This window comes from Aegilops tauschii, chromosome 4 (genome assembly GCF_002575655.3).
Source record: "Aegilops tauschii subsp. strangulata cultivar AL8/78 chromosome 4, Aet v6.0, whole genome shotgun sequence".
Lineage (NCBI taxonomy): Eukaryota > Viridiplantae > Streptophyta > Magnoliopsida > Poales > Poaceae > Aegilops > Aegilops tauschii.
In genome coordinates this window covers 333,687,177-333,759,096 of record NC_053038.3, presented here as the reverse complement: position 1 = coordinate 333,759,096, position 71,920 = coordinate 333,687,177, and the positions used below count along the sequence as shown (strand labels likewise).

Genomic DNA, 71,920 nt, shown 5'->3' with positions numbered 1-71,920 from the left:
TGAGGCACAGTTGAATTCATCAACAGCCTTCTTTGGTTGTTTGGCCAATTTGGCTTGACGATTAGCCCATTCCTCGGGGAATTCTTCACCCCTTCTGATACTTGTTCGATCAGCAAGTTGACCAGGAGCAAGCGGTTTTCTTTTACACGGAGGCTTAACTGCGAATTCTTCACCCCTTCTGATACTTGGGAGTGACGCATTTGTAAGACCTCCATTCATATGACCAGTATTGTTTCATCCTCTGCATGCGAGACTTGCGTTGCTTATCAGTTTCTTTGCCATGAACATTTTCATCAGGCGTGCAGTACCCAGCATACAGATCATCAGGGATTTCAAAAGCTATGTGTTCTTCCTTTCTCTTGCCACCTTTCTGTGGTTTTTTTTTCATTAGCCATTTTCCTCAACTGAGGATTTTGAACCTGTGAGGACTCTGATGAAGTTTGAAGTTTTTTTTCAAGTTGTGCTGCAAATGAATTAAGTTGATGACAACCTAGAGATTCGTCTGCAGACATTGTACGTGTGAATAGAGTATAGTTGCGAGGAAATAGGAAAGTTTCACATGCGTTCTCAGAGATTTTCAAAATAAACCAGTTGAGGAAATTAACCCTTGTCGTCTTGAAGAATTTCATCAAGTGTTCTTGACTTAGGTTCTAGAGTTGTACAGATTTAGCAATTTGCACAACTGAGGATTCTAATTGTTAAGCATGTCAATGATGAAATATACAAGACTAGCCAGATTGAAGTGCTGAAGAATTTGAGGAGTGGTAAAAACAACACTTGAAGAATTTCGAGTAGAGTGAAGATCAAAGAGGGGCAGTAAATAAGCATTTAATTACCGCTGTGATGAACTAGATGAACTGGATGATGAGGCGAAGGAACTCGTCAGCTCAGATCTTCGGTGCCCTAACATGGTGATGAAAGACGTCTACGGCAGCGACGGGGGTGAAGAAATCCGTGTCTGGCATGAGTATGTAGACGAAGAAGTTGAGACAGTGAAGCTCTTCTTCTCCGGAGGCGATGATATCCAGCGGCGGCGCTAGGGTTTGAGGTGAGAGCGAAGGGATGGAGTGAACTGACGTTGATAGGGTCAAGGCTATTTAGAGCCGTAGTGAAAACTGAGGGGGCCGAAAATTTTGGATGGATAAGCCCCTGACCATTCGCATCTCTGTGACACGCGCCATGCATGCATATTCACACTTATCTGTCAAGGTGAAAGCGCGGGATGAAGTTACAACGGCAACCGCCAGAAAAGAAACTTTGAGATTTTTAAAGTGTGTTTGCAATTTCTTCAGCTGTCAAGGACACAGTGAAGACTTTGGACAGTGTCAAGTAGAACGCATATGAAGAACGTATGAACAGAGTGGTTGAGCTTAGCATGGTGGGGATCGGGTCCGATCACATCCACATAGACGAAGAAATCAAGTTGAAGAATTAGCAATATGTGGATGCTGTTGAGGACATGAAAAGATCGAATAAACACACACACACACACACACACACACACACACACACACACACACACACACATATATATATATATATATATATATATATCAGTGAAGAATAACCTCAAATGATGAATTTGAAAAGTTTGATGAAATTGCAAAATGACGAAAAACTCAAATTTGAAGACTGTCATATAAGAGGTGGCGGCGTTACCCACCATATAAGAACTTTGATGACTTCATACACCGCGTACAATTGTCGTAGGGTTCTGAGAGTCAAGTTCTTCATTAATTTCTTCACACTTAGAGGGTTAGTCTTCATTGATTGAAGAAAAAGTTACTTCATGTGTTGTGCATCAAAGTCATCAACAATGCATAAGTGTTAGGATGCGTGTCCACTTTAGAGGTCATTTGAATATTCTAGGATGTTTAGCTCACACCGCAACTTGCAGAACCTCTTTTCATCCAAGGGCTTAGTGAAGATATCGGCAAGCTGGTCTTCGGTCTTCATGTGGTCGATGACGATGTCTCCCTTCAGCACATGATCATGAAGAAAATGGTGACGAATCTGAATATGCTTCGTATTGCAATGTTGCACTTGGTTGTGGGCGATCTTGATAGCACTCTCATTGTCGCGGTAGAGAGGGACTTTCTTCGCGTTGACGCCAGTCCTTGAGGGTTTGCTTCATCCATAGCAACTATGAGCAGCAGGCACCAACGGCAATGTATTCAGCCTCGGCTGTGGAAAGTGCAACACAGTTCTGCTTCTTTAAGGACCAACAGACAAGAGATCATTCGAGGAAATGGCATGTGCTTGATGTAGACTTGCGATCCACATGATCTCCAGCGTAATCAGAATCAGAAAATCTAGCTAGATCAAAAGATGAGCCCTTGGGATACCATAATCCAAGCGTTGGTGTGTGAGCTAAATATCGAAGAATTCGTTTCACAGCCTGATGGTGTGATTCCTTTGGTGTCGCTTGAAATCGGGCAGACATGAAAATGCTAAGCATAATATCTGGCCTAGATGCACATAGGTAAAGAAGCGAACCAGTGAGGGAGCGATATACCTTTTGATCGAAATCTTTACCATTTTTGTCAGTGCTGAGTTGAGCATTCGTAGGCATTGGAATTTTGAGGGCTTTGCAGTCTTGCATGCCGAATTTCTTCAGGCAATCTTTGAGGTATTTCTCTTGAGAAATGAGATGCCATTGGGTTGTTGACGAATTTGAAGGCCAAGGAAGAATTTCAATTCTCCCATCATAGACATCTGATATTCTTCACGCATCATGTATGCAAATTCGTCACTGAAACGCTTGTTAGTGCAACGAAAGATAATATCATCAACATATATTTGGCATATGAAAAGTTCACCATCATAAGATTTAGTAAAAATAGTAGGATCAAGTGAACTGGGTTCGAAACCCTTTTTCTTCAAGAATTCCTTCAGTGTATCGTACCAAGCCTGTGGGGCTTGCTTGAGGCCATAGAGAGCCTTATTCAGTCTGAAGACTTTGTCCGGATGCTTTGGATCCTCAAAACCTGGTGGTTGAGCAACATATACTTCTTCCTCAAGCTTACCATTAAGGAATACATTTTTCACATCCATTTGATATAAGAGAATATTGTGATGGTTAGCATATGCAAGCAGTATACGAATAGCTTCAAGCCTAGCAACAGGTGCAAATGTTTGACTGAAATCAATGCCCTCAACCTGTGTGTAGCCTTGTGCTACAAGACGAGCCTTGTTTCTTACCACTTTGCCATTTTCGTCTTGTTGTTGCGGTAGATCCACTTAGTGCCGATGATATTGTGCTTGTGTGGATCAGGTCGATTCGCAAGCTCCCACACATTGTTGAGCTCGAATTGTTGCAATTCTTCTTGCATGGCTTGAATCCACTCAGGCTCCAGAAATGCTTCATCAACTTTGGTGGGCTCTATGATGGAGACAGAAGCATAATGCCTACAAAAGTTAGCTAGATGTGAAGCCCTTGAGCGAGTGAGGGGACCAGGTGCATTGATGGTGTCAAGGATCTTCTCAATCTGCACTTCATTCGCCACTCGTGGATGAGCTAGACGATGGCCTTGTTGAGGTTGAGCATTTTCCTCAGAATCATTTTCTTCAGGAGCATCAGTTTCTTCAGGTCGAGGAATAATCACTTCTTCTTCACTGCGCACTATTTCACCAGTGCCCATCAGCTTGATAGATTCCTCAGGAGGCATTTCATCTAGCACAGGACGTAGGTGCTCTCTTTGTGAGCCATTAGTTTCATCGAACGGCACATCTACAGTTTCAACAACCTTGTTGTGATAGGTATTGAAGACTCTGTAGGTGTGCGAGTCCTTTTCGTAACCAAGCATAAAACCCTCATGTGCTTTCGGTGCAAATTTAGAATTGTGATGAGGATCTCTGATCCAACATTTAGCACCGAAGACTTTGAAATAACTTACCTTTGGCTTTTTGTCAGTGAGGAGCTCATATGAAGTTTTCTTGAGGAATTTGTGAAGATATACCCGATTGATGATGTGACAAGCAGTATCAATTGCTTTAGGCCACCATCGACAAGGTGTCTTGTATTCATCAAGCGTAGTGCGGGCCATCTGAATGAGTGTCCTATTCTTGCACTCAGCAATTCCATTCCGCTGAGGAGTATAGGGAGCAGAGAGCTCATGAGTCATACCAAGTTCATCAAGATAGTCATCAAGGCCTATGTTCTTGAACTTGGTGCCATTGTCGCTTCTCATATGCTTGATCTTGATGCCATAATTCGTCATGGCACAGTTAGCAAATCGTCTGAAGATGCCCTACACTTCAGTCTTGAAGGTAATGATATGCACCTAGGTGTAATGAGAATAATCATCAACAATGACGAATTCATAGAGTGATGATGCATTGGTTAGTGTAGCATAATGAGTGGGACCAAAGAGATCCATGTGAAGTAATTCAAAGGGACGAGAAGTGGTCATGATTGTCTTCGCGGAGTGCTTGGATCTGGTCATCTTTCCAGCTTCACAAGCACTACAAAGGTGATCTTTGACGAATTTGATGCCCTCAACACCAATGATATGCTTCTTCTTGACGAGTGTGCTCAAATTCCTCATGCCAGCATGTCCAAGTCGTCGATGCCATAGCCAGCACTCTGAAGCTTTTGCCAGTAGACATGTGGCCGGTTGAGGACCTAGAGAAAAATCTACAATATACAAATCACCTCTCCTAAAGCCTTCAAAGACTTTGGACTTGTCAGATTCCATTAGCATAATGCATCTATATTTTCCAAAGATGAGAATCATATCAAGATCACAAAGCATTGAGACAAACATGAGTTTGTATCCTGAGGACTCGACAAGCATCACTTTTTCCATGTGTCGATCCTTTGAGATAGCAACCTTACCTACACCCAATACCATGCTTTTTCCTTTGTCAGCGTAGGTGATATGCATCAGATGAGACGGAGTAAGGGGAGCATTGGTGAGGAGATTCCTATCACTAGTCATATGACTTGTGCAGTCACTGTCCATAACCCATTCAGTAGCTTTTGGAGTATCATCCTATAGAAGCATTAGTCTCACTTACAAATTCATATACTTCAGTTGAAGAATATGATGGTCAATTTCGTCAGTGAATTTCATCAGTAAGCATATAACAAGAAGCATAGGGATGTGTGAAATGAGGAATTCATTTCATCATGATTAGCTTGCATCCCAACAAGCATTTATGTCAGGTCTTTAGTAAATTCATTAGACATTTATTGTGTCTGAAGACCTGACCCTGCAAAAGAGATTAGTTCTTCTTCTTAACCACCCACATATGAATGGGTGGCTGACAAGCAATGTAGCGCAAAGCATTGGTAGAGAACTTAGGCATTGAAGAATATGCATTTCTCTTCATAGGAGGAGTATAGTACTCATAAGAATATGCAGAGAAATTCTTAGCAGTTTTGTGCACATAATGATTTGAAGAATAATGCACATATTCATCATATCACTTTTTTTTCCTGCATTGAAGTGTTAGTACGAGCACGAGTTGACTTGCGTCCATCTGACGACTTTGGTCCGGGTGAAGAATTTGCCCTAGAATTGTTCTTTTTCTTCGGTGGTGTCATGATGACATTCACCAGAAGATTTTGAAGAACAATTTTGGGCACCCAGATTTTCTTCACTAGGGAACCATTCCTACAGTTAGTACCAAGAAATCTAGTAAATACTTCGCCATTCTGATTTTTGAATAGCTTATAGTTGGAGTCAAATGACTCATCAAAAGAATGTGGAGTATCTACTATTGCAGGATGCTGCTAACGCGACACTACGATCAGAGACCCTTCGACAAAACTGTGTGCAATGCAATAATCACAAACGGTGGTGTAAAATAACCGTCAGAAAAGGTGCAAAACATTTGCGATGACGGATGCATCAAACACGGTTCAGATTTTAGTTGCGTGTGCGATGCAGGGCATACGGTTCAATTCAATTAACTATTTCCGATGAGGCAACTCAACAGAAACTGGCAGCCAGAAGAAGGTGTGTGCGATGTACAGCATACGGTTCACTCGAATGAACTATTTGTGATTAGGCAACACAAAAGAAACGGTCAGCCAGATCAAGGTGTGTGCGATATATGGCATGCGGTTCACTCAGCCTTGTCGTCAGTGTGTGACCTCTGTGGCAACCGTCCGCTCCCCACTAGCCTCTTCTTGTACTGTGGCAACCGTCCACCGCCTCTTCGCCTTTCCCTCTCAATTTGGAACTCCCGTCGCACGCTCTTCCTCCCTCCATTTGCCTTCACCCTTTCCTTCTGCCATTGTTCGATCGTCTTCTCCTTGGAAGGAGCAGGCCAGAAACGACCCCGTTATTCTTGCCCTGATCTAAAAGATGACATGATGGTGGAGGAACTCATTGATCGATGCGACGCCATCACCTCGACTAGCATGGAAGGTTTGTTCAAGACCATTCTCGACTCAACTAATAACATCATTACAAGCAACCCAAGGGTCCATGAGCGGTTTGATCTCCCCTATCTTCTTCGCCGTAACCCTGATCACTGGCGCGGGGACAACGGAAGCCTCACCTTGTGCAAGTTGATGCCGCTTGATAATGATACGTATGATGTTAAGATGCCATCGCTTGAGCGTAAGGCTTGGGCAGGCGCAAATGGAGATTGGGTTGTTTATATTGGGTACAACTGCGAGTGCGAACTTGTGAATGTGTACACTCGTCACCGGGTTCCACTTCAAAAATCTCAGACTGCCCTAAAGTTGAGCACACCGGTATTCTACGCACGTTCAAATACGATCATGGCGACTGTCGTCTACAGAAGATAGCAATTTGTCGAGTTCCCAACCGCTCTTGGAACTACACGAACTATGAAGTTGTTGCTATCTTCGACAAGCTTGTTGCCGTCCTTGCTTCCACGACTCGATGGATATTGCTCAAAAATCAATTTTTGTACATGGATGAGTACTGTGATGCAATTCAATACGAGGGTCTTGTGTTTGCTGCCACCACTCGTGGCAATGTTTTTTCATGGAATCCTTATGGTTTCGGTACGCTTGTCTTCCAGCGTAATTATAATTGTTTCATCCACATGCATGCGGGTTAGCTAGCTAGTTTCGCTTTACTAATTAACCTTCTTGTGTTTCCAAGGTCCTGTGAACATTCCACCACCTATACATGAAAAATTTTATAACCAAGGGGGAGATGACGATGGTGATGATCACGAGCATGAGGACGAGCAGGACCCATATACTCAGTGGCGCCTGGCAACTTATTCTGATGGATCACCTCTTCTTGTCTGTATACGGGGCACTGCTGATGTTAGTAAGGAAGCAGGTGTTGTCTGGCATGGTCGCACTCTCCGGACCTATTCCAACATCCGTTGCAGGGTATTCGGGATGGATACTTGTGTGCTAGCTCCAACACCTTCTCCCTGGTTCAGTATTGATAGTCTTGGAGAAAACTCACTCTTCCTTGGACAAAACTATCCAATGATGGTGAAAGGCGATCCAGCTGCTGTTGACACAACGTTACTACCATTTATGAGAAGCAATTGTATGTATACCTCGGACATTGCTATGCTTCCCTACTGTGGCTATCACAATATGGGTATTGAAATAGGCCGCTTCAGCCTGGATGATCAGTCCTGCGTAGGTCTCGAGATTGACAGTAGGTGGCCCTTCCCAGAGAATCACTTCTGTTTCAAAGCAAGCGTTTCCAACGCCGACGAGTGGTTGAGCTAAAGTTCATTTCATCGCTTTCTTATTTGTTGTGTGAGAAAAACTTTACTTTACTAGAATGTTTTGTTGGAGATGATCTATAATGCAACATGTATCCTCGTTGTCGTTGTGGGTTGATGACTTGTTGTATGTAATCAAAGGTACATTTGCATATGCGTCCATCAACTCACGCCTGCTAGTGGTGTCCATATGAACAGTGCTAGTGATTTTAGTTGCAAAAAAAAGATAGTTCTAGTGATTTTTAGCTACATATTTTGACAAATCGCAGTGTTACAGGGTTGACAAATGGCAATGTTACTAGATAAACAAATGTCAATCTTTCCAGTTTGACAAATGGCAACATACCCAATATGACAGATGCAAATCTTACCCAATTTTTTCTACGTGGTTGCACACGGGTCATCCAAAACAACCATTTGCGTTGAAGGGATGCACAAATCCTGCACTGCAAATTTTCCCTTGGCTTCCTGGGGAAGCTGTCAGTTTGCATACGGGTGTTCTAACTAAAATGTTTGCTATGAGTGTTTTATATTTAAAAAACATTGATGTTTTTTTCAAAAGAAAATCGTTTGATAAGTCTGTACATTAACAGAGAAAAACGCAAGTTCGTTCAAACCATATATTTCATTCAGTCATGCTGCGAATTTATATTCATATGATCGAGAATTCGAGATACAGTATTAAACCCCAAAAAAACTATTTCCGGCAATGGCGGAGGCGGCATGACGCGCCGTCGTTGTCGTTGTTGTCCTCCGGGATGCCGATGTTGAAGTCTTCAAGGCAGCACAAAATGTTCTTCACTTGTAAATCAAACATCATGTCGTCACGCGATCGACGGGTGATGTCTACTACACAACCTTATTCTTGTAGACGTTGTTGAGCCTCCAAGTGCAGAGGTTTGTAGGACAGTAGCAAATTTCCCTCAAGTGGATGACCTAAGGTTTATCAATCCGTGAGAGGCGTAGGTTGAAGATGGTCTCTCTCAAGCAACCCTGCAACCAAATAACAAAGAGTCTCTTGTGTCCCCAACACACCCAATACAATGGTAAATTGTATAGGTGCACTAGTTCGGCGAAGAGATGGTGATACAAGTGCAATATGGATGGTAGATATAGGTTTTTGTAATCTAAAAAAATAAAAACAGCAAGGTAACTAATAAAAGTGAGCGTAAACGGTATTGCAATGCTAGGAAACAGGGCCTAGGGTTCATACTTTCACTAGTGCAAGTTCTCTCAACAATAATAACATAATTGGATCATATAACTATCCCTCAACATGCAACAAAGAGTCACTCCAAAGTCACTAATAGCGGAGAACAAATCAAGAGATTATTGTAGGGTACGAAACCACCTCAAAGTTATTCTTTCGGATCAATCTATCATAGAGTTCGTACTAGAATAACACCTTAAGACACAAATCAACTAAAACCCTAATGTCACCTAGATACTCCAATGTCACCTCGAGTATCCGTGGGTATGATTATACGATATGCATCAAACAATCTCAGATTCATCTATTCAACCAACACATAGAACTTCAAAGAGTGCTCCAAAGTTTCTACCGGAGAGTCAAGACGAAAACGTGTGCCAACCCCTATGCATAAGTTCACGAGCGGAACCCGCATATTGATCACCAAAACATACATCAAGTGGATCACGTGAATATCCCATTGTCACCACAGATAAGCACATGCAAGACATACATCAAGTGTTCTCAAATCCTTAAAGACTCAATCCGATAAGATAACTTCAAAGGGAAAACTCAATCCATTACAAGAGAGTAGAGGGGGGAAGAAACATCATAAGATCCAACTATAATAGCAAAGCTTGCGATACATCAAGATCATACCACCTCAAGAACACGAGAGAGAGAGAGAGATCAAACACATAGCTACTGGTACATACCCTCAGCCCTGAGGGTGAACTACTCCCTCCTCGTCATGGAGAGCGCCGGGATGATGAAGATGGCCACCGGTGAGGGATCCACCCTCGAGCAGGGCGCCGGAACAGGGTCCCGATTGGTTTTTGGTGGCTACAGAGGCTTGCAGCGGCGGAACTCCCGATCTATTGTGTTCTCCGATGTTTTTAGGGTATATGGACATATATAGGCGAAAGAAGCCGGTCAGGGGAGCCACGAGGGTGGGGGCGCGCCCAGGGGGTAGGGCGCGCCTCCCTGCCTCGTGGCTTCCTTGAAGCTTCCCTGACGTCTACTCCAAGTCTCCTGGATTGCTTCCGTTCCAAAAATAACTCTCCCGAAGGTTTCATTCCGTTTGGACTCCGTTTGATATTCCTTTTCTTCGAAACACTGAAATAGGCAAGAAAACAGCAATTTGGGCTGGGCCACCGGTTAATAGGTTAGTCCCAAAAATAATATTTAAAGTGTTTAGTAAAGCCCATAAACATCCAAAACAGATAATATAATAGCATGAATACTTCATAAGAGACATATCACGGGGCGCGGGAGGACGGCAACTGGCGCCGCTGAGAGGTAGCGGTCGACGGCAGCGTCCCATGCCGCTGAGGGGGGCACACGCACGGGCACGGGCGCGGCGGGTGCAGCCAAACGCACGGGGACCGGGGCCGCAGTGGGTGGAGGGGAGCGCACGGGCAGGGGCACGGGCACGGCGGGTGCAGCCAAACGCACGGGGGTCGGCGCCATGGTGGGTGGAGGGGCGCGCACGGGCACGGGCACGGGCGCTGGCGCTGGCATGTACACGAGCTCGCGCAGGTCCGCGGAGACCTCGCTGACGCCCGCGGCTTCCAGCTCTGCGATAGTGCTCGGCGACCAGCCCGTCAATGCTACGGGGATGGTCGCTGGCGTGGGCGTAGGGATGGGAGCTGGGACCAGAGCGGGGGCAGCAACCACCGCGGCCAGCTCGTTCTGGTCCATGTCCATGAGGCCCCATTCTTCCTTATTTTCTATCTCCTCCGGCTCGGAGTCGACTTCACCAAACTTGAAGACTAGTGGCAAATGATCATTCTGCGCCATGGCGTTGGTGGAGGTCTGCGGGAGGGAGGGGAATGGGAGGCGAACAGTAAGGCCGCCCGTATTAAACAGCGGCTCGGGCGCCATTAATGGAGAGGAAGGCGGGCGGCCATGGAAGTCAAAGGGCTCGCTTCCCAATGAGCATGCGCAGTGTACAGATCGCACGCTTCCCGGTGAGCCTGCGCATTGGAGGACAGCTTGCACACCTCTCGGTCAGCCTGCGCACCGGACTCCGCTCGCACGCCTCCCGTTCAATCAAGGTCAAGCAGCTGTCCGCACGGCACCTCCTATAGCCATTAAAATGAAGACACGTGGCATCACAGAATGGTTAACAGAACGCACACGATTTTCAAAATGCCTTTGTTGGCTGTTATTCGAGTGTGCCTTCTCTCAAAATGGACATGAAAAATACCACAGCATGTCGGGTGCCATTCCATGATAGCATGCCAAGTTTCATGAATTTCAGACGAGTTTTGAATTTACTAGAATTTAAAAACAAAGTATCTCAATGTTTTGCCGACAATCAACGGTGCCCTGGCGTTTGAAATTCATTCCCATTTCTTGCATTGGACCTAAGCATGCACCCAAGGACACATATTTGATTTTTCAACCAATTTATATGCATTAGAGCATGTGCATGTAGTTCAAATTTGAATTATGCACATAAATGCATTGAAAACTCAATTAATGCATAAAAGTGTCCGAACGAACCCTGAAAATTCCCAAAAATTGACACAACACTCCTGTTGTTCTATGTTGACACGAGAAATTTTTTGAAGGCAATAAGAGGCAATGGATATCGTTTCGTCCCCAAAGGTGGGACGTTCCCTACCGAAACCATCAGGCTTGTTGTGAGAAGCTCTGGTTTGTGAGAAGCATATCCCCAAACCTGCCCCAAATGGGACAAAAAATTTACCACGGCATGTTGATGCCGCTCCATGATAGCATGCCAAGTTTCTTTAATGTCAGACGAGCTTTGGATTTACTAGAATTTAAAAACCAAGTATCTCAATGTTTGTGGCCGAGTGACCGTGGCAGGGTGTTTGACATTCATCCCCATTTCTTGCATGGGACATAAGCATAAACCCATGGACAAATATATGATTTTACAACCCATGTTGGTGCACCAGACCATGTGCATGTGCTTTAATTTTGAATTGTGCACCTGAAATGGCTAGAAAACCAATTTAATGTACAAAATTTCCAAACGAACCCTGAATAATTCCAATTTCTTTACGACACACATATAGTTGCATGTTCACTGCAGATAAAAGGTCTAGCAATTCAAACACCGTCCATTGCCACTGTGACCCCATTATGTAATACAAATCAAGTAGATCCCACATAGTTTATTATCACCAACCGTGTGAGATGCAGCACAAAATATCTTGGAGCACCGTCGGATTATAGTACGCATAAAGCTTACGCGAGAAGGTGGGACGGCTATAGTCCACAGCCCGCTCTGAATAAGGGACCGTGTCTGATGACACTTTGCACGCCAGTTTTTTGGCTGAAGCGATTCCAAATTTTCGGCTTCCACGGAAATATCTACCTCCCCGCCCCCTCCCCCTTGATGTCTACTACGCAACCTTCTCCTTGTAGACATTGTTGGGCCTCCAAGTGCAGAGGTTTGTAGGACAGTATCAAATTTCCCTCAAGTGGATGACCTAAGGTTTATGAATCCGTGGGAGGCGTAGGATGAAGATGGTCTCTCTCAAACAACCCTGCAACCAAATAACAAAGAGTCTCTTGTGTCCCCAACACACCCAATACAATGGTAAATTGTATAGGTGCACTAGTTCGGCGAAGAGATGGTGATACAAGTGCAATATGGATGGTAGATATAGGTTTTTGTAACCTGAAAATATAAAAACAGCAAGGTAACTAATGATAAAAGTGAGCGTAAACGGTATTGCAATGCTAGGAAACAAGGCCTAGGGTTCATACTTTCACTAGTTCAACTTCTCTCAACAATAATAACATAATTGGATCATATAACTATCCCTCAACATGCAACAAAGAGTCACTCCAAAGTCACTAATAGCAGAGAACAAACGAAGAGATTATGGTAGGGTACGAAACCACCTCAAAGTTATTCTTTCCGATCAATCCATTAGGCTATTCCTATAAGTGTCACAAACAGCCCTAGAGTTCATAGTAAAATAACACCTTAAGACACACATCAACCAAAACCCTAATGTCACCTAGATACTCCAATGTTACCTCAAGTATCCGCAGGTATGATTATACGATGTGCATCACACAATCTCAGATTCATCTATTCAACCAACACAAAGAACTTCAAAGAGTGCCCCAAAGTTTCTACCGGAGAGTCAAGACGAAAACGTGTGCCAACCCCTATGCATAGGTTCATGGGCGGAACCCGCAAGTTGATCACCAAAACATACATCAAGTGAATCACGTGATATCCCATTGTCACCACAGATACGCACGGCAAGACATACATCAAGTGTTCTCAAATCATTAAAGACTCAATCTGATAAAATTACTTCAAAGGGAAACCCAATCCATTACAAGAGAGTAGAGGGGGAGAAACATCATAAGATCCAACTATAATAGCAAAGCTCGCGATACATCAAGATCATATCACCTCAAGAACACGAGAGAGAGAGATAGAGATCAAACACATAGCTACTGGTACATACCCTAAGCCCCGAGGGTGAACTACTCCCACCTCGTCATGGAGAACGCCGGGATGATGATGATGGCCACCAGTGAGGGTTCCCCCCCTCCGGCAGGGTGCTGGAACAGGGGCCCGATTGGTTTTTGGTGGCTACAGAGGATTGCGGCGGCGGAACTCCCGATCTATTCTGTTCCCCGAAGGTTTTAGGGTATATTGGTATATATAGGTGAAAGAAGTACGTCAGGGGAGCCACGAGGGGCCCACGAGGGTGGAGGGCGCGCCCCCCTGCGTCGTGCCTCCCTCGTTGCTTTCCTGACGTGCACTCCAAGTCTCCCGGGTTGCTTTCCTTCCAAAAATAACTTCTCAAGAAGGTTTCATTCCGTTTCGACTCCGTTTGATATTCCTTTTCTTCGAAACACTGAAACAAGGGAAAAAAACAGGAACTGGCACTGGGCTCTAGGTCAATAGGTTAGTCCCAAAATAATATAAAAGTGCATAGTAAAGCCCATAAAACATCCAAGATGGATAATATAATAGCATGAATACTTCATAAATTATAGATACGTTGGAGACGTATCAGCATGCCCAAACTTAATTCCTGCTCGTCCTCGAGTAGGTAAATGAGAAAAGAAATAATTTATGAAGTGGGAATGCTAGCAGGTGCATAAGTTTGATCAATGATAATTTCAATCACCTTTTCTAGCATCATTATATGTCAAAACAGTAGCTCAACTCATAGAACTTTTCTTGATCAAGTAACAAACTATTCACATGTTAAAGTATAGATCATAAACTTTCTTGAAAACTAACAAACAGTTCTCAGTCATCAAACAATTGCAATTCATCTTATTTTCAGGAAGAGTCTATGTCAGAGCTTTGATTCAGCAAACTTCACATACTCAACTATCATTTAGTCTTCCATGATTGCTACCACTCAAAGCATATTTTTAGAACAAATAGTATTCATCGAACATAGAGAAAGATAGGGGCTTAATGTTTCGCCTCCCAACCTTTTACCTCAAGGGTAATGTCAACAATAATAATTCATGATCAAATATATTTGAATGGCCATATATGCTTAGATCTTTCCATCACATGATGCTTGCCAACTAAATAGTAGGTTGGAATGAGAAGGAATACTATTGACTAATGCATAAAAGTAAAAGATAGGCCCTTCGCAGAGGGAAGCAGGGATTTGCAGAGGTGCCAGAGCTCGAAGCAAAAATAGAGATGAAAATAATTTTGACAGGTATGCTTTCATTGTCAACATACCGACCAAGAGTTCCCAATATCTTCCATACTACATACATTATAGGCGGTTCCCAAACAGAAAGGTAAAGATTTTTACTCCCCCTCCACCAACAATCATCAATCCATGGCTTGCCCGAAACAACGGGTGCCTCCAACTAACATCAATCCTGGGGGAGTTTTGTTTGCAATTATTTTTTATTTGATTTCGATCTTTTGATCATGGGACTGGGCATCCCAGTTACCAGCCATTTTCTCGTGAATGATGAGCGGAGTCCACTCATCGTGAGAATAACCCACCTAGCATGGAAGATACTGCTAGCCCCTAGTCGCTACATGAGTGATTCGGGCATACAAAACAGATTATTATTTGAAGGTTTAGAGTTTGGCACATGCAAATTTACTTGGAACGGCAGGTAAATACCGCATATAGGTAGATATGGTGGACACTCTTGGAAGAAACTTGGTTCAAGGAATTTGGATGCACAAGCAGTATTCCCGCTTAGTACAGATATTTTGGCTAGCAAAGGATTCTAAATAGCAAGCACCACATGTTAGAGGATCCAAAACAATATAACTTATACAAATATACCCAAGCATAACTCATTATGTTGTCTTCATTGTCCAACTTCAACTAATTTGCTCAGGTTTGAAAATAATTAATGGGTATCACAATCATAGAAGATGTCCAAGATAGTATATTTATATGTGAAATCTCTCTTCCTTCAATATTCTTTCATGAATTGTTCAAGTGACCAATACAATGTTTGCTAACCTTCGATAAATTTACCACCTCTACTTCTTATATGTGAAGGTATTACTCCCCATGGGAAAGGCATATGAAGCATATATAATTTTAGATTTATGACATTCAAATCATTCAACCATTTACTCATAGGATATAAGTGAAGCACACGAGCAAATGACAAACTCCTCCAAAAAGATATGAGTGAAGATCAATGAGTAGTTGAATAATTATGTAGCTATATGAAGACTCTCTCTCATTTAAGAATTTCAGATCTTGGTATTTTATTCAAACATCAAGCAAAGCTAAAGAAAATAAAATGACGCTCCAAGCACAACACATATCATGTGGTGAATAAAAATATAGCTCCAAGTAAAGTTACCGATGAACGAAGACGAAAGAGGGGATGCCTTCCGAGGCATACCCAAGCTTAGACGCTTGGTTATCCTTGAATATTACCTTGGGATGCCTTGGGCATCCCCAAGCTTAGGCTCTTGCCACTCCTTATTCCATAGTCCATCGAATCTTTACCCGAAACTTGAAAACTTCACAACACAAAACTTAACAGAAAACTCGTAAGCTCCGTTAGTATAAGAAAAAAAACACCACTTCAAGGTACTGTAATGAACTCATTCTTTATTTATATTGGTGTTAAACCTACTGTATTCCAACTTCTCTATGGTTTATAAACTATTTTACTAGCCATAGAGTCATCAAAATAAGCAAACAACACACGAAAAACAGAATCTGTCAAAAACAGAACAGTCTGTAGTAATCTGTATCAAACGTATACTTCTGGAACTCCAAAAATTCTAAAATAAATTGGTGGACCTGAGGAATTTGTCTAGTAATCATATGCAAAAAGAATCAACTAAATAGCACTCTCCAGTAAAAACTTTTAGCTAATCTCGTGAGCGCTAGAGTTTCTGTTTTTTACAGCATGATCATAAGGACTTCACCCAAGTCTTACCAAAGGTTCTACTTGGCACAAACACTAATTAAAACACAAAACCACATCTAAACAGAAGCTAGATGGATTATTAATTACTAAACAGAACCAAAAATCAATAAACTAAAATAAAATTGGGTTGCCTCCCAACAAGCGCTAACGTTTAACGCCCCTAGCTAGGCATGCCGATTTCAATGATGCTCACATAAAAGATAAGAATTGAAACATAAAGAGAGCATCATGAAGAATATGACTAGCACATTTAAGTCTAACCCACTTCCTATGCATAGGGATTTTGTGAGCAAACAACTTATGGGAACAATAATCAACTAGCATAGGAAGGCAAAACAAGTATAACTTTAAAATTTTAAGCACATAGAGAGGAAACTTGATATTATTGCAATTACTACAAGCGTATATTCCTCCCTCATAATAATTTTCAGTAGCATCATGAATGAATTCCACAATATAACCAGCAGCTAAAACATTCTTTTCATGATCTACAAGCATAGAAATTTTCCTACTCTCCACGTAAGCAAATTTATTCTCATCAATAGTAGTAGGAGCAAACTCAACAAAATAACTATCATGTGATTGAAAATTAAGATCAAGATGACAAGTTTCATGGTTATCATTATTCTTTATAGCATACGTGTCATCACAATAATCATCATAGATAGGAGGCATGCTTTCATCATAGTGAATTTTCTCATCAAAGCTTGGGGGACAAAAAATATCATCTTCATCAAACATAGCTTCCCCAAGCTTGTGGCTTTGCATATCATTAGCATCATGGATATTCAAGGAATTCATACTAACAACATTGCAATCATGCTCATCATTCAAAGATTTAGTGCCAAACATTTTAATGCATTCTTCTTCTAACACTTTGGCACAATTTTCTTTTCCATCATACTCACGAAAGATATTAAAAAGGTGAAGCGTATGTGGCAAACTTAATTCCATTTTTTTGTAGTTTTCTTTTATAGACTAAACTAGTGATAAAACAAGAAACAAAAAGATTCGATTGCAAGATCTAAAGATATACCTTCAAGAACTCACCTCCCCGGCAACGGCGCCTGAAAAGAGCTTGATGTCTACTATGCAACCTTCTCCTTGTAGACGTTGTTGGGCCTCCAAGTGCAGAGGTTTGTAGGACAGTAGCAAATTTCCCTCAAGTGGATGACCTAAGGTTTATCAATCCGTGGGAGGCGTAGGATGAAGATGGTCTCTCTCAAACAACCCTGCAACCAAATAACAAAGAGTCTCTTATGTCCCCAACACACCCAATACAATGGTAAATTGTATAGGTGCACTAGTTCGGCGAAGAGATGGTGATACAAGTGCAATATGGATGGTAGATATAGGTTTTTATAATCTGAAAAATATAAAAACAGCAAGGTAACTAATGATAAAAGTGAGCGTAAACGGTATTGCAATGCTAGGAAACAAGGCCTAGGTTTCATACTTTCACTAGTGCAAGTTGTCTCAACAATAATAACATAATTGGATCATATAACTATCCCTCAACATGCAACAAAGAGTCACTCCAAAGTCACTAATAGCGGAGAACAAACGAAGAGATTATGGTAGGGTACGAAACCACCTCAAAGTTATTCTTTCCGGTCAATCCATTGGGCTATTCCTATAAGTGTCACAAACAGCCCTAGAGTTCGTAGTAAAATAACACCTTAAGACACACATCAACAAAAACCCTAATGTCACCTAGATACTCCAATGTCACCTCAAGTATCCGCGGGTATGATTATACGATGTGCATCACACAATCTAAGATTCATCTATTCAACCAACACAAAGAACTTCAAAGAGTACCCCAAAGTTTCTATCGGAGAGTCAAGACGAAAACGTGTGCCAACCCCTATGCATAGGTTCATGGGCGGAACCCGCAAGTTGATCACCAAAACATACATCAAGTGAATCACGTGATATCCCATTGTCACCACAGATACGCACAGCAAGACATAGATCAAGTGTTCTTAAATCATTAAAGACTCAATCCGATAAGATTACTTCAAAGGGAAAACTCAATCCATTACAAGAGAGTAGAGGGGGAGAAACATCATAAGATCCAACTATAATAGCAAAGCTCGCGATACATCAAGATCGTATCACCTCAAGAACACGAGAGAGAGAGAGAGATCAAACACATAGCTACTGGTACATACCCTCAGCCCCGAGGGTGAACTACTCCCTCCTCGTCATGGAGAACGCCGGGATGATGAAGATGGCCACCGGTGAGGGTTCCCCCCTCCGGCAGGGTGCCGGAACAGGGTCCCGATTGGTTTTTGGTGGCTACAGAGGCATGCATCGGCGGAACTCCCGATCTATTCTGCTCCCCGAAGGTTTTAGGGTATATCGGTATATATAGGTGAAAGAAGTATGTCAGGGGAGCCACGAGGGGCCCACAAGGGTGGAGGGCGCGCCCAGGGGGTGGGCGCGCCCCCTGCCTCGTGCCTCCCTCGTTGATTTCCTGACGCGCACTCCAAGTCTCCCGGGTTGCTTTCCTTCCAAAAATAACTTCTCCAGAAGGTTTCATTCCGTTTCGACTCCGTTTGATATTCCTTTCCTTCGAAACACTGAAACAAGGGAAAAAACAGGAACTGGCACTGGGCTCTGGGTCAATAGGTTAGTCCCAAAAATAATATAAAAGTGCATAGTAAAGCCCATAAAACATCCAAGATGGATAATATAATAGCATGAATACTTCATAAATTATAGATACGTTGGAGACGTATCACCCCTTACCAAAAGCCACATTTCCCCTATTTTCGCCTTTCTTTCCAAGTTGAAACCTTCACTCCTTGCTTGCAGCACCGCCTCCTCGCCGGCGACCCTCCTTCACGCTGCTCGGCCTTGCCTATCCAGGCAGGTAATCCACACCCGACCCCCATCCTCCTCCTCCTTCCACATCCCACATGCCCCGACCGCCGGCACGAGTGCGACACCTTCCACCCAAATCACCAACCGCTCCACCAAATAAGCACCGCCCTAAGCCATGGTGCACGCAGTATAGCCAGGATCTCAAGGAGCATTGGGCAGCGGAGAAGCAAAATTGCGGCCGCACGCGCGGATGAGGTCGCGATGGCTGCCATTCCTGCCGACCCCCAGATCTTGGAGGAGCACCTCGCCATCGAGGCCGCCGTCGACGCGTCGCGCGCCGACGCCACGACGCGGTTGGCTGCTTTAAACGGCAGTTTGTGGCGTTTTCTCGAGGCCACCGTCGCTGCCTTCGACGAAGACTACGAGGTGTTTTCTCAGCGTGCACGTGCTTACCTCATCTCGAGAGCCAGCAGGTTGGTTTCCGGAGCGGCTCAGGCAACTCACCACTACGACGAGGGCACCCACGAAGCGGAGGCCTCGCCCTCTTCCATGTCGAAGGAGCCAATCGTCATCGATATCTCCGACAATGAGGAGTAGCTTGTCTTATTAGCTCACTATAAGGACCCATGTTCAGTTTGCTAGCTACTGCCTTTCCTTAACAAATTCTAGTGAATTGTGCTATCTACTTTTACCATGCAATCTTCTGCTCTAGAGTATATGTTCTATATGTCGTGCAATGTGGTGTTCAGTTAACTGTTTGGTTCAATTCTGCAAATGTGATGTTCAATTCTTCAGGGTGCAATTTTCCAAGTTGTCAAGCATGCTTGGTTTGGTTAACTGTCCGATCTTCTATTAGGAGTATGTTATATTGTGCAATGTGGTGCTCAGTTAACGTTTGGTTCATTTGTCGTGGTGTTTAGTTAACTGTTTGGTTCATTTGTCGTGGTGTTTAGTTAACTGTTTGGTTCAATTCTGCAATGTGATGTTCAATTGTTGTGGGTGCATTCTGTTATTGTATACCATGTGAGAAATAAATCGAATTTGGCTGTACTAAATACATGAGAAACGAATACAATTGCTATATTTCCAAGTTGTTAAGCATGCTTGGTTTGGTTAACTGTCTGATCTTCTATTAGAAGTATGTTATATTGTGCAATGTGGTGCTCAGTTAACGTTTGGTTCATTTGTTGTGGTGTTTAGTTAACTGTTTGGTTCAATTCTGCAATGCAATGTTCAATTGTTGTGGCTGCATTCTGTTATTGTATACCATGTGAGAAATAAATCGAATTTGGTTGTACTAAATACATGAGAAACAAATACAATTGCTATATTTCCAAGTTGTTAAGCATACTTGGTTTCGTTAACTGTCTGATCTTCTATTAGGAGTATGCTATATTGTGCAATGTGGTGCTCAGTTAACGTTTGGTTCATTTGTTGTGGTGTTTAGTTAATTGCACGTGCATGGTCCGTTGTCTAATAGCACATTATTGTGCAATTGCGGGAACCATTCTAATATTTAGGTTTTTAACAATTTGGTCTTGCACATGTAGGTCTTGCTGTCAGAGGTTTTGACCCACTGTTCGACCCTTTTTCATATGGGGAAATGAGTTGTCCATGAATATCAATCAAGTCAAGAAACTCAGAAAGATTGTTAGGATAAAGAAATTAGCAACAAAAAACAACAAGATCTTTGTCTGCACAATGAAGAAGACATCAGTTCACTACAAGATGGTACTAACTATTATACCTTGCCTTTTTTTATTCCTTTGCCCCATTTCCAATATAGAGAAGATATTTATGCACATCCTTGTTTTCAGGCCTTTCCAAAGCAGTTCACTGATGATTACCTCTCAAACCACCTCTATGGCTAGGAGGCGAGGAAGGTTTTCATACAACACCCACGGTTCAATATTGAAGTGTTTCTGAAGAGGACGAAGGACGGACGGTCAATCATCCACAGGCACTGGCGTAAAGTTGCAAAGACCTTCAGCATGAATGAAGGATCAATATTCACCTTCTGCTTCAGCAGTTTTCCAGATGAGATGCATCTGTCTATATACTGTCTATGATGCTAATTTCGAAAGGTTCTACATGTTCCATGTGAAACTTGGTGCTGGTGCAGTTGTGTAATGGGGTAGCTGAGTGCTGAAGCTATATCATGTTGTACTCTGATGTATTTCAATTATGAAATTCTGCTTCCTTAATATGGAAATGAAATATATTATGTGCTTAATATGAATGTCAATTAGATTAATAAATGGATTATCAATAATAGGGCAATTAGCCTGCTAATGGCGAATTAGCCTGCTAATTGGGTTTTGCTATTGCAAACGGTTATCACCATGGGCGATGACCATAGGCAACGCACATAGTTTCTAGGAATAAACCGTGTTGGATCAATGAACAATCACACACGACTTTCTCTTGAAAATTGTTTGCGTTAGGCCACCTTCCGCAAACGTTTACCACATAAAAATTGTGTGTGATGGACAGTCTTTGCCACACAATTTCTTCTATGGACCGTGTGTGATGCATTCAATAACACAAATGATTTAACGGGCAAAATTGTGTGTGATGTACCTGTGAACGGAAACGTTTTCCTTGGAGTGACTGTGTGGGATGTACATACCAACGGAAACGTTTAGCGGGGACTGGCTGTGTGGGATGTACTTGCGACAGGAAACAATTTCGCCTGTATAATTGTATTCTTTTAGCTCTACTGTACGTATTTCGGTATTTGAGCGCTCGCCGGTCGCACACGACCTCATTTTGCCGAGCATGTGTGCTAGGAGGGCATATCCTCGACGGTTTCTGGGTCGTGTGGGAAGGACCCCCCTATCGTTGTCACTCACTTGGCGACGGTTCCGAATGCCCTCGCGGAAAGGGGTTAAAAACCGTTTGTATAGCACCGTCGCGTACCAGTGATCACAGTTTAAGCCAGATAGAGTGGATGGATCAACTGGAGGCCCTTTTGCAGCAACCCATGTGGTTTTGGGATACTGCTCAGGTTTCCAATACGATCCATCTGTGTTCAGCTTTCTCTTAAAATCAATACCCTCTTTTCTAGGGTTTCTGTTCAGAATCTGCTTCTTGAGCACATCACAAAGAGTTTGATGCCCTTTGAGGATTGTACATGCCTATGACATACAATTCCTTCAGACCTGCATTTTGATCAGTAACACTTGTGGTCTCCTTAGATGAGGGGATTGAAACCACAAAGATATTTGAAGAAATAGCAGCAGTTGAAGCATTCGAACATTCAGCTGAAGAATTTGCATTATCACGTTCAAGGCATTTTAAGCATGGAGCAACAAATTCATCTTGAGAAGTGCTGATCTGTTGAGCGAGCAATGAATCGTTGTCTTTTTGAAGATCATCATGAGACGCTCTCAGCTTCTTGAGTTCTTGCTTCCTTTGAAGAAATTCATAGGTCAGTTTCTAGTGTGCAGCTGAGAGGGACACATGACGACTTTCAAGTTTGTCATATTTTGACTTTAGGCGTCTGAGATCCTCAGACAAACATTGACTGCGATCCATTTCCTCATCTAAAAAATCATCACTTTTTTCTAACAGTTTTTGAATCTTTTCCATGGCATTTTGTTGTTCAGTTGCAATTTTAACAAGTTTCTTGTAGCTAGGTTTTGCTTGACATTCAGAGTCATCATCACTTGAAGTATTAAAGTAAGCTTCTCGTGAGGTTACCTTGGCACCCCTTGCCATGAAGCAATAGGTGGGAGCATAGTCATCAGCACAGTCTTCAGTGTTGGTGGAGTCACCTTTTTCTTCATGACCGAAGATGGACTTGCTGACGAACTCCGTAGCTAGGGCCAAGCTTGCAACCCCGGAGTCAGATTCCTCTTCAGATTCCTCAGCTTCCTCAGATTCTTCCTCAGAATCCATTTCCTTCCCAATGAAAGCGTGAGCTCTGTGGGAGGTGCTTTTCTTCTTTGAAGAGGACTTTGATGAGGATTTTGATGACTTCTTCTTGTCATCAGAATCATCATCCTTGCTAGATCTTTTCTTCTTTGAGCCCTTTTTCCATAGGGGTCAATCAGCGATGTAATGGCCTGTCTTCTTGCATTTGTGGCAAGTTCTTTTGTCGTAGTCACGAGCAGAAGCTTTAGTGTTCTTTGAATCGTACTTTGAGTACTTTCCAAAGCGGTTCCTTTTTGAGAACTTCTGGAACTTCCTCACAAGCATAGCCAGTTCTCTGCCAATTTCCTCAGCATCATCTGTACTGCATTCCGATACTTATTCTTCTTCTTCAGATGAACAAATTGTGTTTGCTTTACCCTTCGCCTTCAGTGCATGAGGTTGTCCATAGCTGGGACACATATCTCTGTTCTCAGCTTGTTGAAATTCATGAGTATTGAGCCTCTCAAGAATATCAGCAGGATCAAGTGACTTGTAATCAGGACGCTCTTGTATCATCAGGGCCAAGGTGTCAAAGGAGCTGTCAAGAGACCTCAGCAATTTCTTCACCACCTCGTGGTTAGTGATATCAGCAGCACCCAATGCTTGTAGCTCATTTGAGATATTCGTGTGGGGATCGAAAGTTTGCTGAACATTTTCATTATCAAGCCTCTTGAAGCGATTGAAGAGATTGTGAAACACATCGAGAGTCACGTTGATTGGAACCTCCCTAGTTGACCTTGGAGAGCCTATCCCAGATCAGCTTAGATGTCTCCAGTGCACTCACTCAGCCATACTGCCATTTGTTGAGATGTCCACATATGATGGTCTTCGCTTGAGAGTCGATTTGCTTGAATCTCTTCACATCAGCAGCATTGATGCTTGGGGAAACAGTGGGGATGCCGTTCTCAACGATGACCCAGAGGTCATTATCAATTGCCACAAGATGCATGCGCATCTTGTTCTTCCCGTAAGGATAGTATGTGCCATCAAAGATGGGGCATGCAGAAGAAATTTTGATCATACATGCAGTCGACATAACTAAAACTCCAGGTGGTTAAACCAAAATCACACAGAATAAGGGAGTACCTTGCTCTGATACCAATTGAAAGCACAGGTTTACTCCCAGAGGGGGGGTGAATGGGAGATTTTTAGAAATTCATCAAACTCTAAAGAATTTGATGAAGATTAGAGTGAAGAAATAGAAACATGATGGAAACTAAGTCATCCCAGATTCAGAGTACATGCAACCAGGATACATAAGAGTGAAGAACACGCAATCATATAATCATACACGCATGAAGAAAATGAACTGAGGAAATAAAGATAACGAGATGAAATTCTTCAGTTCAAATTCGTCCGAGCACAGATCACAAATTCTTCAGCAGCGGAACAAAATAAGAGAGGGTTGAGGAATTTGAAACCATGTTGGCCCAGTGAAGACAAAGACCAGTTCCAGTTGCTGCATCAACTGTACGTCTGGTTGAGGCGGCTGAGTCGCAACTTAGAGGACACACAATCCTCACCGTATTCCTCTTGAGCTAAGATCAATTAGTCCGCGCCCAATCCCTCATGGTAAGTCTTCAAGGTAGACTTCCAAAACCTTCACAGACTTGTTCACCGGCACACCACAATGACTCTTGGTGTACTCAGAACTTGACGCCTAACTGTCTGGAAGAATGACAGTCTTTGAAGGTAACAGGCGTCAGATCACACAGATCAATCTCTTCAGTGATGCTCAATCACTTTGGCTCTGGGTTTTTCCTCACTTGGGATTATCTCAAAGTCGTCGGAGGATGGGTTACTCTCTTATGACAAGTGTTAGTTTCTCTCGGAGTAGCCAACAAACAAGTGGTTGTGGGGGCGGCTTTATACCCAGGGGCAACCCAACATGGAATGTCATAAATGTCCTTCTCTGATTCGACCATTCTCAAGATAAGGATTCACTCGACAGCTGTCATGCGGCGCAGCAACAGTCGGAATTTGAGCTCTCAAATTCGTTGGTGCACTCAATTTCCTCACTTTTAGCCAGAACGCACTGGCGAACTCCTAACTCCTCAGCATGATCAAATTCGTCCGTGACCAGATGAACTTCGTCACTGCGCTAGCAATTGCGTTAGCTGTACTTGAGATTTCCAAAGGCTTCACTCGAAGCGGCTTTTGTGTATAGGTTTGCGCATCACTTTGAAAATGTGAAATATGATTCACCTAGACCCCCTTTGACAGTACTGTTTTTCCTATGACTCAAAGAAGAAGAAAAGAAACTATGAAAACAAAGTCTCCAAGCTTCAAAGTTTTCACATCAATTTCTTCAAAGGTCGTACCAATTTCATCACCATTTTCTTCACTTGAAGAAACACTTTTTTAGGGGTCGTCTTTCATGTGTTAAAACCAAATCTTCTAGGACTTTGTCTCCTGTGTATACTCACAAAAACATTAGTTCCTCAACCTATTTGTCGTCAATACTCCAAAACCACAAAGGGGGCACTTTTTTAGAAAAGGAAGTCATCCCCTGGTCTCTGCATCAAAATGATGCATACGACCATATTATTAATAAGTAAATAGTTGAACAAAGTCTCCGACAAAAAAAATGCTCATAACAAGCTGAAAATAAAGAAAGCAGGATAGCCACAACCGGCAATATGAAAGAAGATGGGAAAATAAACGCCTATCCTATGACATGACCGCCATCCAAACCGGTTGAAGATTGCATGTGCTACCGTCTCCCAACGGATAGACCCAGTAACCATACGCTCCCTGGCATCCATCGGAGTGAGTAGCGACCACATATGGATCAACTTAGTGGCCCGAAAGATAACCTGCATGAAATTAACATTTCTTGCTCTGTTAAAAACCATATCATTCCTACAGTTCCATATAGCCCATAATAAAGCACATACGCCTACATGGATGTGTCTCGCTGTTTCTATCTCAACTCCATTTAGCCACGTCCCAAACAACATGTTGATACTAGTAGGAGGAGCGATGTTAAACGCTATATGAATAGACCGCCATAAAACTTTGGCCATCGGGCAATCAAGAAAGAGGTGTTTGATAGATTCATCATGATCACAGAAGCTACATCTTCGAGATCCGGTCCAGTTGCGTTTTGCCAAGTTGTCCTTAGTGAGAATTACTTGTTTGTGGACAAACCACACAAACACTTTAATCCATAGCAGCACTTTGACCTTCCAAATATGCAAAGATCGAGGGAGGGAAACTGAATTGATTAAATCCAAATACATGGATTTCACTTAAAACACTCCATTCTTGGTTAGTTTCCAATGTACCTGATCTAGCTGTTGAGAAAGGTGGACATCCATCAATCTTCTCACAAGATGGAGCCATGCTTTCCAATGGTTTCCCGCTAGCATCCATCTGAATTGAATGTTTAGAGGGTTTGAAAGTGCGTTAAGTCGACTAGAGGGGGGTGAATAGGTGATTTTTATGAATTCTTCACTGAGGAATTTCAGGGTGAGGAAATTCCTTAACGAAGAACTACTTGCAGCGGAATAAGTACTCAGATGCAGTCATAACATAACATAAGCATAGACATCATGATGAAATGAAAACAAACACAGAGTACAGAAAGCGTAAGCACAGGATAAACATGATAAAGACAAACAGACTAAAGAAATTGGACTAAGGAAATTGAGAAAGTCTTCAGTCAAAATCTTCAAACAGATATGAACAAGCACACAACACAGTAAAGAGGAAATGGAAGGGTTGAGGAAATAGAACCAGTAGGCATGGTGAAGACAATGATTTGGTAGACCAGTTCCAACTGCTGTGATAGTTGTACGTCTGGTTGGAGCGGCTAGGTATTTAAACCTAAGGACACACAGTCCTCACCGTATTCTCCTTGAGCTAAGGTCACATAGACCTCACCCAATCACTCGTGGTTAGTCTTCAGGTGACTTCCAAACCTTCACAAACTCGGTCACTCAGCGATCCACAATTTCCTCGTGGATGCTCTAGACCTTGACGCCTAACCGTTTGGAAGATGCACAGTCTTCAAAGGTAACAAGCATCGGATCCATGCAGGATCAATCTCTTCAGTGATACTATATCACTTTGGGTTTCTAGGTGTTTGGGTTTGGGTTTTCCTCACTTGATGATTTTCGCTCAAAGTCCTCGAAGGATGGGATGCTCTCAATGACAAGTGTCAGTTGCTCTCGGAGCAGCCAACCAGCTAGTGGTTGTAGGGGGCGGCTATTTATAGCCTAGGGAGCTGACATGATAAGACATAAATGCCCTTCAATGATATGACCGTTAGGTGGGTAGATATTTTGGGACAGCTCGCGCATAGCACAGCAACGGTCGGAAATTTGAGTATCAAATTCCTCAAGGCTATCATGTTCCTCACTTGTAGACAATCCACATTGGCGAATTCCTAACTCCTCAGTCAGAACAAATTCCTCAGAGACTAGAAGAACTTCGTCTCTGTCACTGAAGAAATTGACTGAACTGTATGAGATTTCCAATGGCTTCACTCAAAGGGATTGATAGGTGTAGGATTTGAGATCAGCATCACTTGGAAACGTTTCCTTAGTTTTTCCTCGACCCCCTTTAATAGTATGGTGTTTCCTATGACTCAAGAAAGAGAAAATGAAACTACAAAAACAAAAGTCTTCACGCTTCATGTTCCTCGCATGAAATCCAGGTCTTCACGGTCACGCCATTTTCTTCACTTTCAAAGTCTTCAGAAAGTCTTCAGGAATCCAAAGTCTTCAGTTGAAGACATTCATTTTTAGGGGTCGACTTTCTCTGTAAATATCAAACTCCTCATAGACTTATAGACCTGTATACACTCACAAACGCATTAGTCCTTTAACCTATAAGTCTTCAATACACCAAAATCACTAAGGGGCGCTAGATGCACTTACAATCTCCCCCCTTTTGGTGATTGGTGACAATATAGGTTAAGTTTTCAACGGGGATAAACATATGAAGTGTAAATACAGATACTGAGGAATTTGATTGCAAGATATAGAAGAACTCCCCCTGAAGATGTGCACAGTGAGGAATTTGCTTTTGAAGCAATGCACATTTGAAGAATAGAATCATGGAGATCTCCCCCTATATCTTCTAATTCATACACGCATATGATATGAAGAATTTGAAATGCATGATGAAATATGGTGACTGATGTGATTCAGCATGCGTGCATTAACATATATGAGGAAATAGCATGCAGAAGAACATAGCGAAAGTATCAGACCACCATCGGGTTTAAGTTTACAACTCGATCCAATAAAGAACCTTCAAAAGACGAGAGTTGTAACTTAACAAAAAAATGCCCATATATAGACCCGCTTGAAGACTAACTCAAATTTCTCCCCTTTGTCATCGAATGACCAAAAGGGACGAAAATGAGGACTAACGCCCTTGAATAATATCATGTTGATGGAGGAGCGCCAGCGTTGTTGGGGTCGGTTGTTGTAGTAGGGCCTACCGCAGTGTCGTCCAAATCTTCATGCTCATCAGTGTCGCGCGATGAAGAATATGAGCTGGACACCAAGGAAGGAACTTTGACTTTCTTGAATTTCTTCGCTGGTGGTTGAGACCAGTCAAAGTCCTGCTTGAAACCCATTTGCTTCAGATCTTCTTCACCATAGAGATGAGACAGAACAGCCCAGGTGCGATTGAATACTTCATGGAGGTAGAAGTGGTTCTTCTTCATTGCATTGTGGGTAACAGTCATGTTGTGAAGAATAGAACCAAAGTGACGCTTAACCCATTTGTGGTTGTGATTGACCTTCTGGTGAAGACTGAGGAGAAGCTCACGATCAGTCATCACCCTTGGAGCTGTGCTTTGAGGATTTTGCTTTGAGGCATTGGCGGCAGAGTCATGAGTGGCAGAGTCATCATTGGTGGAGTAAGATGCAGCTTTGCGGAACTGACCATCCAATGGACGAATGCCTTCATCAATAATAGCAGTGGCCTTGCCCTTGTCATCGGCTGAGGAAAATGTCCGCTTGAGGACTTCAATGGGGGGCAAGTAGCTGAGATGATTTTTAAAGTCAGCCTTGTAATTGATTGAAGACCTTGATCTGAGGAATCTCACAATCCAGGGAGTGTAAGGCTTCAACTCAAAAGGTGATAATGCAACATTGGCCAGAGTCCTCATGAAGAAATCATGGTAGTTGACAGGAACGTCATGAATGATGTTGAATAGCAGATTCTTCATGATACCAATGACCTCTTCTTCATTAGAGTCGTGGCCCTTGATTGGACTCAATGTCTTGGTTAAGATGCGATAGACAGTTCGTGGCACATATAGCAATTACTTCACCAGGAATTTGGTCCTTGGGGCTTGACCGAGCTTCAGCGGCTTCATCAACACTTGCATATAGTGATCAGTGAGTTCAGGTTCATGATATATACAACACGCACCTTCAAGGGGAGGACTGACAGGCAGGGCATGAAGCAATTCAGAGGCCGGTGCTTTCAAGTGAGTGTTTTCTGTCATCCAGTCCAACACCCAAGAGTTCACATCTTCAGCATTTCCGGTGATGTGCAGCGTTGCATAGAACTAAAGAATTAGCTCTTCATTCCAATCACATATATCTATGCAGAAGTTGAGCAGTCCAGCACCGTGAAGAACACTGAGGACTGGCGTGAAGCAAGGTAGAGATTTCATGTCCATGTGAGGAATATGCTCATGGTCGAAGATTTTGTCCTTATCAAAAAGCAGTGAAGAATAGAAGTTTGCTTGGGTGGCAGTCCAGAAATGCTTCCTTCGTAGGCGAGCAGAGTCAAAGGGATTGTAATCTGTGAAGAATACATGCTCGTGGAAGAAGTCATCGGCCTTGAAGTTTTGCTTCTTAGAGAAGGGATTCTTCAGCTGGGGCTGAGGTGTATCAGTCAATTGCATTACAGCCTCAGGGATCACATTCTCAGGAACCACAGGCTGAGGAATTTTAGTTTCTGCTTGAGTTGCAGCCTGGGTCTTCAATTCTTCATCAACATTAACATCAGCACTAGTGGCTGGAATTGCTTCATGAATGGAAGGAGTGGCTTGATGTTCATCAGAGCCCATTTGAACTTCAGTGTGCACTGGGGACTGAGGGATTTGTTGCAGTGGCATGAACAAAGGAGAGTTGGGGTGCTGACTTTCCCAAAAGTCATCATTCATCACAGGCGTGGTGCTCCCAATGTCCACGTCTTCATCTTCTTCATTCAGTTCTTCAACGCATGCCTCTTTAGCTGTGAACTGAGGCATAGGAGATGAGACCACGGGGTGAAGGGATATTATCCGCTTCAATTTCTTCGTCCAACTGCTCTGAAGAAGCAGCAGAAGGAACATCTTCATCAGATCTGCTTGGGATCTCATAATCTTCACCAAAGGGAACGAATTCCTTTGATGGCATGCTTGACACAGGAACAACATCAATGGGGTTCTCAAGTGAGCTTGCCAATATCTTCATCTTCTTCGGTGCTGAAGAATTTGATGAAGCATATGCTTTCCTCTTCTTCGTTGCTGCTCGCTCTGCAGCCTTAGTTGTCTTCGCTTCTGACGCAGAAGGAAGAACTGGACTTGGTGTGGGTGCAGGAGGAGCAGAGGAAATTGGTTCATTTTCCTCAGGCACAACTCATGCAGTTGGCCTGGCTTGGTCAGATTCTTCAGGCACAGCGGTTGAAGCTTCAGCTGGCCTGGCTTGATCCTCAGGCGCAACACTAGTGGTTGCCCTGGCAATGTCATCAACGGCTGGAATGCAGTCATCAGCCCTGGTACTTTCTGTTTCATCAGCAGCCTGATTTTCATCAGCGGTGCTGGCATATTCTTCAGTTGGCTGAGTAGAAGCCTCAGCCTGAGGAGATTCATGTTGCATTGGGGCTACAACATTTGAGGTGAATCCCTTGGTCAAGTTGACGAATCTGACTTTGGCTCCAAGCCAGTCAGCATAGTAGCAATCAAATTCATCACTAAGATTCTTGATCTCTGATTGCAGAGCTACAAGTTCTTCAGGTGAAAGCTTCAAAATGTTTTTCTTCAGAAAGCGCTCTTTCTTGTACTGTGCTTTCTTCACCTGCCTCCCATGTTCATATTTCCATTTTTCCTCACCAATGAAGGTAGTCAACATATGACTTTGATCAGGAGTGAGGTTCATCTCAGGCAGAGGTGTGTTGGGGTCCTTGTGCCATAAGTCGATGAAGTCTAGGATCAACTTTGGATCCAGCATCAATGGCACACTACTGCCTTTGGCTCTAGCGGCCCTTTGCTATCTGTCTCTCATGATTTCGGCAAGTTCCTCATCATTAGCTTCGTCATCATCGGACGGTACTTGAAAGGCGACCTGCTTCTTGTGAGGACTTGGTCTAGTGCCTCGTCCAGTAGTGGCCCTTGTCTTCAGCAAGGTAGGGCCTGTTGAGGAAAGCGGAGGAGCTGAAGAACTTACAGAGGCTCCTAAGGCAATTGATATGCCTTTTGTCCTTTGGCACGAGGCGATATGCACAGGTGCTGAGGACTTTGGAGGAGGAGCTGGAGCAGCTTGAGGAATTGGTCGTGAGGGCTTTGCAGAGCTAGGCCGTGAGGGCATTTGAGAAGAAGCACTGGGCTTGTGAGCGGGCTTCTTGGGCATAGCCTTCTTAGGCTTGCTAGCAGACGCCTCAGCAGTGGCAGCAGCAGAATCTTCATTGAATTTCTTCATTGCGTCTTTTGCCATTTTAGCCAACTTGGCTTGACGCTTGGCCCATTCCTTGGGGAAATCCTCACCTCTTCTGATGCTAGAGGGATCAGCTTCTTGGCCTGGTGCCAATGGAGGTCTTGGGCATGGAGGGTGTACAGCGAATTTCTTCATGTACTTGGGAGTGACATAGCGATATTCCCTCCATTCTCTGGCCCATCTCCTCTCAATCCTCTGAATGCGCATTTTGCACTCATTCTTCATTTCATGAGGAGGAGTGCTGTATCCTGCATAGATGTCTTCAGGTATCTCAAAAGCATTGTTGACTTCCAACTTCTTCCCTCCCTTCTAAGGTTTCTTGCCGTCAGCCATTTTCTTCAGCCGAGGATTCTGAACAATTGAGTTCTTTGATGAGGTATGTAACTTTTCTTCGAGGAACGCTGCAAATGAGTTAAGTTGATGAGAACCTAGTGATTCAGCAGCGGACATGTGTACCTGTGAACAGAGTATAGGTGCGAAGAATTTGGAGAGGTCATATGCGTTCTCAGAGGTTTTTGCAAAAAAGAATAAGTTTGAGGAATTTGACCAGATGTGTCTTGAGAAATTTCACTAAGCGTTCTTTGACTTAGGTTCCAGAGTTGTATAGATTGGAAATCCACACAATTGAGGAATCTTGAAGAAAAATGTAGCTTAGGGAAACAGATCAAGAACTGATGTTTGTGTGAGGTGTTTAGAGTTTGAAGATTGAAGAATAAACACCTTTTGAAGATTTGTAGAAACCAAAGGAATCAACAAGGGCAGTAAAAATGACTTTTAATTACCCTTGACGAAGAACATGACGAATTGTGGATAGTAGATTTGAAGCTCGTCGGTTCAGATCTTCCACGCCCTAACTTGGCAGAGGAAGACAGCTACGGTGGCGGTGGAGTGAAGAAATCCGCGGCCGGCGCGAGTACGACGGCGACGAGGTCGAGGCAGCGAAGCTCTTCCTCGCCAGCGACGATGGAAGTAGCGCTGGCGCTAGGTTTTGAGAGCTCGAGCGAGGGAGTGAGGTCGAGCGGAGTAAAAACAGTCTGAGGAGGGTGAGGGGTATTTATAGCCGAGGTGAAAAACCGCATGCCCGAGGAAAATGGACGAACGTGCCCCTGACCCTTCTCATCCTTGTGACATGTGTCACCCATGTACTGAGAGGTGGAGATCGTGGGTGAATAGATAATCATATCGTGGAATGTGGAACATTTGAGCGGCAAAAGCCAAAAATTTAGATAAGGAAATTTTAATGTTTCATTCGCAATTTCTTCAGCTGACAAGGACACAATGAAGATTTTGAACAGGTTTCAAACAGAACGCACATGAAGAATTTGTGAACAGATTGGGTTGATTTTAGCATAGAGGGTGAAGGGTCCGATCACATTCACTTAGTAGAAAAAGCAACTTGAACAAATAGCAATAAGTGAATGTTGTAGAGGACATAAACTCATATATATATATATATATATATATATATATATATATATATATATATATATATATATATAGTCAATGAAGAATAACGACGGAAACAGTGAAGATAATGCAAAGTTGAAGAAATTGAACAACTGAGGAATTTAAAAAATGAAGAAAAACTCAAATTGAAGATTTCAACTTTTGTTGGTGGCGTGACCCACCGTATAAGAATGATGATTTTAGACGCCGCGTACAATTGTCGTAGGGCTCTGAGAATCAAATTCTTCATTAATTTCTTCACTCTTAGAGTGTTAGTCTTTATTGATTGAAGAAAAACGTTACTTCGTGTGTTGCACATCTAAGTCATCTATTTAGCATAAGTGTTAGGATGTGTGTCCTTTTCAAAGGACATTCGAAGATACTAAGATATTTAGCTCACACCGCAACTTGCTAAATCTCTTCTCATCCAAGGGCTTTGTGAAGATATCGGCTAGCTGGTCTTCAGTCTTCACGTGCTCGATGGAGATATCGCCCTTCAACACATGATCACGAAGAAAATGATGATGAATCTGAATGTGCTTTGTCTTCGAGTGTTGAACTGGATTATGAGCAATCTTGATGGCACTCTCATTGTCACAGTAGAGAGGCACATTCTTCACGTTGACGCCGTAGCCCTTGAGGTTTTTCTTCATCCATAGCAATTGAGCATAGCACGATCCAGCAGCAATGTACTCAGCTTCAGTAGTAGACAATGATACGCAGTTCTGTTTCTTCGAGGACCAATAGACTAAGGATCGTCCGAGGAAATGGCATGTGCCTGATGTTGACTTTCGGTCCACACGATCACCAGCATAGTCAGAGTCTAAATATCCAATGAGATCAAAAGCCGAGCCCTTGGGATACCATAATCCAAGTGTTGGAGTGTGAGCTAGATATCGAAGAATATGCTTCACAGCCTTATGGTGTGATTCCTTCGGTGTAGCTTGAAAGCGGGCACACATGCAAACACTAAGCATAATAGTTGGCCTAGATGCACATAAATACAATAAAGAACCAATCATGGAGCGGTATACCTTTTGATCGAAGTCAATACCATTTTCATCAGTGCATAGATGGCCATTCGTGGGCATAGGGATTTTGACGCCTTTGCAGTCTTGCATGCCGAATTTCCTCAATACATCCTTGAGGTATTTCTCCTGAGATATGAATATGCCATTGCGTTGTTGACGAATTTGAAGACCTAAGAAGAATTTCAATTCTCCCGTCATAGACATTTCATATTCCTCCCTCATCATATAACCAAATTCGTCAGTGTAACGTTGGTCAGTACAGCCAAAGATAATATCATCAACATATATTTGGCACATAAATAATTCACCATCATAAGATTTAGTGAAAAGGGTTGGGTCAAGTGAACCGGGTTTGAAGCCTTTCTTCATGAGGAATTCATTCAAAGTATCATACCACGCCCGAGGGGCCTGCTTGAGGACACAGAGGGCCTTATTGAGTCTGTAGACTTTGTCAGGATTCTTTGGATCTTCAAAACCTGGGGGTTGAGCAACATATACTTCTTCCTCAAGCTTACCATTGAGGAATGCACTTTTCACATCCATTTGATATAAGATAATGCCGTGATGGTTACCATAAGCGAGTAATATGCGAATAGCCTCAAGTCTAGCAACAGGTGCAAAAGTTTCATCGAAATCAATTCCTTCAACCTGTGTGTAGCCTTGGGCTACAAGCCATTCCTTATTCCTCACCACAAGGCCATTTTCATCTTGCTTGTTGCGGTAGATCCACTTTGTGCCAATGATATTGTGCTTGCGAGGGTCTGGTCGCTTGACTAGTTCCCAGACATTTTTGAGTTCGAACTGATGTAATTCCTCTTGCATAGCTTGAATCCACTCAGGCTCCAGAAATGCTTCATCTACCTTACTGGGCTCTGTGATAGAGACAAAAGCATAATGCCCACAAAAGTTAGATGAATGTGAAGCTTTCGAGCGTGTGAGAGGACCTGGTGCGTTGATGTGGCTGATGATTTTCTCAATCTGCACTTCATTTGCAACGCGAGGATGAGCGGGTTGACGACGAGGAATTGGATCAGCATTTTCTTCAGCACCATTTTCTTCAGGTGTTCTAGCATGAAGTTCTTCATGATCAGGAATGACTTCTTCTGCAGATTCTTTGGTGGGAATGACATCCTCAATAGCCTTGACTTTGATGGTTTCCTCAGGAGACTGTTTATCTAGCACAGTAGGTAGGTGCTCTCTTTGCGAGCCATTAGTTTCATCAAACCGCACATCTACAGTTTCAACAACCTTGTGGTCAAAGGAGTTGAAGACTCTGTAGGTGTGCGAGTCCTTTCCGTAACCAAGCATAAAACCTTCATGTGCTTTAGGTGCAAATTTAGAATTGTGATGAGGATCTCTAATCCAACATTTAGCACCGAAGACTTTGAAATAACTCACATTGGGTTTCTTGTCAGTGAGGAGTTCATATGCAGTCTTCTTGAATAATTTGTGAAGATATACCCGGTTGATGATGTGGCACGCGGTATCAATTGCCTCAATCCAGAAGTGACGAGGCGTCTTGTATTCATCAAGCATAGTGCGAGCCATCTCAACAAGAGTCCTGTTCTTGCGCTCCACGATGCCATTCTGCTGAGGAGTATAAGGAGCAGATAACTCATGAGTAATACCAAGTTCATCAAGATAGTCATCAAGACCAGTATTCTTGAACTCAGTTCCATTGTCACTTCTGATGTACTTGATCTTCACACCAAAGTTGGTTGAAGCCCTCGAGGAAAATCGTTTGAAGACTTCCTGCACTTCACGTTTGTAAGTGACGATATGTAGCCATGTGTAACGAGAGTAATCATCAACAATAACAAAGCCATATAGAGATGCTTCATTAGTGAATGCAGAATAATGATTAGGACCAAAGAGATCCATGTGAAGCAATTCAAACGGTTGAGTGGTAGTCATGATAGTCTTTGCTGGATGCTTGGCCTTGGTCATCTTTCCAGCTTCACAGGCTCCGCGCAAGTGATCCTTGAGGAATTTGACATTCTCAATGCCAATGACATGCTTCTTCTTCGCGAGCATGTGCAAGTTCCTCATGCCAGCATGACCAAGTCGTCGATGCCATAGCCAGCCTTCTAAAGCTTTTGCAAGTAGACATATAGCTGGTTGTGGTCCTGTAGAGAAATCAACAATATACAGATCTCCTCTCCTAAAGCCTTCGAAGACTTTGGAATGGTCAGCTTCCATGATCACAACACAATGATACTTGCCAAAGATAACAACCATATCAAGATCACAAAGCATTGAGACTGAGATGAGGTTGAATCCTAAGGACTCGACAAGCATGACTTTGTCCATGTGTCGATCCTTTGAGATCGCAACCTTACCTAGACCCAATACCTTGCTTTTGCCTTTGTCGGCGTAGGTGATATGCTTCAGATGCGATGGATACAAGGGAGCGTCCATCATTAGATTCTTGTCACCAGTCATGTGATTTGTACATCCACTATCGAGGACCCATTCAGTGGCTTTGGGTTGATCATCCTGCAGATGAATTAGTGCAGCTTACGAACTCATATACTTCATCAGTGAAGAATATGACATCAAATTCATCAGATCAATTTCATCAAGCAATAAGACAGATATAGCAATATGAGGACGTGAGAAATGAAAGTTCATTTCTTCATGATTAGCTTGCGTCCTTTCAAGCATTTTCAGGTCTCCAGCAAATTCTTCAGACGTTTAAGTACGTCTGGAGACCTGACCCTGCATAAGAGATTAGTTCTTTTTCTTCACCACCCACATCTGAAGGGGTGGCAAAGAGTTCATCATTCTGCGAGCTCCATAAGAGAACGGTGGCATAGAAGCCAGTCCACTTCTTTTCACATAAGAGGAGTTAGGGTAAGCATATGAATAAGCAGAGAAATTCTTCGAGGACTTATGAACATAATGGTTAGAATAATAATGCTCATATTCATAGCCCTTAGATCTTCCCTGCGAAACAGAAGTGTTAGCACGATGATGTTCATATGAGGACTTTGATCCTTTTGAGGAATTTGATCCACGTGAGGAATTTGGTCCGTATGACGACTTGGATCCATATGAAGAATTTGGTCCATATGAAGAATTTGATCTGGGTTCCTATTTTTCACAGGTGGTGTCACGATGACATTCACCTGAAGACTTTCAAGGCACCTTTTGGGAACCCAGATTTTCTTCATAGGAGGGTCGTTCCTGCAGTTAGTGCCAACATATCTAACAACTACTTCACCATTCTGATTTTTGAACAGCTTATAGTTGGAGTCAAATGACTCATCAGAAAAATGAGGAGATTCACATGTAAAGCCAGATAAAGTAGATGGATCTACTGGAGGTCCCGTTGCAGCAACCCATGAGGTTTTGGGGTACTGCTCAGGCTTCCAGTATGTTCCATCGGCATTGAGTTTCCTCTCAAAGGCAATACCCTCTTTCCTAGGGTTCCTGTTGAGGATCTGCTTTTTAAGCACATCACAAAGAGCCTGATGCCCTTTGAGGCTTTTGTACATGTCTGTCATATACAATTCCTTCAGCCCTGCATTGTCAGTGATACTAGCAATATCCTCAGATGAGGAATTAGTGATAGCAGAGACAGGTGAAGAATTTGTAGCAGTAGAAGCATTTGAACATTGAGGTGAAGAATTAGCAGTTACGTTCAATGCACTTCAAACATGGAGCAATAAATTCTTCCTGACCAGCACTGATTTGTTGAGCAAGTAATGAATCACGCTCCTTCTGAAGATCTTCATAACTCACCCTTAGCTTCTCAAGATCTTGCTTTCTTTGAAAAAATTCATAAGAAAGCTTCTCATGATTAGATAAGAGAGTGTTATGATGACTTTGAAGGTTTTCAAACTTAGACTGAAGTCTCTGAAGATTTTCAGTCAAAGTTTTAGTGCGATCCATTTCTTCACCCAACATATCATCACTTTTATCTAACATATTTTGAACCTTATCAAAAGCCTTTTGTTGTTTCACAGCAATCTTAGCAAGTTTAGAGTAGCTAGGCTTGAGGTTTTCATCAGATTCATCCTCACTTGATTCAGAGGAGGGATATTTGAGTACCTTGGCACCCTTTGCCATGAAGCAATAGGTGGGAGCGTAGTCATCATCGTTGTCACCAGCCTTGTTGTGGAAGCCATTTTCACTAGTGTTGAAGGTGGACTTACTCACGAACGCAGTAGCGAGGGCTAGGCTCGCCACACCAGATTCTGACTCCTCAGATGCCTCCTCCTCCTCATGTTCCTCAAACTCAGTCCCAGAGTCCATTTCCTTGCCAATGAATGCCCGAGCCTTCTTGGAGCTGCTCTTCTTGTGAGATGAAGACTTCGAGGATTTTGATGAAGATTTTGAAGCTTTCTTCTTCTTCTTTGAATCATCAGAACTGTAATCCTTGTATTTCTTCTTCTTTGATTCCTTTTCCCACTGAGGACAGTCTTGAATGTAGTGACCAGGTTTCTTGCACTTGTGGCACAGTCTCTTCTTATAGTCACGGGATGAGGAATCATCACTTCTTGAGGATTTTTCGAAGCGACCACGTCTTGAGAACTTCTGGCATTTCTTCATGAGCATTGCTAGCTCCTGGCTCAGTTCTTCAGGATCACCAAGGTTGCTACCAGAATCTTCACCTTCAGATTCAGACACTGCCTTGGCCTTCAGAGCGCATGATCTGCCATAGCTCAGTCCATAGAGATCTCTCTTTTCAGCAAGCTGAAACACATGAGTGTTTAGCCTCTCTAGGATATCAGCGGGATCAAGTGACTTGTAATCTCCACGTTCTGTATCATCAATGCCAGAGTATCAAATGAGGAATCAAGCGATCTTAGCAATTTCTTCACCACCTCATGGTCGGTGATGTCAGTGGCACCAAGTGCTTGAACCTCATTTGAGATGTCAGTGAGGCGATCGAAGGTTTGCTAAACATTTTCATTGTCGAGTCTTTTGAAGCGGTTGAAGAGATTGCGAAGAACGTCAACTCGAGAGTCACGTTGTGTTGAGACTCCTTCATTGACCTTGGACAGTCTATCCCAGATAAGGTTAGCAGTTTCCAAAGCACTCACTCTACCATACTGCCCTTTGCTCAGATAGCCACATATGATGCTCTTCGCTTGAGAGTCGAGTTGGTTGAATCTCTTCACGTCAGCAGCGTTGATGGTAGGACTCACAGAGGGGACACCATTCTCCACAACATACCAGAGATCGTTATCAATTGCCTCAAGATGCATTCGCATCTTATTCTTCCAGTAGGGATAATCTGTCCCATCGAAGGTAGGACACCCAGCAGAGACCTTGATCGTACCTGCGGTCGACATAACTAAAACTCCAGGCGGTTAAACCAAAATCACACAGAACAAGGGAGTACCTTGCTCTGATACCAATTGAAAGTGCGTTAAGTCGACTAGAGGGGGGTGAATAGGCGATTTTTATGAATTCTTCACTGAGGAATTTCAGGGTGAGGAAATTCCTTAGCAAAGAACTACTTGCAGTGGAATAAGTACTCAGATGCAGCCATACCATAACATAAGCATAGACATCATGATGAAATGAAAATAAACATAGAGTACAGAAAGCGTAAGCACGGGATAAACAGGATAAAGACAAACAGACTGAAGAAATTGGACCGAGGAAATTAAGAAAGTCTTCAGTCAAAATCTTCAAACAGATATGAACAAGCACACAACACAGTAAGGAGGAAATGGAAGGGTTGAGGAAATAGAACCAGTAGGCTTGGTGAAGACAGTGATTTGGTAGACCAGTTCCAACTGCTGTGACAATTGTACGTCTGGTTGGAGCGGCTAGGTAGTTAAATCTGAGGACACACAGTCCTCACCTTATTCTCCTTGAGCTAAGGTCACACAGACCTCGCCCAATCACTCGTGGTAAGTCTTCAGGTGATTTCCAAACCTTCACAAACTCGGTCACTCGGCGATCCACAATTTCCTCTTGGATGCTCTAGACCTTGACGCCTAACCGTCTGGAAGATGCACAGTCTTCAAAGGTAACAAGCGTCGGATCCACGCAAGATCAATCTCTTCAGTGATGCTCAATCACTTTGGGTTTGTAGGTGTTTGGGTTTGGGTTTTCCTCACTTGATGATTTTCGCTCAAAGTCCTCGGAGGATGGGATGCTCTCAATGACAAGTGTCAGTTTCTCTCGGAGCAGCCAACCAACTAGTCGTTGTAGGGGGCGGCTATTTATAGTCTAGGGAGCAGCCCGACATTATAAGACATAAATGCCCTTCAATGATATAACCGTTAGGTGGGTAGATATTTTGGGACAGCTGGCGCATAGCACAGCAACAGTCGGAAATTTGAGTATCAAATTCCTCAGGGCTATCATGTTCCTCACTTGTAGGCAATCCGCACTGGCGAATTCCTAACTCCTCCGTCAAAACAAATTCCTCAGAGACCAGAAGAACTTCGTCTCTGTCACTGAAGAAATTGACTGAACTGCATGAGATTTCCAATGGCTTCACTCGAAGGGATTGGTAGGTGTAGGATTTGAGATGAGCATCACTTGGAAACTTTTCCTTAGTTTTTCCTCGACCCCCTTTAACAGTACGGTGTTTCCTATGACTCAAGAAAGAGAAAATGAAACTACGAAAACAAAAGTCTTCACACTTCATGTTCCTCGCATGAAATCCAAGCCTTCACGGTCACACCATTTTCTTCACTTTCAAAGTCTTCAGAAAGTCTTCAGGAATCCAAAGTGTAAGTGCATCTAGTGCCCCTTAGTGATTTTGGTGTATTGAAGACTGATAAGTTAAGGGACTAATGTGTTTATGAGAGTACACAGGTCTATAAGTCTATGAGGAGTTTGATATTTACAGAGAAAGTCGACCCCTAAAAATGAAGTTCTTCGATTGAAGACATTGGATTTCTGAAGACTTTCTGAAGACTTTGAAAGTGAAGAAATTGGTGTGACCTTGAAGACTTAGTATTCATTCGAGGAACATGAAGCGTGAAGACTTTTGTTTTCGTAGTTTCATTTTCTCTTTCTTGAGTCATAGGAAACACCGTACTGTTAAAGGGGGTCGAGGAAATACTAAGGAAAAATTTCCATGTGATGCTCAACTCAAAATCCTACACCTACCAATCCCTTCGGGTGAAGCCATTGGAAATCTCATACAGTTCAGTCATATTCTTCAGTGACAGAGACAAAGTTCTTCTGGTCTCTGAGGAATTTGTTCTGACTGAGGAGTTAGGAATTCGCCAGTGCGGATTGCCTACACAGTGAGGAACATGATGGCCCTGAGGAATTTGATACTCAAATTTCCGACCGTTGCTGTGCTATGCGCCAGCTGTCCCAAAATATCTACCCACCTAACGGTCATATCATTGAAGGGCATTTATGTCTTATCATGTCGGGCTGCTCCCTAGGCTATAAATAGCCGCCCCCTACAACCACTAGCTGGTTGGCTGCTCCGAGAGAAACTGACACTTGTCATTTGAGAGCATCCCATCCTCCGAGGACTTTGAGCGAAAATCATCAAGTGAGGAAAAACCCAAACCCAAACACCTACAAACCCAAAGTGATTGAGCATCACTGAAGAGATTGATCCTGCGTGGATCCGACACTTGTTACCTTTGAAGACTGTGCTTCTTCCAGACGGTTAGGCGTAATGGTCTAGAGCATCCAAGAGGAATTGTGGATCGCCGAGTGACCGAGTTTGTGAAGGTTCGGAAGTCACCTGAAGACTTACCACGAGTGATTGAGCGAGGTCTGTGTGACCTTAGCTCAAGGAGAATACAGTGAGGACTGTGTGTCCGGGACTGTGTGTCCTCAGGTTTAAATACCTAGCCGCTCCAACCAGATGTACAACTGAGACAGCAGTTGGAACTGGTCTGCCAAATCATTGTCTTCACCAAGCTTACTGGTTCTATTTCCTCAACTCTTTCATTTCCTCATAACTGTGTTGTGTGCTTGTTCATATCTGTGTTTGAAGAATTTGACTGAAGACTTTCTCAATTTCCTCAGTTCAATTTCTTCAGTCTGTTTGTCTTCATCCTGTGCTATCCTGTGTTTACGCTTTCTATACTCTGTGTTTGTCTTTATTTCATCATGATGACCATGGCTATCTTCTGCTATGCTTACTCTTGAGTACTTATTCTGCTGCAGGTAGTTCTTCACTTAGGAATTTCCTCACCCTGAAATTCCTCAGTGAAGAATTCATAAAAATCGCCTATTCACCCCCCTCTAGTCGATATAACGCACTTTCAATTGGTATCAGAGCAAGGTACTCCCTTGTTCTGTGTGATTTTGGTTTAACCGCCTGGAGTTTTAGTTATGTCGACCGCAGGTATGATCAAGGTCTCTGCTGGGTGTCCTACCTTCGATGGGACGGACTACCCCTACTGGAAGAATAAGATGCGAATGCATCTTAAGGCAATTGATAACGATCTCTGGTATGTTGTGGAAAATGGTGTTCCCTAAGTCACACCTTCTCTGAATGCTGCTGATGTGAAGAGATTCAAGCAACTCGATTCTCAAGCGAAGAATATCATATGTGGCCATCTGAGCAAAGGACAGTATGGAAGAGTGAGTGCTTTGGAAACTGCTAAGCTTATCTGGAATAGGCTGTCCAAAGTGAATGAAGGAGTCTCAACTCAGCGTGACTCTCGAGTTGATGTTCTTCGCAATCTCTTCAACCGCTTCAAAAGACTCGACAAAGAAAATGTTCAACAAACCTTCAATCGCCTCACTGACATCTCAAATGAGCTTGCGCTTGGTGCCACTGACATCACCGACCATGAGGTGGTGAAGAAATTGTTGAGATCGCTTGATTCCTCATTTGATACTCTGGCATTGATGATACAAGAACGTGCTGATTACAAGTCACTTGATCCCGCTGATATCCTCGAGAGGCTAAATACTCATGAGTTCCAGCTTGCTGAAAAGAGAGATCTCTACGGTTCGAGCTATGGCAGATCACGTGCACTGAAGGCCAAGGTAGTTTCTAAGTCTAAAGATGAAGACTCTGGCAGCAGCCTTGGTGATCCTGAAGAACTGAGCCATGAACTAGCACTGCTCGTGAAGAAATTCCAGAAGTTCTCAAGACGTGGTCGCTTTGGAAGATCCTCAAGGAGCAATGATTCCTCGTCCAGTGACTACAAGAAAAGGCTTTGTCACAAATGCAAGAAACCTGGACACTACATACAAGATTGTCCTCAGTGGGAAAAGGAATCAAAGAAGAAGAAATACAAGGATTACAGTTCTGATGATGCGAAGAAAAAGAAGAAATCATCAAAGTCTTCATCATCAAAATCCTCAAAGTCTTCATCTCACAAGAAGAGCAGCTCCAAGAAGGCTCGGGCATTCATTGGCAAGGAACTGGGCTCTGAGGCTGAATCTGAAGAAAATGAGGAAGAGGAGGCGTCTGAGGAGTCCGAATCTGGTGTGGCGAGCCTAGCTCTCGCTACTGCATTCGTGAGCAAGTCTATCTTCAACTCTGAAGAAAATGACCTGACCAACAAGGTTGATGAAGGCAATGATGACTACACTCCCACCTATTGCTTCATGGCAAAGGGTGCCAAGGTACTCAAATATACCTCCTCTGAATCAAGTGAGAATGAATCTGATGAAAACCTCAAGCCCAGCTATTCTAAACTTGCAAAGATTGCTGTGAAACAACAAAGGGCTTTTGAAAAGGTTCAAAACATGCTAGACAAAAGTGATGATATGTTGGGTGAAGAAATGGATCGCACTAAAACCTTGGCTGAAAATCTTCAGAGACCTCAGACTAGGTTTGACAACCTTCAAGGTCATCATAACACTCTCTTATCTGATCATGAGAAGCTTTCTTATGAATTTCTTCAAAGAAAGCAAGATCTTGAAAAGCTAAAAGTGAGTTATGAAGATCTTCAGAAGGAGCGTGATTCATTACTTGCTCAACAAATCAGCGCTTCTCAGGAAGAATTTGTCCCTCCATGTTTGAAGTGCATTGAAGGTGAATCTGCTAATTCTTCACCTGAATGTTCAAATGCTTCTAATGTTACAAATTCTTCACCTGCCTCTGCTATCACTAATTCCTCATCTGAGGACATTGCTAGTATCACTGACGATGCAGGGCTGAAGGAATTGTACATGACAAGCATGTACAAAAGCCTCAAATGGCATCAGGCTCTTTGTGATGTGCTTAAAAAGCAGATCCTCAACAGGAACCCTAGGAAAGAGGGTATTGCCTTTGAAAGGAAACTCAATGCTGATGGTACATATTGGAAGCCTGAGCAGTACCCCAAAACCTCATGGGTTGCTGCAAAGGGACCTCCAGTTGATCCATCTATATCTGGCTTTACATGTGAATCTTCTCATTCTTCTGATGAGTCATTTGACTCCAACTATAAACTGTTTAAAAATCAGAATGGTGAAGTATTTGCTAGATATGTTGGCACTAACTGCAGGAATGGTTCTCCTATGAAGAAAATCTGGGTTCCCAAAAAGTGCCTTGAAAGTCTTCAGGTGAATGTTCTCATGACACCACCTGTGAAGAATAGGAACCCCAGATCAAATTCTTCATATGGACCAAATTCTTCATATGGATCCAAGTCCTCATACGGATCGAATTCCTCACGTGGATCAAATTCCTCAAAAGGATCAAAGTCCTCATATGAATATCATCGTGCTAACAACTCTGTTTCACAGGGAAGAGCTAAGGGCTATGAATATGAGCATTATTCTTCTAATCATTATGTTCATAAGTCCTCGAAGAATTTCTCTGCTTATTCATATGCTTACCCTAACTCCTCTTATGTGAAACGAAATGGATTGGTTTCTATGCCACCTTTCTCGTATGGAGCTCGCAGAGTGATGAACTCTTTGCCACCCCTTCAGATGTGGGTGGTGAAGAAAAAGAACTAATCTCTTCTGCAAGGTCAGGTCTCCAGACGTGCGTGAACGTCTGAAGAATTTGCTGGATACCTGAAAAATTGCCTGAAAGGACGCAGGCTAATCATGAAGAAATGAACTTTCATTTCTCACGTCCTCATACTGCTTTATCTGTTCTATTACTTGATGAAATTGATCTGATGAATTGATGTCATATTCTTCACTGATGAAGTATATGAGTTCGTAAGCTGCACTAATTCATCTGCAGGATGATCAACCCAAAGCCACTGAGTGGGTCCTCGATAGTGGATGTACAAATCACATGACTGGTGACAAGAATCTATTGATGGATGCTCCCTTATCACCATCACATCTGAAGCATATCATCTTCGCTGACAAAGGCAAAAGTCAGGTATTGGGTCTAGGTAAGGTTGCGATCACAAAGGATCGACACATGGACAAAGTCATGCTTGTCGAGTCCTTAGGATACAACCTCATGTCTGTCTTAATGCTTTGTGATCTTGATATGGTTGTTGTCTTTGGCAAGTATCATTGTGTTGTGGTTATGGAAGCTGACAATTCCAAAGTCTTCGAAGGCTTTAGGAGAGGAGACTTGTATATTGTTTATTTCTCTACAGGACCGCAACCAGCCGTGTGCCTACTTGCAAAAGCTTCAGAAGGCTGGCTCTGGCATCGACGACTTGGTCATGCAGGCATGAGGAATTTGCACACGCTTGCGAAGAAGAAGCATGTCATTGGCATTGAGAATGTCAAATTCCTCAAGGATCACTTATGCGGAGCCTGTGAAGCTGGGAAGATGACAAAGGCTAAGCATCCCGCGAAGACTATCATGACCACTACTCGACCATTTGAATTGCTTCATATGGATCTCTTTGGTCCTAACCATTATTCTGCAGTTTCAAATGATGCATCTCAATATGGCTTTGTTATTGTTGATGATTACTCTCGATACACATGGGTACACATTGTCACTTACAAACATGAAGTGCAGGAAGTCTTCAAACGATTTTCCTCGAGGGCTTCAACCAACTTTAGTGTGAAGATCAAGCAGATCAGAAGTGACAATGGAACTGAGTTCAAGAATTCTGGTCTTGATGACTATCTTGATGAACTTGGTATTACTCATGAGTTATCTGCTCCTTATACTCCTCAGCAGAATGGCGTCGTGGAGCGCAAGAACAAGACTCTTGCTGAGATGGCTCGCACTATGCTTGATGAATACAAAACGCCTCGTCGTTTCTGGATTGATGCAATTGATACTGCGTGCCACATCATCAACAAAGTATATCTTCACAAATTCTTCAAGAAGACTGCCTATGAACTCCTCACTGACAAGAAACCCAATGTGAGTTATTTCAAAGTCTTCGGTGCTAAATGTTGGATTAGAGATCCTCATCACAACTCAAAATTTGCACCGAAAGCACATGAAGGTTTTATGCTTGGTTACGAAAAGGACTCGCACACCTACAGAGTCTTCAACAACATTCTTCACAAGGTTGTTGAAACTGTAGATGTGCGGTTCGATGAAACTAATGGCTCGCAAAGAGAGCACCTACCTTCTGTGATAGAAGAACCAGCACCTGAGGAAACTATCAAGTTCAAGGCTACTGAGGATGTCATTCCTATCGAAGAATCTGCTGAAGAATTCATTCCAGAACGTGAAGAACGTCGAGCTAATGCACCTGAAGAAAATGCTGATCAAATTCCTCGACGACAACCAGCTCATCCTCGCGTTGCAAAAGAAGTGCAAGTTGAAAAGATCATCGATGACATTGAAGCACCAGGTCCTCTCACACGCTCAAAAGCTTCACATTTATCTAACTTTTCTGGGCACTATGCTTTTGTCTCTATCACAGAGCCCACTAAGGTAGATGAAGCATTTCTAGAGCCTGAGTGGATTCAGGCCATGCAAGAAGAATTACATCAATTCGAGCTCAACAACATCTGGGAACTGGTCAAACGTCCAGATCCTCACAAGCACAATATCATTGGCACAAAGTGGATCTACCGCAACAAGCAAGATGAAAATGGCCTTGTGGTGAGGAATAAGGCACGGCTAGTAGCTCAAGGCTACACACAGGTTGAAGGAATTGATTTCGATGAAACTTTTGCACCTGTTGCTAGACTTGAGGCTATTCGCATATTACTTGCTTATGCTAACCATCATGATATCACTTTATATCAAATGGATGTGAAAAGTGCATTCCTCAATGGTAAGCTTGAGGAAGAAGTATATGTTGCTCAACCCCCAGGTTTTGAAGATCCAAAGAATCCTGACAAAGTCTTTAGACTCAATAAGGCCCTCTATGGCCTCAAGCAGGCCCCTCGGGCGTGGTATGATACTTTGAAGGAATTCCTCATGAAGAAAGGCTTCAAACCCGGTTCACTCGACCCTACTCTTTTCACTAAATCTTATGATGGTGAATTGTTTGTGTGCCAAATATATGTTGATGATATTATCTTTGGTTGTACTGACCAACGTTATAGTGATGAATTTTCCTATATGATGAGTGAAGAATATCAAATGTCTATGATGGGAGAGTTAAAATTCTTCTTAGGTCTTCAAATTCGTCAACAGCGCAATGGCATATTCATATCTCAGGAGAAATACCTCAAGGATGTACTGAGGAAATTCGGCATGCAAGATTGCAAAGGTGTCAAAATTCCTATGCCCACAAATGGCCATCTGTGCACTGATGAAAATGGTATTGACTTCGATCATAAGGTATACCGCTCCATGATTGGTTCTTTATTGTACTTCTGTGCATCTAGGCCAGATATAATGCTTAGTGTTTGCATGTGTGCCCGATTTCAAGCTACACCGAAGGAATCACACCAGAAGGCTGTGAAGCATATTCTTCGATATCTAGCTCACACACCAACACTTGGATTATGGTACCCCAAGGGCTCGGCTTTTGATCTCATTGGATATTCTGACTCTGACTATGCTGGTGATCGTGTGGACCACAAGTCAACATCTGGTACATGTCATTTCCTCGGACGATCTTTGGTTTGTTGGTCCTCGAAGAAACAGAACTGCGTATCACTGTCTACTGCTGAAGCTGAGTACATTGCTGCTGGTTCTTGCTGTGCTCAATTGCTGTGGATGAAGCAAACTCTCAAGGACTACGGCGTCAACGTGAAGAATGTGCCTCTCTTCTATGACAATGAGAGTGCCATCAAGATTGCTCACAACCCAGTTCATCACTCGAAGACAAAGCACATTCAGATCCATCATCATTTTCTTCATGATCATGTGTTGAAGGGCGACATTTCTATTGAGCATGTGAAGACTGAAGAACAGCTAGCCGATATCTTCACAAAGCCCTTGGATGAGAAGAGATTTAGCAAGTTGCGGTGTGAGCTAAATATCTTAAAATCTTCAAATGTTCTTTGAAAAGGACACTCATCCTAACACTTATGCAAAATTGATGACTTTGATGTGCAACACACGAAGAAACGTTTTTCTTCAATCAATGAAGAATAACACTCTAAGTGTGAAGAAATTAACGAAGAATTTGATTCTCAGAACCCTACGACAATTGTACGCGGTGTCTGAAATCATCAGTTTATGTCCTCTACAGCATTCACTTATTGCTATTTCTTCAAGTTGTTGTTTTTCTGCTAAGTGAATGTGATCGGACCCTACCCCCTCTATGCTAAACTCAACCGAATCTATTCACCAATTCTTCATGTGCGTCCTATTTGAAACTCGTTCAAAATCTTCACTGTGTCCTTGTCAGCTGAAGAATTTGCGAACGGAACGTTAAAACTTATCTTATCCAAACTTTCGGCCTTGCCGCTCAAACCGTTCCGCATTCCACGATAACACTTATCTATTCACCCACGATCTCACACGATCTCCACTTCTCAGTATGTGGGTGACACATGTCAAGCGAATGAGAAGGGTCAGGGGCACGTTCGTCCAAATTCTTCGGGCGAACAGTTTTTCACCGTGGCTATAAATACTCCCCTCCCCTTCCTCACTTCCTTTACTCCGCTCGACCTCTCTCAGCTCGAGCTTCTCAAACCCTAGCGCCGCCGCTACTTCATCGTCGTCGGTGAGGAAGAGCTTCACTGCCTCGACCTCGTCGCCGTCGTACTCGCGCCGGCTGCGGATTTCTTCACTCCGCCGCCGTTGTACCTGTCTTCCTCCGCCAAGTTAGGGCGTGGAAGATCTGCACTGACGAACTTCACATCTCCACTTCCCAGTTCATCGTGTTCTTCGTCCAGGGTAATTAAAAGTTACTTTTACTTCCCTCTTTGATTCAAATGATTTCTACAAAATCTTCAAATGTGTTTTTCTTCAAATCTTCACACACTAAACACCTCACATGTTATCTATTCTTGATACATTTCTCTAAGCTACGTTTTTCTTCAAGATTCCTCATTTGTGTGGATCTTCGATCTATACAACTCTGGAACCTAAGACAAAGAAAGCTTAGTGAAATTCTTCAAGACTCATCTGGTCAAATTCCTCAAACTTGTTCTTTTTGAAAAACCTTCTGAGAACGCATATGACCTCTCCAAATTCCTCGCAACTATACTCTGTTCACAGGTACTCATGTCCGCTGCTGAATCACTAGGTTCTCATCAACTTAACTCATTTGCAGCGTTCCTCGAAGAAAAGTTGCATACTTCTTCAGAGAATTCAATTGTTCAAATTCCTCAATTGAAGAAAATGGCTGACGGTAAGAAGCCACAGAAAGGAGGAAAAAGGCCTGAAATCAATACTGCCTTTGAGATCCCTGATGACATATACAAAGACTATTGCACTCCTGATGAGGCCAAGTTTGGAAAAGAGGACAAAAATCAGCGCAAGGTGCGCATACAGAGGATAGAGAGGAGATGGGCAAGAGAGTGGAGGGAGTACAGGTATGTAACTCCCAAGTACATGAAGAAATTCGCACTCAACCCTCCATGCCCAAGACCTCCATTGGCACCTGGCCAAGAAGCAGATCCCACTAGCCTCAAGCGTGGTGAGGATTATCCTGATGAATGGGCCAAGCGCCAAGCCAAGCTGGCTAGACAAGCCAGAGAAGCAATGAGGAAATTCAACGAGGACTCTGCTGCTGTTGCTGCCTCTACTAAGGCCTCTGCTAGCAAGCTGAAGAAATCCATGGCAAAGAAGCCTGCACATAAGCCGAGTGCTTCCTCTTCATTGCCCTCACGGCCGAGTTCCTCAGCTATGCCCTCAAGGCCAGAATCCTCAAAGCCCTCACTGCCAACTCCTCAAGCTCCTCCTGCTCCTCCAAAGTCCTCAGCTCCTCCGCCAAAGTCCTCAGCTGCTCCGACAAAATCCTCAGCACTTGTGCATCTTGCCACGTGCCAAAGGACGACAGGCATCTCTATTGCCTCAGGAGCTTCTGCTAGTTCTTCAGCTGCACCAAATTCTTCAACTGGCCCCTCTCTGCTGAAGACAAAGGCCACTGCTGGACGAGGTTCTCGCCCAAGTCCTCACAAGAAGCAGGTCGCCTTCCAAGTGTCGTCTGATGAAGACGAAGCTGATGATGATGAACTAGCTGAAATCATCAGAGACAGACAAGTCAAGGGCACTAGAGCCAAAGGCAGCAATGTGTCGTTACTTTTGGATCCAAAGCTGATCCTAGACTTCATTGACTTATGGCACAAGGATCCCAACACGCCCTTGCCAGAGATGAACCTCACTCCTGGTCAAAGTCATGTTTTGACTGCCTTCATTGAAGAAGAAAAGTGGAAATTTGAACAAGGAAGAAGAGTAAAGAAAGCGCAGTACAAGAAAGAACGCTTTCTGAAGCAAAATGTCCTGAAGCTTTCCCCTGAACAACTCGTTGCCTTACAAGCTGAGATCAAGCAACTGAGTGATGAATTTGATCGTTACTATGCTGACTGGCTTGGAGCCGAAGTCAGATTTGTCAAGATAACTGAAAAGTTCACGTCAAATGTTGCAGCCCTATCGCAACAAGAAATTCCTCAGGCTGAAGCATCTGCTCGGCCGACTGAAGAACATGCCAGCACCGCGGATGACATTCAGGCTGCTGAAGAAAATGTGAGTTCCAGGGCTGATGACTGCATTCCAGCCGCTGATGAAATTGCCAGGGCATCCACTAGTGGTGCGCCTGAAGAAAATGAAGAGGTCAGGGCAACTCCATCGGTTGTGCCTGAAGAAAATCAACCACATTCCTCTGCTCCTCCTGCGCCTACCCCAATTCTGATCCTTCCATCCGCTTCAGATGTGAAGAAGACTAAGGCTGCAGAGCGTGCAGCAGTGAGGAAAAGGAAAGCATCAGCTTCATCAGATTCTTCAGCTCCGAAGAAGATGAAGAAATTGATCAGCTCATTTGAAAATCCAATTGATGTTGTTCCTGTTTCCAGCATGCCATCAAAGGAAATCATCCCTTTTGATGAAGAATATGTGATCCCTAGCGGATATGATGAAGAAAATCCTTCTACTGCTTCGTCAGAGCAGATGGATGAAGAAATTGAAGTGGATGAAATCCCTTCAACACCAGTTGTCTCCTTGCCTATGCCTCAGTTTACTGCTGAAGAGGCCGGCGTCGAAGAAATGGAAGATGAGGATGTGGACATTGGCTATACCACACCTGTGCTGAATGATGACTTTTGGGAAAGTCAGCACCCCAACTCTCCACTGTTCACACCGTTGCAACAAATTCCTCAATCCCCAATAACTACAGTTCAAATGGGATCTGATGAACCACATGCCACACCGTCTATCCGTGAAGAAATTCCAGCCACTAGTGCTGAAGAAAATTTAAATGAAGAATTGAAGACCCAGGCTGTTACTGGAGTAGAAGCTGAAATTCCTCAGCCTGAAGAACTTGAGATTGTGATTCCTGAGGTGATAATGCAATTGACTGACACTCCTCAGCCCAAGCCAAAGGATCCATTCTCAAAGAAGCAGAAATTCAAGGCTGATGATTTCTTCGGCGAGCACGTGTTCTTCACTGACTACAATCCCTATGATTCTGCTCGTCTTAGAAGGAAGCGCTTCTGGACCGCCAGCCAGGCCAACTTCTATTCCTCAGTGCTCTTCAACAAGGACAAAGTCTTCGACCACGAGCATATTCCTCATGTGGACATGGAATCACTGCCATGCTTCACACCTGTCCTCAGTGTGCTTCATGACACAGGCCTCCTCAACTTTTGCACAAACATAGTTGATTGGAATGAAGAACTCATTCTTCAATTCTACGCAACATTGCACATCACAGGAGATGTTGACGATGTGAACTCCTGGGTTTTGGACTGGATGACCGAAAACACTCACTACAAAGCACCGGCCTCTGAATTACTTCACGCCCTGCCCATCAGTCCTCCACCTGAAGGAGCTCGTTGCATGTACCAAGAGCCTGAGCTTACTGATCACTATATGCAAGTGCTGATGAAGCCATTGAAACCTGGTCAAGCCTCAAGGAAAAAATTCCTCGTGAAGGAATTGCAGTATGTACCAAGGACAGTCTATCGCATTCTGACGAAGACTATGAGTCCAATCAAAGGCCATGACTCATCTGATGAGGAAATTGTCGGCATCATGAAGAATATGGTTTTCAACATCATTCATGGCATTCCTGTCAATTATCACGATTTCTTCATGAGGACTCTGGCAAATGTTTCACTTTCTCCGTTTGAGCTGAAGCCTTATGCACCTTGGATTATGAGATTCCTCAGGACAAGGTCTTCACTCAACTACAAGGCTGATTTTCAGAATCACCTCAGCTACTTGCCCCCGATTGAAGTCCTCAAGCGGACCTATTCCTCAGCTGATGAAAAGGGCAAGGCACCAGCTATTATTGATGAAGGTATTTGTCCATTGGATGGTCAGTTTCGCAAAGCTGCATCTTATTCCACCAATGATGACTCTGCCACTCATGATTCTGCAGCTCATGCATCCAAGCCAAATCCTCAAGCCACTGCTCCCCGTGTGATGACTGACCGTGAGCTTCTGCTAAGTCTTCACCAGAAGGTGTATCGAAACCATAAATGGGTTAAGCATCAGTTTGGTTCAATTCTTCACAACATGACTGCTACACATAATGCAGTGAAGAAAAACTATTACTACCTCCATGAAGTCTTCGGTCGCACCTGGGCCATTCTATCACATGTATATGGTGAAGAAGATCTGAAGAACATGGGTCTCAAGGAAGATTTTGACTGGTCTGCACCTCCACCGAAGAAATACAAGAAAGTCAAGGTTCCTTCCTTGGTGGCCAGCTCCTATTCTTCATCGCGCGACACCGATGAGCATGAAGACTTGGACGACACTGCGGCAGGCCCTACATCAACAAACGACCCCAACAACGCTGGCGCTCCTTCATCAACTTGATATTCTTCAGGGGCGTTAGTCCTCTTTTTTGATCCTTTTGGTCATTCGATGACAAAGGGGGAGAAATTTGAGTTAGTCTTCAAGCGGGTCTATCTTATATGGGCGTTTTTTTTCTAAGTTGCAACTCTCGTTCTTTGAAGACTTTGCTGGATCAAGTTGTAAACTTAAACTCTATGGTGGCCTAATACTTTTGCTGTGATTTTCTGCATGCTTATTCCTCATTAACGTTAATGCACGCATGCTGAATTACATCAGTCACCATATTTCATCATGCATTTCAAATTCTTCATATTATATGTCAAATGCGTGTATGAATTACAAGATATAGGGGGAGTTCTCCATGATTCTACTCTTCAAGTGTGCATTGCTTCAAAAGCAAATTCCTCACTATGCACATCTTCAGGGGGAGTTCTTCTATATCTTGCAATCAAATTCCTCAATATCAGTATTTACACTTCATATGTTTATCCCCGTTGAAAACTTAACCTATATTGTCATCAATCACCAAAAAGGGGGAGATTGTAAGTGCATCTAGTGCCCCTTAGTGATTTTGGTGTATTGAAGACTTATAGGTTAAGGGACTAATGTGTTTATGAGTGTACACAGGTCTATAAGTCTATGAGGATTTTGATATTTACAGAGAAAGTCGACCCCTAAAATGAAGTTCCTCGATTGAAGACTTTGGATTTCTGAAGACTTTCTGAAGACTTTGAAAGTGAAGAAATTGGTGTGACCTTGAAGACTTGGTATTCATTCGAGGAACATGAAGCGTGAAGACTTTTGTTTTCGTAGTTTCATGTTCTCTTTCTTGAGTCATAGGAAACACCGTACTGTTAAAGGGGGTCGAGGAAATACTAAGAAAAAATTTCCATGTGATGCTCAACTCAAAATCCTACACCTACCAATCCCTTCGAGTGAAGCCATTGGAAATCTCATACAGTTCAGTCATATTCTCCAGTGATAGAGACGAAGTTCTTCTGGTCTCTCAGAATTTGTTCTGACTGAGGAGTTAGGAATTCGCTAGTGCGGATTGCCTACACAGTGAGGAACATGATGGCCCTGAGGAATTTGATACTCAAATTTCCGACCGTTCCTGTGATATGCGCCAGCTGTCCCAAAATATCTACCCACCTAACGGTCATATCATTGAAGGGCATTTATGTATTATCATGTCGAGCTGCTCCCTAGGCTATAAATAGCCGCCCCTACAACCACTAGCTGGTTGGCTGCTCCGAGAGAAACTGACACTTGTCATTTGAGAGCATCTCATCCTCCGAGGACTTTGAGCGAAAATCATCAAGTGAGGAAAACCCAAACCCAAACACCTACAAACTCAAAGTGATTGAGCATCACTGGAGAGATTGATCCTGCGTGGATCCGACGCTTGTTACCTTTGAAGACTGTGCTTCTTCCAGACGGTTAGGCGTCATGGTCTAGAGCATCCAAGAGAAATTGTGGATCGCCGAGTGACCGAGTTTGTGAAGGTTCGGAAGTCACCTGAAGACTTACCACGAGTGATTGGGCGAGGTCTGTGTGACCTTAGCTCAAGAAGAATACGGTGAGGACTGTGTGTCCTCAGGTTTAAATACCTAGCCGCTCCAACCAGATGTACAATTGAGACAGGAGTTGGAACTGGTCTACCAAATCACTGTCTTCACCAAGCTTACTGGTTCTATTTCCTCAACTCTTTCATTTCCTCATAACTGTGCTGTGTGCTTGTTCATATCTGTGTTTGAAGAATTTGACTGAGACTTTCTCAATTTCCTCAGTTCAATTTCTTCAGTCTGTTTGTCTTCATCCTGTGCTATCCTGTGTTTACGCTTCTGTACTCTGTGTTTGTCTTTATTTCATCATGATGACCATGCCTATGTTCTGCTATGCTTACTCTTGAGTACTTATTCCGCTGCAAGTAGTTCTTCACTTAGGAATTTCCTCACCCTGAAATTCTTCAGTGAAGAATTCATAAAAATCGCCTATTCACCCCCCTCTAGTAGATATAACGCACTTTCACAAAGTCTTCAGTTGAAGACATTCATTTTTAGGGGTCAATTTTCTCTGTAAATATCAAACTCCTCATAGACTTATAGACCTGTATACACTCACAGACGCATTAGTCCCTTAACCTACAAGTCTTCAATACACCAAAATCACTAAGGGGCACTAGATGCACTAACAGGGTTTGACTGTAATACTGTTGCAACATATGCATCTCTACGCTGAACAAAGGGGGCACTTGATGCACTTACAAGAACCTTTTCGATGCTCGCCGCGATATTTCACCAAAACATAGGATTAGAGGACAGTGATCGGATCCTAGGTGAATTTCCGCCATGAGAGAGCACCTCGGGAACTTGCTCTTCCAATTCGTAGACACAAACGCCCTATCTAGGACGCCCCGCCCCGGGTCGTCCTGATTATTTGATCAGGTTAACCTAGTGCCAATCCTATGGAGCTCGATTAGCTCGAGTTCCGCAACCCAATCATTAAACATGTCCACACTCCTTTGATTATTTATACGAAGATTGCTCTTATCCACCGTCCCTCAGATTAAGTTAAAATCGCCACGATCACAAAAAGGGCATGTCACTGTTTGAATTTTTTTGTAGAGCTCGCCTAAGAACTGGGCAGATCGAGCATATCCACCGGTCCATATACCACCAACAACTCCCATTTGAACACAATATTTTTTTTGAATTATTTCTACGCCCAAGAAAAATGCTCCCCTTGTAAGTTTTTTGATTCAGTGCTCATAATTGTGGTCTTTAGAGGATGGAGAGAAGAGAGATTTTTGGGATCTTTAGAGAAACCCATCATGGTGGTGAAGCGGCTTCTAGATTGAGAGACAAGAGAACTTTGGCGGTCGCTGAAGCCGAGAAGAAACCGTTTCTTGCGTCGGGGGTAAGAGACAAAGAAGGGTGTGGTGGTGTGGGCGGCGTGGGGGGTTGCTCGGCGCTTTTGGTTCGAGTGGTGGTAGTGCGGGGTCGTGGTGCGCCAAGTTTGTAGCACATGACGGCTTGACATCGCGATGTGGGAATTGTTCATATCTATCGCTATATACATAACGATCGACAGTTAGTCCGGTCCTCAAATTATATGATGAAATATTTCTGATGATGTTGTGTTGTATCGATATGGGGGTGTATATTGTGTACAATAAGGAGGGAGACTTGTTGATGTTATCTCTAACTCAGACCTAAATAGTACTATATTTCTAACACACGGCAGCATCTGTGTGACCAATTGTCTCCTTAATCCTAACCTCCAAGAGAAACCCTGAGAAGCAGGCGATTGCCTCGGATACCACCATACCGATACGTGAGTAGTAGCTAGGGACATGGCGCGCGCACACGCCCAAAGTGGCTGGGACTGAGAGCATCAGCATCGTATGCTAAAGCCGGCTTTCGCCCCCCTCACATGCATGGGAGGTGGGTGCTTTCTGGGAGATTTGGAGATAGCAGCAGTGGCAATAAAGGGCCGGAGCAAGCATGATGTAATAAGCCGCTTTTTCTAGGGGCCAGCAAAGGCGACGGTAGAGCTGACCGACTGACCCCCACACCAGAGCCAGAGACATACCTCGTAATCTAATCCTGCAGCTGCTCTCTGCAGGGGAGGGTGCCTGCAGAAACCCGGATATCTCCTCGCTTTCTAGGATTCCTTTTCGGGAATTCGGGCGAGAATGGAAAATCCGCTCTTCTGTCCGTCCTCCCACGGGCATATGGTTGGCTGCGGATCTGCGCGCCGGAGATAAATAAGACCAGCCGCGGCCGTGATTTTCAAGTCAGTGCTACTCGACGGCTCAGTAAAGAAGAAATGATGAACTCATGACTGTACATTTCATCATTCACTCAATCACCGCAAAGTCCTCTCAGTTGATTTTACAGATAAGCGAGATGGACTGTACGAAGATGCCAAGGGACAGTGGAGAAGAAATGATGAATAGATAACCGAGCAATTCATCATTCGTTCAATAACCGGGAAAGTCCTTTCAGCTGATTCTACAGATAAGCGAGACGGATCGGACGAAGAGGACAAGGAGAGAAAAGGAAATGGACAAAGTCCACTCCATTTCATTTTCTCTCTCTCTCTCGTCTCGTCTCCCCACAGGCACACGAACGCAGCGCAAAGCAGGAGCATGAGCTCGGAGGAGAATAAATTCTTCGCTTTGTTCTCCTAGCTCTGCTTTGCTCCTCCTTTCTTCTCCGCCCGAGCAGGCGAGCACCCGAGAGAAGGGCAGCAGCTCCCCCCTCCCGGCGGAAAGCTGGCCTTTGTACCCATCTTTCGTCCCCGAAAGCCTACGCGCCCAGCCTCTCCCATCGCCATGCTAGAGCTCCGCCTGCTTCCCGGAAGCTTCTCCGATCGATATCCAGCCATGCACCGGCCACCACCACCACCACCACGTACGTACGCCGGCACGCCTCCCTACGCACGCGCCGGGCGAGCGCTAGCCCATCTCCAGCTCCACCACCATCATCATCATCTCCATGATCTCCATGCATGCACGGCTCGCCTCGCCGCTTTGCCGCTTTCTGACAAAATTCCGCGCCCTTTTTGTCGACGGGCACTGAAAGAGAGGAGGAGGGGAGGGAGGAGGGGCGGGGAGGAAAAGGCCCAAAGCCCCGGGTGGGTGGGCGTGCCCGAGCCGAATCTTGGCATTTCTAGGGATTCTGATGAGGCTTTACGGTCTTTTGGCTTGCCGGCGAGGGGAGCGTGTCCTTGACGAGACCGACCCGCCACCACCCTGCGGAGAGGGGGAGAGAAGCTTCGGCGCTGCTTCCTCTGCTCCTTGCCGCCGCTATTTATAGCCCACGTACGTACGTGGTCATCACTTGCACAGCCAGCTCAGACTCCTACGCCGCCCACGTACCTCACTCACCTCAGGTGAAGCTAGCTAGTGAAGTGAGCTTAGGCAAGTCAAGTCCGTGATGGATTTGAAGAGGGTCCTGGACATCGTGGAGGAGGAGGTGGTGGACGGCGACGAGGAGGAGCTCGCCTCCCCGGACGCCAAGCGCCGGCGAACGCTTCTCAAGTGAGTGCATTCTTGCTTCTCTACAGAATGGTTTCAGGCTTTGAGTTTGCTTGGTTCTGACGATGCTCGGTACCTTTTGCTCTGTGCAGTAGTAGCTCGATGCAGGAGGCCATTGGCGCGCAGTACATGCAGAAGCATCTGCCCAAGCTGGAGCCGTTTCTGCGCAGAGTTGTAAGCACATTTCTCTTCATCTTTACTCTGCAGAATTCGGCTTCTTCGGTAGCAATGCACTGACTCTGTTGCGAATTCAGGTGCAGGAAGAAGTGCACAATGTTCTTATCCGCCACATCGATTCGGCGCACAGGTTAGCGCCTAAATACTACAAATAATAACTGTGTTTAGTGATTCAATGTTCTGTGTGCAGTTACATGCTTCATTAACATACTACTATACAAGGTTACTACTGAAACACTACTAGCGTAGCAACAATAATATGGAGCAGATAAAAATCTGAAGGTCCTTTTCACTGCTGAATTTGCAATTTTGAAGTCGTAACAAACAATATGGACCTGAATGTACTACTCGTAATGCTGTTGAAAACCCTTTAAATTGCCAGCCTATGGTTGTTACAAACATTAGCCAGTGTAGTAGTTCCTTTTTTAACTTTATTATAGGGCTGCTAATTCTACCTTGGCCGAAAGTGTTACGTTATACTAGGTTCCTTCCTGTTTTTCTGACTAAATTTCTGCTCTGCATTACTCAGGCTTCCACTTCAGTTAAAGACGAGCAGTAAAAGATACAAGCTGCAGTTCCAGGGCAACCTGCCTCAGACCCTTTTCACGGGCAACAGGGTAGAGGCAGAGAACAAGCAGCCACTTCGAATTGTTCTCACCGACGCCGTCAACAACCAGCTGATCACCTCAGGCCCCTTGTCCTCCATGAAGGTGGAGCTCCTCGTCCTGGACGGCGACTTCAACGCCGACGAGCGCCTTGAGCACACCGAGAAGGAGTTCAGCGAGAGCATAGTCTTCGAGAGAGAAGGCAAGAGGCCGCTGCTGTCCGGTGAGGTGGTCATTGTGCTCGAGAAAGGCGTGGCCTCTGTCCGCGACATCTCCTTCACGGACAACTCCAGCTGGATCAGGAGCAGGAAGTTCAGGCTCGGCGCGAGGATGTCTCGCGCCAGCTCCATCGAAGAGAGGGTGCAGGAGGCTGTCAGCAACCCCTTCCTGGTGAAGGATCACCGTGGTGAAGGTTTGTGATTATTAATACAGTACATATTTTAACCAAACGCAATGTTTTTTTTTCCTTGTATAGTTTTCTAACTGGTTGAACTTTTTATTCTTCAGTTTACAAGAAGCATCACCCTCCTGCGTTGGCTGACGACGTATGGCGTTTGGAGAAGATTGGGAAAGACGGCGTTTTCCACAAGAAGCTCGCTGACTTTGGCATCCACACCGTTCAGGACTTCCTCAGGAACTTGGTGATGGACCAATATGGACTGCGCGGCGTAAGAACCTGGCCTGCCTCTTTCTACAGAGTTTTCTGTATTATAGGTTCACTGCTTCGCACGTACAAACTATATATTCTCATCACGTGTGCCATTTTCAGTTGCTCGGCAGTGGGATGTCGAACAAAATGTGGGAGTCAACCGTGGAGCATGCCCGGGAGTGCGTCCTGGACGACAAGCTCTACTCCTACTGCAGCGGGCACGGGATCATCCTGCTCTTCAACTGCATCCATGAAAACATCGGGGTCGTGGTCGGGAGTAACTGCTTCTCCGTGAATGCCCTCACCGCAACGCAGAAGGTGGTTAGAACCTCTGAAAACACTTCATTTCGGACAGAGACGTCTCTGTCTCATGAACAACGGGTGGATCGTTCGTAAACATAACAGCATCCCGTTGCATGCAGGCGCTGGTGGTGAAGCTGCAGCAGGACGCGTACAAGTTCCCGAGCCGCATCGTGGAATTCAAGGTGCAGTCGCAGAGCGCCGACCAGTCGCCGACAGCGCCGGTGCCGCCGGGTCCAGCGAGCACGCAGATGCCGGGCCTTCCTCCTCAAGGTGGTCAGTCTTCTCCCACCAGGTGTTTGTTGGTTGGTTCCGTCCTAAGGCCGTAGCCCCCCATCATCTCACTCTTACTTTTGTTTCTTGTGTCTGATGATCAGGCGAGGCGAACCCACAGCCACAGGACCATGGCCTGCTGCCCCTCCACGATGCCGCCCTGGGCCTGGAGGATGTTCTGCACCAGCACCACCGCCACCACCATAGCGAGCCCTGGATCACCAATGGCTTCGACGCGACGAGGGACCCTTTCGACATGCTGCAGTTCAGTGGCTCGTCTCAGCCGTGCGGGCTGCTGCTCTCCAGCACCGGGGCGAGGTTGTGATCCATGCATGCAGTGCCTCGCTGTGACTAACTGTCTGCTAAGTGCTAAGTTGCTAACACGTACTACTCACATGTCGTTGTTGTTTCGTGGGTTGGGGTGATGCATGCAGAGAGAAGGCAATAAAAGTAGGTAGCGTGATAGGATTTGTAGCACATGGGGGTCTTGTAAAATGTGATATTACAAAAGCACTAATCTGGATTTTCTCCATGCTAGGAGCCTCCATCTCCTGTGTGTAAAAGGTACTTGCTGCTTAGTAGACTTTATTCGGTTGTGTGTCAATTTTTCCCAAGGCAAAGGATGCCCCACTTGTAAGTTGTAACCTTTCTCTGTCCGCAAAGGACAGTGAAATGAATGAACTTGTAAACTTTCTCTGCTGACAGAGTACACTTAAATGAAGTAAGCCTGTAATCTTTCTTGGAAACGACCACAACGGACGTGCCAATACTGCTTTAGCGTACGGCGCCTCGTAGCTTTGCTCTCGTCCACGTGCCCCGGGTAATCCTTACAGTTAAGCTCCCGAGCAGTAGAGGCATAGTAGAGCTCCAAAGTTTTTTCCTCAAAGTGGACCCTACATGTAAGGGTCTTGTAGGGTCATCGGTCCCGCATGACAATATCGGAACCCACATCCCATTAAAGCATTTTTCAAAAAAAAATGTATTTCTTTTGTGAATTTCCAAAAATATTCACAATTTTAAAAACATTCTTGAATTTAAATAATGTTCATAAATTTAAAAATTCTTCATGATTATCAAAAAATATTCATGAATTCTAAAAAATGTTCACGAGTTTTATAATTGGTCATGATTTCTAATAATAGTCACAAATTTAAAAAAAATTGCATATTTTTAAAAATGTTTGTAAATTTAAAAAATCATGTATTCTAAAAAAATGTTCACGCTTATAAAAAATGAATTTTAAAAAATGTTCAAGATTTTGAATTATGTTCCCAAAATTGAAAAACATTCTTGAATTTTGTAAAATAAAAATAAAACAATATAAAATAAACAGGAGAGTAAAACATGGAATAAAAGGTAGACAAACAAGACCAAAACCTCAAGGACCGTCCTACATGGCCAACCCAATACAACCCGTGGGGGTCCGTGTTTACTCGACCGCTTCCACAGTAAGCACGGAATGTGAATTGACATAATAAGTTTTTGGAGAAAAATAGGCTTAATTTCAAAACCAAAGAACGACGCTGCAAAGCGCATGTTATCCTCTAGTAGCTATGAAGTATCAAGTCATTAGAGTGACAGTTGGTACAAATAGGGTCATTGCATACGGTTTAAAACCACATGAGCAGTCGGCGCGTGTGGGTGTGGGTGAAAGGGGAGGAGTCATCCACGTGACTGGAGAAAACATGTGTGAATGGGTAGTCTGCCGCACACAAATTTCTTAAATAATGTGTGTGCGATGATTAAACAAATGCACAAGGTCAAAAAATATGCAAACATTTGCGATCAGGGATCTATAGCTTAAATGTGTGTGATTGTTTGGACCATTTCACACGATCACATAAGGAGAAACATTTGTGATTGAGGTCCTATTGGACACGGTTCAGAAAAGGTAAATGTGTGTGATTGTTTCAACCCGGCACACGCTTTATCTAAGTCCGTGATGGTTCATTCCATTGTGCACGCTTGATCTTCTAGTTTATGACTGAGATTACGTTTAGCATCGGACAAGGTTGATTTAAAGCTCATGTGTGGGACTAGGAGCTATCGCTATCGCACACCATCCAAAATGATTGTGTGTGTGGGGGGGGGGGGGGTGGGGGGTCTGTTGTAGGGTCCAATCACACTTGTTTCGCTGTTTCATACCATGTGCGATGATTGTGCAAACGCATACGATTTGATTCTCGACAACATGTTTCCTATCCTACCATACACTCAGTTGTAGAGAACCGTGTGTGATTTAACTAAGCACAGCCAAATAAGATTGTCGAAACTGAAATAGTTCTAAAAAAGAAAATTCGCCAGAATATGCACAGATATTGCCCACAGGATTGAAAGGCGTCTAGAGGGGTGATGGCTAGACACTACCAAGGCCAGATTAGCAATTTTAATGTTTCATAACTTTTAGGCAGATTTTGGCGCAAGCTAAATAGCAACAAGTATAGCTTACACATGCATATCTAGAGTATGGGCAATGAAAAATAACAATCAAGCAAATGTACGTAGTTAGGTACTAGAGTTTGAGATTCGAAAACAAGGGTTGATAGGAAAGATTTTTGACCCGTGGTTCCAATAGGTGGTGCTATCGTACGTCCACGTTGATAGAGGCTTCAATCTCCAGGATCAATGATCTCAAGGTTCCACGGAGGAATCGAATCCATAAAGGGCTCTACCACAAAGGGTCCACGAAGAAGCAACCTTGCATATCCCATCATGGCTTACGCCCATGAGGGAATAGCCTCACTTCGGGTAGATCTTCACGAAGTAGGCGATCTCCTTGCCCTCACAAACCTCTTGGTTTCTCCGCACGATTTGGAGACTCCCAAGCACACCTAGTCAAGCTAGAAGGCACCACCCTCTAAAAAGTAATAGGTGGGTTTGTTGATGATGAACTTCTTGCTCTTGTGCTTCAAAAGATAATCTTCTCAACACTGAAACACTCTTTCACAGATTTTGGCCTTGGGTCAGGAGAGGGTTTGGGTGGAAAGCAATGAGATGACTATAAATCAAGGTTCTATGGCTGGAGTGGAACCTCTTTGATCTCAACAGAAGGATGGGGAGCTCTCTCTCTCAGAAATATGGGTATGGAATGTGTATGCTTCCCTCTAGTTGCTCTCTGAGAGTTTGGTGGAGTGGGTGAGCGGTTTTATTCGGGTGAAACCACTCGATGAGACCAATCAGTACAAAAGTATTGAACTTTAGGCGTTTTCAATCAATGAGGTAGGGTCAAAACGTTCGGTGGCTCTGAGTTGTGATGACCTAAGCACTTTCCATAGTTCAGTGTTACCGATTAAAACCACTCAGAAATTCTGAATGAATTTCAGTTGACAACAGAAGGTTGGTAAGTGCTCTTAGGTGGGATCGAAGTGTCAATTCGGTGGAACCAAAGTTCTAGGGTTTTGCAGCGACTAGGTCATGAATGGTTCGGTGAAACCAGGTGTGTCTCTTTCGGTGAGTCTGAGTTTCACTTAGGGTTTGTGACATAGTGGAATGTGAGAATTTGAATTAGGCTTTTGGAGCTTGATCTCTAAGCGCTTAAGTAGTGAGTCCATGATCACAACTTCATCCCCTTTTGATATGGCATACCTATGGACTCAGTGTGATCTTGGATCACTTAAACATAAAATGGAGTCTTGGGGCTTGGCCAACACTTGTTGTTAGTATCTTGAGGGGTCCACATACACTTTCCAAAGTTCTGCCTAAGTTAAACTTCCTGAAATATACTCAAGGAAAACATTAGCCCAACAATATGTATGTTGACATGAATTACCAAACCATCAAGGGAGTGAATGTGCTTTTAACATCTCCCTTTTTTGTAATTGATGACAACATACATCAAAGCTCTAAATGAAGAAATATTAATTGAAGAACAATATGAAGTTTTGACAAACATGGAAAATATAGGAGCTCCCCTAAGATTATGCATATTTAGAAATTTTCTTTTGGAATGCAAATGCACGATTGAATAGGTATTGGAGACTCTTCTATATCACATGAATCTTTGGTGGAGTGCATCAGAGCAAAGGGACATGAACCCTAGCTAAATACATATATTTACAACAAGAAGGAATCATGACATTAAAGTGAAAGATGAACACACAAAACTGAAATACCAAGCAGAGATTCATGAAGAGATGAACTTGTGAAAATAAGGTTAGAAAACACAAGGATCTCACTTCATGAACATGAAAAGTAGTAATACTACATGTATGAAATTTAATGTTCCCAAAGAATTTGACTGAAACAAATTCAATAGGATCTTAATAAGATCCCCCCCCCCCCCCCCCCCCCCTATTCGATTTCTTCTCCCCATGTATCATGAGACTTTTATTGGGAGTAGGTTTATGAGGTAAGAGAAAATCTTGATAAATATCAAATAACAGTTTCAATACCAGTTTCTCCCGATGTGCATATCACTTTGAATAGATAAGTTTTCTCCCTTTAGATATAAGCTTTGATGTGCATATCTCTTTCCCTTTGACATCAATTTCCAAGAAGGGTTAAGTCCTCTTGTTTGTATATGTCAAATGGTAAGGATTATAAATTTGCACAAGAAGCGTCATGGTAATTTGGAGAGTTTGTAATAGTCATTGAGTAAAGCCGGGAAAGTATGATTCAATAGAAAACGTTTAGCAAACTTTCTCTTATCTATGCGGTTCGGTGTCTCCGAGCAAAATCAATCGGATTTTCCGATGGCTAGTTAATGACAAGGTACATGCTTCTATATTACCTACTCCCTCTGGGTCATCTATTTTAGAACCGAGGGAGTAGCATTTTTCATCGGTCTAACCGACGTGCCATGGAATAAGCGATTGAATATTTCGGTTTCACTGAGTGAGGTTCATTCGGTATGACCGAGAATTAAGATTGTAGAAGGTTCAAGTCTGGTGTCTCTGAAAACTTTCCTTTTGGAGGGACCGATTACACTTAGATGAAGGAGGTGTGGTTTGTACCGTCATCGGTGCCTGGCGCCAAATAGGGTTTGGGACTTCCTTGTTTAGATTACAGTTCTTTATTTGCTCAAAAAGAACAGCTGAAGGAACTAGGTTTGAAAAAAAAACAGCTCAAGGAAGTAAGCCTGTAATCTTTTGCTGACATGGGCATAGCTGGCAGCGGCAGCTCTATAAATTAACATGACGATATTTGGATGCTTCAGCGCTCAAGGCCAGGAACAACACTTCAACAAAAAGGAAGAAAGCAATGTCCTCTACCATATGTCAATATTCATAGTATGCTTTCTGTTATCCTCACCTTGCAGTGGGAACGAGATACTCTGACTCAAGGGAAGTTATTAGTATACATATATGCGAACAGTATCATCTCTATGACTTGCCTTCTCTATTTTAAACATGGAGGCCATTGTACCTACCTAACTTGCCTCCTAAATGTCAGAGGATCCAGTCATCAGAACACAGCGGGAAACAATTGTACAGCATTTGGGTTATGAGATCAACCAATCTCCAGTCAAGAGTTTTATCTTACCTCCAGACAAGTTGCGCCGCTGTCTCCCTGCTGATCAGATTTAGTAGTGAAATTACATGACAAGCACAACAAAAACCAACCCAGAATGCAGTAGTAGCTTCGATAAGGATAGCATCAAACATTAGTCAGTTCGGTTCCATACAAGGTACATTTCAAAACAGCAAGGAGGAGTCTTGCCGTTGCTTCCTGAAACATTTTTAAGCTAGTAATTTCACTTTACAGGCTAAGGTACAGAGAAAAACCTAGTGCTGAATTTCAGGGAGCTATCTTCTCAGAGCAAATGGAAATTTCATCACCGCTCTTGATAGACAACAAGCTTGTTAGCGGCCCAATTTGTTCAGTTCAGGCCAGAACACAGTTAGTTTCACCCAAATAATTCTTCGATCCAGTGACAAACAGTTTATTCTCTCCTCTTTTCACATAGAGCAGAAAAACTGAACCAGAATACTAGTTCTCATGGACGAGCACCAGTCAGTGCTATTGGTACTTTCAAGTGCATGCAGTCGAGCGATTAGATCTTTTACCTTCCATTGCATCCTTCTTTTTTCTACAGCCGGAACAAAGATAAGGACAGCTCGATGGTGTTGACGGGGCAGAGCAGTAACCTCCCCCATTATCTGTTATTAAATCTTCGAATGGCACTTGGTCCACTTGACAGATTGCACAGCGAAATGGGGGCAAATTTGCTTTTGACAGGGAATTCCTACCCAACCTGCAAAAGCCAGGGGACAAGATGTTAGTATGCTGTCAAAAGGCTTAAAATGAACACGGTGAAGTAGAATACCAGATGGCATTCCTCAAACAAACAAAATGTCAATCAGCAATATATCTCAACAGCCAAGTGGACAAACTGATAAGAGAAGCATGTAATGACTGAGGCCATTAATTTATTATACAGCAAATCGTATATGGAAGAGCCAAAGTGAGATGCTCCTAGCGGCAGATGCAGTTTGTTCATTCCAGTGCTAACCATTCTTGCAAACCTGATCCTCTACTGACAATGAGAAAAGTAGGATCCGTATTAAGGCGCTGTAGTGGCATCCAAGATAAGAATCCTATCTTTCTAGACCACCTACTAGTCTACAGAAGTACTACTGCAAGATAAATGCAAACTAAGAAAGGTGATATTCTATTACATTACCTATGTTCTGTGACTGGAAGAAGCACAACAACTCATCAAATGACTATACAAATAGAAGTCATCTCAAAATCCTGGTTGTCCATCTCCAGTCAGAATGTGACGAGCAAAATATTTTTCGTGTATTACTTGGCTCCTTTGACCTTGGTCTACATTCTAATTTTCAACTAGACGGCATATTTAAGTAATGCCTCAAGGACAATGCCACCAAGAGAAATGGACAAGGCCACCACAAAGAACAGAAAACTGTCACCATGAGCGTGAATACATATCTGGCAAGTACACCAGCTATATGCACCTAACCAAGAGAGTGGAAAAATAGGTCCAGTAATTCAACAGCACCAAACATAAAGGCATGTCTGGTACCCAGGACATGATACATAAGACCAATTCATGGGGAGCTTGTGCAATGTTGCTTTACTGCTTTTCATGAAATATTAAATAGCTACAGATGAGATTGAACAACTGACGCCCCAAAAAAAAAGACTACCAGTGCTAATCCAGAAACGTTCAGTTAGGGGGTGGATACAACCACTTGTTCTTCACCATCCCAAAGATGTATTGTATATCATCAAACTAAACCAGGGATAAGGAGATAAAAGTGAAGCAAAAGGAAATTATCCAATGACAAACACAAGATTCACATATGACAAATAAATGCACAACTAAAAACCATGTACTTTACTGATATGCATAGTATATAAAACAATATGAACTGTAAGAGAAAAATAAGAACATGCCTTTCTTCCAACGATGCAGAGCCTTCTTCAAATAATTCCTCCACAAATCCAAATGAAGCAGACTTTTTTTTGTTACCAAGCTTTCCAACAGAGCTATGGGACCTCCTACCAAAAAGAAGAGACCTCAACTTGCTCTGATTTTGCTTTGGAGACGACGGCGGTGGTGTTGAACAATGATCAGATGGGATGATATCAACAACTACACAAGTTGTATCATCTTTCAATCCAGTTGTCTTTAGAGCTTGCTGTACAAGCAAAATTGATCTCAGTTAGATGGTCAAGACAATCAAGCATACCATCGAAGTATGGGACAATTTAACAACTGCGGTGAAATGCTTACTGACCTTAACAACAAGCTTTGCAGCCAATTCCGCAGGCAAACCTCTGCACGCCTGCGCTGCAATCTCTGAGGACACTGCATCCCATATTCCATCTGATGCAATTATTAGCCTCCCTCCAGCATTGGATAGCTATGGCAAGCCCAAGACACACATGTTAGTCAAGATACACTAGAATAAGCTACGCTCATGGCATTTGATCAAACTTCCAAAATTCACCTTCACTTGCTTGACATGTGGAATTGGCACGATGAACTCCCCAACATCGGTGTCCCCAATTGATCTTGAAAGGCACAGTCCACCTGGCCAGCATCGGAGAGGGCCAACCTATATAAAAATAAACAGAACAATTTACCCCAAAGTTTATATCCAAACATGCAGTTGTATCCCCAAGCTGTTCCCAGTAGAGCGCTACCTGCTGTCCACCGCAGAGGTTCAGCCGGCTGACCTCCCCTCCACTCGCCGTGACACGTTCCCGCTCCTCTACATTCTCCTCTAGCCTGTGGTCAACGGTTAGCAGAGAGACCACACCACCTTGAGTGTCAAGGATGCACCTGGAGTCTCCGACTGACGCCACAGTCACGGTGAATCCATCGATGACGACCAACGTCGCCGTCGTCCCTGACATTTCCCCTGCACCAATTCCCAGAGTTAACAGCATCTTAGTGATGAGATTCGCCGGGGAATATAACGGCATTGCAAGGACCTTCTCTCTGAGTCTCACCCTTGCGCTGGAAGTCAATGTCTGTCTTGACGAAGCCTGCCACAAGCGCGCGCGGCAGCACCTGCAGCCAGTCCTCGCGGCTGATACCCTGCGGCACGGCGCTCATCACGTCGTCGAGCAAGTGCTCCTTGCTGAACACCGCCGCGGACACGCCATTGTGACCGTCGAACACCTACAGTCAGCAGATCCGAGAAACAAACACGCCCTCACATGGCCGAACCCGAGAGAGAAAAAACAAAAGGGGCGCTGCGAATAAGACAGTGCGCGTACCGCGAAGACGGAAAAGGCCGAGGAAGGGTCGCCGGGGATGCGGAGGCAGTCGGGCTTGACCAGGAAGTAGTCCTCGCCGCGCTTGGCGAAGCCAGAGTGGCCGTACCGCACGAGCGGGCGCTCGGAGCCGCCGCCGCGGAGCTCGCGGCCGATCAGCGTCGCCAGAGGCAGCGCCGGGGGCAGCATCTCCTCATTGGAGGCGCTCTCCATCACAGCCCCCTGCTGCGGTCCTAGCGAAGAAGCGTCTTCCCAAGAACCCGCTCGAATGGCGCCATTTCTTGCGGGGAAAAGCTCTGGTCGGCGGCCCCGGCGGGGAAGGCTCCGAGTTGGATCTGAGACGACGCGACGGGTCCTCGTATTCCGGGGCCGGCGTCGCAATGCGGGCGGCGGCGAGCTGGGGTTTGGGGAATTCGGTGAAGGGAGTAAAGGCAGAAGGGACAGAGGAAGTCCGCCGACTCTAGAGTGACAAGGTGGAGAGGAGTGGAGTATTATGATTTGGAGACATAGTGGGGGGTTTGGTTTGGTCCAAATTATTCAAGCTAAAAACTTACTAAAATGAAGAGTACTCGCAAGCTTTTAATAAAATAAATAAAGAGTAGTGGGGTGGCTAGCCCAGTTGGGCTACGTAGGACTAGTGCTGATTAACTTAGCTATAGGAGGTCAATGGTGGCTTACAGCTTTAGATTAAGAAACATGTGTCTCTCTCGATTTGCTCCTGCTTGTCGTCTGACCGTCGAGTGTGTATGTCTTTTCTCTCTGTGGAACCATGTTGCTGGCTAAACTGGATGTCATGTTGACCATTGATGGTTTTGGTGCGAAGTCATGGACCCATGTGCTATTGTTGCAAATCTTCCGATTCTCGCTAAATATACTTCTTCTGTTTTCTGAATAGGGTGCATATACATATTTTGTTGTTCAGGCCATACCTGGCCAAACGGGCCGGCACGGCTCGGCCCGCGGTAAACGTGCTTGGCACGACACGGCCCGCGACGGCACGACTGATAGCCGGGCCGTGTCGTGCCGGCCCACGGGCGGGAGGTCGCAGCCCAGGCACGGCCCAGCTACTAATCGAGTCGGCCCACTAGCACGCCAGGCCAGCTAGTTCGTCTGCTATTTGACACACTGGACGTTTTTTAGCCTATTTTTACCTGTTGGGCCATATAGAGATGTATAGAAAAAACGTAATCGGGTCGTGCCGTGCCGGCCCACGTGCTTAGGCTAGCAGACCAAGCACGGCCTAGGGCATGCCACGTGTCGGGCCCGGCCCGTTTAGCCCGTGTCGTGCCTGGCCTATGGCGGGCCATGCCGGCGTGCTCATGGGTCGGCCTGGTTAGCCCGACCCACTTGGCCAGCTATAGTTTAGGCATGGTCATCAATCTACTATGAGCATGTTTGGTTGCTTGTATCTTTTTTCTCCTTGCATATGTATCTCACCTGGGACATTCAAATACTTGTGTTGATGGATTGCATGCCATTTGGTTGCGTAAATTTGGCCAGGTCTACTTACTTTGTATCCCATGTGATGATCTTATCATATATACCTTACATACGATCAGAACAATCACACAAATAAAACAGCGTTACAATCATCTCACATGGCCCAAACTGAACAGGAGACTTGCCTGCTTCAACATTGCTTTTCTATTTGAGCACAAACTTGGAATAAGCATATTGTGCGTTCTATCTACTCTTAGACCCTTTGAAGAAGTTGAATGTGTAACGAGGCACTTATTATTGGTTGTTTGTCATGAACTGTAAACCCCTAGAACCTTCCCTCTCTGCACCACATACCACTTCACCTAGCATTGACAAAAGAGTAACAATTCAAGCAACAAGCAAAGGAATACACTACACATGGAACAAAAAAACTTATGCATGCACCATCATATACCCAAAAGGCAAAACGACTTCATCCTAACTACTATTGTGGCATCTTACCACCACATCCAAAAGAGGGTGTAACTATTGGAAATATGCCCTAGAGGCAACAATATTTGTATTATTATATTTCCATATTCACAATTAAGAGTTTATATTTCATGCTATAACTGCTATGATCCTAGAATATGTGATTCAGTGGAAAACTCATATGCACGCGTGGAATGATAAATGGTTAAATAAAAGGTTCCTAGTCTTGCCTCTGGGACTAACTCAAGTGTTGTGGGTGATCACGTTTTCCGGATCTTAGGATAGCATTAAGTGTAACTATAGTCCTGAAACAACATTGAGATTATGACGTTGGAATGATCATATTGAATCGACCCAAACTTGTTTGTTTTGAATTGAATTAATATTGTTTGTATTCAATTGTAATAACATGGAGTGTTAACGTGTGATTTTGCTCCTTAGACCATGAGAGTATCATGGTCACTTCTTACCATGCGGTGGGCTTTGGGGTTTCTCAAACGTCACATGTAACACGATGATCATAACGACAACTTACAAGTTCATCGGAAAGTTTGACAAGTGGTCGGATAGCTCAAGAGTGGGATTTGCTCCTCCAACAATGGAGATATATTCTTAGGGGCCTCTCGGTGTGACGGCATCCATCATCATATGTCCAGACACAGGTGACTACGTCACGGGGATGCCGGAACACGTTAACGAGAAAGAAGAACAAAACCGGTAACGGTGGCAACGGTATAGTGAGCATGGTGATGACTCAGGAGCATACCGATGCAAAGCGGGTTTTGTAAAGTATCGTGAAGCAAAGGGAACATCCCATGATAACCTAAGGTTCACTCGAATATCATTCGTGTACTCATAGGGACCGATACGGACTTCCACGGTCCCGCTGTCGGTCATTGAATGAATTGTTTCGTTCATGTCTATGAGTTAACGAACCTAGGGTTCACAAGCTTAAGGAAAACATGATCTTTTGAGTGTTAGTAGGACAGGAGT

The 71,920-nt window shown here is 43.8% G+C and overlaps 3 protein-coding genes across 6 annotated transcripts; 2 read left to right on the top strand and 1 right to left on the bottom strand.

Annotated features, from left to right (window-relative positions):
* Positions 1-42,941: 42,941 nt before the first annotated feature.
* LOC109785282 (uncharacterized) lies at positions 42,942-57,126 on the top strand. Its single transcript, XM_073497711.1, has 2 exons — positions 42,942-43,781; positions 56,908-57,126. Exons 1-2 carry the CDS (start codon positions 42,942-42,944, stop codon positions 57,124-57,126), a joined length of 1,059 nt encoding a protein of 352 aa, XP_073353812.1.
* A 242-nt stretch (positions 57,127-57,368) lies between these two features.
* On the top strand, positions 57,369-61,074 carry LOC109785360 (calmodulin-binding protein 60 D). Of its 4 annotated transcripts, none has more exons than XM_020343960.4 (8): positions 57,369-58,327; positions 58,417-58,498; positions 58,579-58,631; positions 59,031-59,518; positions 59,614-59,774; positions 59,876-60,073; positions 60,178-60,331; positions 60,433-61,074. In XM_020343960.4, the coding sequence occupies exons 1-8, from the start codon at positions 58,224-58,226 to the stop codon at positions 60,651-60,653; spliced, it is 1,461 nt and encodes a 486-aa protein (XP_020199549.1). In that variant the 5' UTR covers positions 57,369-58,223; the 3' UTR covers positions 60,654-61,074. The 4 variants fall into 4 exon arrangements, with proteins under 4 accessions (XP_020199549.1, XP_020199562.1, XP_020199556.1 ...); XM_020343973.4 differs by having other exon boundaries at positions 60,178-60,350; XM_020343967.4 differs by having other exon boundaries at positions 57,373-58,327; positions 60,178-60,328.
* A 4,833-nt stretch (positions 61,075-65,907) lies between these two features.
* Positions 65,908-69,525, bottom strand: LOC109785124 (probable protein phosphatase 2C 33). The gene is made up of 7 exons (XM_020343735.4): positions 69,020-69,525; positions 68,750-68,921; positions 68,441-68,658; positions 68,245-68,352; positions 68,032-68,157; positions 67,688-67,932; positions 65,908-66,521 (listed from the first exon to the last, which is right to left on the bottom strand). The coding sequence occupies exons 1-7, from the start codon at positions 69,227-69,229 to the stop codon at positions 66,299-66,301; spliced, it is 1,302 nt and encodes a 433-aa protein (XP_020199324.1). The 5' UTR covers positions 69,230-69,525; the 3' UTR covers positions 65,908-66,298.
* Positions 69,526-71,920: the final 2,395 nt, after the last annotated feature.

What these genes read in the sequence shown, in the direction of transcription:
- LOC109785282 (XM_073497711.1), top strand. Translation starts at nt 42,942, where the DNA reads ATGATACAAGAACGTGCTGATTACAAGTCACTTGATCCCGCTGATATC. An exon ending in AACAAAGGGCTTTTGAAAAG is followed by an intron (nt 43,782 to 56,907) that starts GTTCAAAACATG and finishes TGCTCTCTGCAG; the next exon opens with GGGAGGGTGCCTGCAGAAAC.
- LOC109785360 (XM_020343960.4), top strand. Translation starts at nt 58,224, where the DNA reads ATGGATTTGAAGAGGGTCCTGGACATCGTGGAGGAGGAGGTGGTGGAC. An exon ending in CGCCGGCGAACGCTTCTCAA is followed by an intron (nt 58,328 to 58,416) that starts GTGAGTGCATTC and finishes TGCTCTGTGCAG; the next exon opens with TAGTAGCTCGATGCAGGAGG. An exon ending in GAAGGATCACCGTGGTGAAG is followed by an intron (nt 59,519 to 59,613) that starts GTTTGTGATTAT and finishes TTTATTCTTCAG; the next exon opens with TTTACAAGAAGCATCACCCT.
- LOC109785124 (XM_020343735.4), bottom strand. Translation starts at nt 69,229, where the DNA reads ATGGAGAGCGCCTCCAATGAGGAGATGCTGCCCCCGGCGCTGCCTCTG. An exon ending in CTGCAAAGCTTGTTGTTAAG is followed by an intron (nt 67,933 to 68,031) that starts GTCAGTAAGCAT and finishes TTGCTTGTACAG; the next exon opens with CAAGCTCTAAAGACAACTGG. An exon ending in TCTGCATCGTTGGAAGAAAG is followed by an intron (nt 66,522 to 67,687) that starts GCATGTTCTTAT and finishes TGGCTTTTGCAG; the next exon opens with GTTGGGTAGGAATTCCCTGT.